This window comes from Cucurbita maxima, unplaced genomic scaffold (assembly GCF_002738345.1).
Source record: "Cucurbita maxima cultivar Rimu unplaced genomic scaffold, Cmax_1.0 Cma_Scf00002, whole genome shotgun sequence".
Lineage (NCBI taxonomy): Eukaryota > Viridiplantae > Streptophyta > Magnoliopsida > Cucurbitales > Cucurbitaceae > Cucurbita > Cucurbita maxima.
The window spans coordinates 2,426,641-2,491,147 of record NW_019272018.1 but is presented as its reverse complement, the minus strand read 5'-3'; the positions used below and the strand labels follow the sequence as shown (position 1 = coordinate 2,491,147).

The 64,507-nt window shown below is 35.8% G+C and overlaps 10 protein-coding genes across 16 annotated transcripts in view; 4 read left to right on the top strand and 6 right to left on the bottom strand.

Moving 5' to 3' along the window:
- LOC111498076 overlaps nucleotides 1-509 on the bottom strand; it is a 9,028-nt gene extending 8,519 nt beyond the window's left edge. For all 4 annotated transcript variants that reach the window (XR_002720716.1, XR_002720715.1, XM_023149154.1 and 1 more), the window contains exon 1: nucleotides 219-509. Coding sequence is in view for 1 of the 4 variants with exons in the window: in XM_023149136.1 (XP_023004904.1) it covers nucleotides 219-261 (43 nt within the window). In the remaining 3 variants the exon portion in view is untranslated. The remainder of the gene's footprint in view (nucleotides 1-218) is intronic.
- Nucleotides 510-5,414: 4,905 nt separating this feature from the next.
- Nucleotides 5,415-9,721, top strand: LOC111472428 (glucan endo-1,3-beta-glucosidase 6-like). The gene is made up of 2 exons (XM_023118089.1): nucleotides 5,415-6,219; nucleotides 8,500-9,721. Exons 1-2 carry the CDS (start codon nucleotides 5,867-5,869, stop codon nucleotides 9,614-9,616), a joined length of 1,470 nt encoding a protein of 489 aa, XP_022973857.1. The 5' UTR covers nucleotides 5,415-5,866; the 3' UTR covers nucleotides 9,617-9,721.
- A 966-nt stretch (nucleotides 9,722-10,687) lies between these two features.
- On the bottom strand, nucleotides 10,688-18,742 carry LOC111472460. 2 transcript variants are annotated; one of them, XR_002715420.1, is made up of 8 exons: nucleotides 18,560-18,742; nucleotides 18,229-18,461; nucleotides 18,050-18,130; nucleotides 17,111-17,461; nucleotides 16,693-16,810; nucleotides 11,475-11,618; nucleotides 11,129-11,332; nucleotides 10,688-10,990 (listed from the first exon to the last, which is right to left on the bottom strand). XR_002715420.1 is itself a non-coding variant. In XM_023118103.1 (5 exons), the coding sequence occupies exons 1-5, from the start codon at nucleotides 18,702-18,704 to the stop codon at nucleotides 16,709-16,711; spliced, it is 912 nt and encodes a 303-aa protein (XP_022973871.1). In that variant the 5' UTR covers nucleotides 18,705-18,742; the 3' UTR covers nucleotides 16,561-16,708. The 2 variants fall into 2 exon arrangements, 1 of the variants encoding a protein (XP_022973871.1); XM_023118103.1 differs by lacking the exons at nucleotides 10,688-10,990; nucleotides 11,129-11,332; nucleotides 11,475-11,618 and having other exon boundaries at nucleotides 16,561-16,810.
- Nucleotides 11,329-16,396, top strand: LOC111472433 (aspartic proteinase-like protein 2). 3 transcript variants are annotated; one of them, XM_023118094.1, is made up of 10 exons: nucleotides 11,329-11,631; nucleotides 12,248-12,362; nucleotides 12,434-12,684; nucleotides 13,090-13,314; nucleotides 13,935-14,097; nucleotides 14,185-14,258; nucleotides 14,815-14,905; nucleotides 15,437-15,512; nucleotides 15,593-15,664; nucleotides 16,099-16,396. In XM_023118094.1, exons 1-10 carry the CDS (start codon nucleotides 11,420-11,422, stop codon nucleotides 16,242-16,244), a joined length of 1,425 nt encoding a protein of 474 aa, XP_022973862.1. In that variant the 5' UTR covers nucleotides 11,329-11,419; the 3' UTR covers nucleotides 16,245-16,396. The 3 variants fall into 3 exon arrangements, with proteins under 3 accessions (XP_022973862.1, XP_022973861.1, XP_022973864.1); XM_023118093.1 differs by having other exon boundaries at nucleotides 12,233-12,362; XM_023118096.1 differs by lacking the exon at nucleotides 15,437-15,512 and having other exon boundaries at nucleotides 12,233-12,362; nucleotides 16,099-16,218.
- Nucleotides 18,743-20,656: 1,914 nt separating the features above from the next.
- Nucleotides 20,657-23,420, top strand: LOC111472482 (thioredoxin F-type, chloroplastic-like). Its single transcript, XM_023118125.1, has 3 exons — nucleotides 20,657-21,033; nucleotides 22,791-22,890; nucleotides 22,982-23,420. Exons 1-3 carry the CDS (start codon nucleotides 20,726-20,728, stop codon nucleotides 23,114-23,116), a joined length of 543 nt encoding a protein of 180 aa, XP_022973893.1. The 5' UTR covers nucleotides 20,657-20,725; the 3' UTR covers nucleotides 23,117-23,420.
- A 706-nt stretch (nucleotides 23,421-24,126) lies between these two features.
- Nucleotides 24,127-27,440, bottom strand: LOC111472491 (acyl carrier protein 2, mitochondrial-like). Its single transcript, XM_023118132.1, has 2 exons — nucleotides 27,135-27,440; nucleotides 24,127-24,522 (listed from the first exon to the last, which is right to left on the bottom strand). The coding sequence occupies exons 1-2, from the start codon at nucleotides 27,345-27,347 to the stop codon at nucleotides 24,346-24,348; spliced, it is 390 nt and encodes a 129-aa protein (XP_022973900.1). The 5' UTR covers nucleotides 27,348-27,440; the 3' UTR covers nucleotides 24,127-24,345.
- Nucleotides 27,441-28,449: 1,009 nt separating this feature from the next.
- Nucleotides 28,450-32,970, bottom strand: LOC111472472. The gene is made up of 6 exons (XM_023118115.1): nucleotides 32,501-32,970; nucleotides 31,884-31,937; nucleotides 31,688-31,768; nucleotides 29,950-30,019; nucleotides 29,768-29,856; nucleotides 28,450-28,824 (listed from the first exon to the last, which is right to left on the bottom strand). The coding sequence occupies exons 1-6, from the start codon at nucleotides 32,672-32,674 to the stop codon at nucleotides 28,690-28,692; spliced, it is 603 nt and encodes a 200-aa protein (XP_022973883.1). The 5' UTR covers nucleotides 32,675-32,970; the 3' UTR covers nucleotides 28,450-28,689.
- Nucleotides 32,971-33,445: 475 nt separating this feature from the next.
- Nucleotides 33,446-36,377, top strand: LOC111499238. Its single transcript, XM_023150783.1, has 4 exons — nucleotides 33,446-33,744; nucleotides 33,972-34,178; nucleotides 34,266-34,706; nucleotides 34,891-36,377. Exons 1-4 carry the CDS (start codon nucleotides 33,535-33,537, stop codon nucleotides 36,145-36,147), a joined length of 2,115 nt encoding a protein of 704 aa, XP_023006551.1. The 5' UTR covers nucleotides 33,446-33,534; the 3' UTR covers nucleotides 36,148-36,377.
- Nucleotides 36,378-38,425: 2,048 nt separating this feature from the next.
- On the bottom strand, nucleotides 38,426-41,118 carry LOC111472019 (protein HEADING DATE 3A). The gene is made up of 4 exons (XM_023117703.1): nucleotides 40,871-41,118; nucleotides 40,733-40,794; nucleotides 40,010-40,050; nucleotides 38,426-38,906 (listed from the first exon to the last, which is right to left on the bottom strand). Exons 1-4 carry the CDS (start codon nucleotides 41,066-41,068, stop codon nucleotides 38,668-38,670), a joined length of 540 nt encoding a protein of 179 aa, XP_022973471.1. The 5' UTR covers nucleotides 41,069-41,118; the 3' UTR covers nucleotides 38,426-38,667.
- An 11,606-nt stretch (nucleotides 41,119-52,724) lies between these two features.
- Nucleotides 52,725-64,507, bottom strand: part of LOC111500045 (acetolactate synthase small subunit 1, chloroplastic-like) — a 17,672-nt gene continuing 5,889 nt past the window's right edge. The window contains exons 5-13 of the mRNA XM_023151802.1: nucleotides 63,749-63,832; nucleotides 60,269-60,418; nucleotides 58,747-58,833; nucleotides 56,534-56,638; nucleotides 56,327-56,449; nucleotides 55,019-55,171; nucleotides 54,023-54,088; nucleotides 53,458-53,557; nucleotides 52,725-53,011 (exon numbers count right to left, since the gene is read on the bottom strand). Coding sequence (XP_023007570.1) covers nucleotides 53,474-53,557; nucleotides 54,023-54,088; nucleotides 55,019-55,171; nucleotides 56,327-56,449; nucleotides 56,534-56,638; nucleotides 58,747-58,833; nucleotides 60,269-60,418; nucleotides 63,749-63,832 — 852 coding nt within the window. The 3' untranslated portion in view covers nucleotides 52,725-53,011; nucleotides 53,458-53,473. The remainder of the gene's footprint in view (nucleotides 53,012-53,457; nucleotides 53,558-54,022; nucleotides 54,089-55,018; nucleotides 55,172-56,326; nucleotides 56,450-56,533; nucleotides 56,639-58,746; nucleotides 58,834-60,268; nucleotides 60,419-63,748; nucleotides 63,833-64,507) is intronic.

Below are 64,507 nucleotides of genomic sequence, written 5' to 3'. Positions count from 1 at the left end.
AAAAAAAAAAAAAAAAAAAAAAAAAAAAAAAAAAAAAAAAACACGCAAAAATCAATCTCTCTCAAAAGGAAAAAACAAGATCTCACCAATCTAATCCAGAAGTTATCATAGCAGAATTCCACAAAACCCCAGATGGAGTAACACAAGAAGAACAAGAGAAATTGAAAACAAGTAAGCGAAATCAACCAGTGGTCAAACAAGATGCAAAAGGAGCATACCAATAGGAACGATTCGATCCTGGTCCTCATCGGGGCGTTCCATAAAGACAGAGATCCTGAAACAAGGCGATTGGGAAGGGAAAATTGAAGTGAAGGAGAAAATCAAACTGGAAAATTTGAGAGGGATTTTGGGATTTGAATGGAAGAGAATAAAAAGGGTTTAGGTTTTTACGAGGCAATGATTTTTGGGGAAATCAAAAAATTAAAAAGAAAAAAAAACAGAAAAAACTGAGAATTTAATTGAAGAATTGAAGCCAAATTTTGGGCGTCCATGGCGGTTTGTGCTTTAAAAACCATTGCTGACTGAGGCCCAAAAGTAATCCCCATGCCCAAACACCGTACTCTTATAATTTTATATTTTATTTTATTTTATTTTATTTTTATATTCATATTCTCCTCTATATTTTAAATTACATAAATATCTAATTACCATAATAACTCACCTTTTAAAAATACATATATATTCTTTAAAATAATAATAAAATATATAATTCAATTCTCATTAAATAAAAATAATTATATCCATCCCCCAAATTAACGGAATATTTTCGTACTTATTTTAAATTTTTTCAAGATATATATTTATATATTATTGAGAGTAAGACAGACGCAGTTAGTTTGAGTTTATAAGTTAGAAATACGATGTGGTATCAGACCTTAACAGAGCTTAGGCTCAAAGCGAACAATATCATATCATTGTGAAGATTCGTGATTCTTAATATGGTTATTAGAGCCTTGCCTTTGTCCGAGGGTTCTAGAGGAAGGAGTCGAGCTAATGGTAATTGACGTATTGTGCTCGAGAGGGTGTATTTTTAATTCTTCTTTTATTCCAATAAATCTAGTTATTAATATTAAAAAAAAATATACATAGTTAAATCATATATAATATTCATTCTGTATTATAGCTTATTCACATTTTTTTTTAATTAATTGATGTCATATTAGTAAAATTATATATATTAAATTAACGCTACAGAAAAAGTTGAACCCATAAAAAAATATTCGGCTATCAATCAATATACAATGCAACAAAAATAAATAAATGCATACAAACAAGTTTCCCTATGAGTAAAAATTATTGACAACATTAATTGAAAGCATACAAGATAAAGTACTATCGAGCACATGAGTATGTGTGATGTCGTTATTATCCCATGTCGGGTACCTATTGACACCCTCTATATATATATAGAACTATATGTAGCTTGAAATAAAAGGATCTGAACATCTCGAGTTGTTTAAAACGTTAATTTAAGAATAAAAACCCTAAAATTCTAATATCCATGAAGTCGATTGGTTGAATTCCTTAGATTTGAGTTTATCGAGTGGGTGTAAAATTAGGTTCGGTGGTTTTTTAAGCCTATAATATGGAAGCAATTATTTGCTTCTTTCTTTTGCCTCTATATTTTTTAATTAATTCCTATTTTCTCGTTCAACATTAGTTGATAGGGTACGACTCGTGAATGGTCGAGTAGTTGCAAATTATGGTCGTGGGACACAGCTGAGCTGAGCTGATCAGATTGAAGTGGTTATATGTAATAGTCCAAATCCATCTTCTGTAGATATGGTTGTTTTTGGGCTTCCCCTCAAGGTTTAAAATTCTGAGGATTTCCACTCCCTTGTGAGAAATGTTTACCTCCCATCTCCAACCAATATTTCGTTCTCATTGGTACACGACTCGATGAATGACTTTAATACCATTCATAACAGTCCAAGCCTGCTAGTAGATATTGTTCTATTTGGACTTTCCCTTATGAGTAATGTGTCTTGTAGGGAGGGTTTCCACTTCTTTATAATAAATGTTTCGTTTTCTTCTTGCAGATAGATGTGATATGCCTAAAATATTATTTATAAAGAGATCGTAATATATTTATATATTTTAGCACCTCACTTCGAAAAATAGTGTTGTGAGTTTCACTTTTAAGAAATTTGCATGAAACGTAACTAAATATTTTGATGAAAGTCTGAGAGTTCGGATTCGATTCCAAACGTGTTTTTGTAAGACATCTGAGCCGATTTTAGGTGTTGATTGAATTGACTATAAATATTATTCACAACCATACCAATCAAATGACAATATAACGTCCGAGTAAATTAGGTGTTCATGAATGAATTGGACCACATCCAAATGAGAACGATCCTAAGAATATGATGACTAAGCTCAGTGATTAAACATGCTTTACTTGGAGCATTTCTATGTTGGTTAACCTCCTACAAATTTTCTTAAGATGCATGTGAGTGAGGACAAACTATGTTGAAAGAACTCATGTTGGTCTGTAGGGATAGTTCTCACTTTTAGAAGCGAGGAGTAAGTAACGTGATCATGTCAGGGTCATTAAATGTCGAATTCGCCTTTTAAAGGGCTCAATCATAGAAACTCAATGATTAAGCATGCTTTACTAGGAGCAGTTCTTTATTGGTCGACCTCTTATGAATTTTCCTAATATGCATGTGAGTGAGGACAAACCATGTTGGAAAAGCTTGTGTTGGTCTGTAATGATTAAGCATGCTTTATTAGGAGCAATTCTATGTTGGTTGACCTCTTATGAATTTTCTTAATATGCATGTGAGTGAGTACAAACCATGTTGGAAAAGCTCGTGTTGGTCTGTAATGATTAAGCATGCTTTACTAGGAGCAGTTCTATGTTCGTTGACCTCTTATGAATTTTCCTAATATGCATGTGAGTGAGGACAAACCATGTTGGAAAAGCTTGTGTTGGTCTGTAATGATTAAACATGCTTTATTAGGAGCAGTTCTATGTTGGTTGACCTCTTATGAATTTTCTTAATATGCATGTGAGTGAGTACAAACCATGTTGGAAAAGCTCGTGTTGGTCTGTAATGATTAAGCATGCTTTACTAGGAGCAGTTCTATGTTCGTTGACCTCTTATGAATTTTCCTAATATGCATGTGAGTGAGGACAAACCATGTTGGAAAAGCTTTAGTTGGTCGATAATGATTAAGCATATTTTACTAGGAGCAGTTCTATGTTGGTTGACCTCCTATGAATTTTCCTAATATGCATGTGAGTGAGGACAAACCATGTTGGAAAAGCTCGTGTTGGTCGGTAATGATTAAGCATACTTTACTAGGAGCAGTTCTATGTTGGTTGACCTCCTATGAATTTTCCTAATATGCATGTGAGTGAGGACAAACCATGTTGGAAAAGCTCGTGTTGGTCGGTAATGATTAAGCATACTTTACTAGGAGCAGTTCTATGTTGGTTGACCTCCTATGAATTTTCCTAATATGCATGTGAGTGAGGACAAACCAAGTTGGAAAAGCTCGTGTTGGTCTGTAGGAATAGTTCTCACTCTTGAAAACGAGGAGTAAGTAACGTGATCATGTCATGGTCATTAAATACCGAATCAACTCCGAATCTTATTCAAAATTCAAGACATGGGTCGTGACAAACAAGTTCATAGATAAAAGTTTATAACTCAACCAAAATCGAGATTCATTTACACATATAGACAAAATGAATTAAGGGAATTTTTCACTCAACAAATACACATGCTTTGTTGATTCTCTTCTCTCTTCTTGGCATCCACGTATGGAAAGACTTCAACTTTTTTAGCCTTTTTCAAAATTCCCCTCAAACAAATTACTCAGCATCTTTTGGAGTACTTATTCGACAATTTGAGGCATGACTCTAATACCATGTTAGATGAACACAACTCTCCATAATAATATGATATTGTCCACACTGACCATAAGCTCTTATGGCTTTGCTTTGGATTTCCCCAAAAAGTCTCATAACAATAAAAATAATATAACTTAATTATAAACTTATAATCATTTTCTAAATTAATCGATGTGGGACTTTCATCCAACATTATTATACTCAAAAGTATAATCAATTTTTAATTTAATATTAGGTAAAGGTTTAATAGATTATTGGAGGAGAACAAGACAAAATAATAAATGAAAATTACTTGATTTAATAAAATATACTTTAATTATTAGCCTATTATTGTTCTTCTAAATTAATCATTCCCATCATATTAAAATCTACATGCTTCCATCAACCAACTCATTCAATTCATTAATTTTGAATTTTAAAGAAATATGATCTATATTTTAATTTTAAAAAATATTGACCCTATCAATTAAAATATAAAATTTTAATTTTATTATACTATCGTAATTTTTGCATTTTAGTCCTTGAACTTTCATATATTTTTATTTCAGTCCTTGAATTTGATATTAAAATATGTGTTTGGAGGAGGTATACCTTAGATAATTTTTTAAGAAATAAATTGATTATTTATACATCATTTTAAAACTAGAATATAATATTTGAAGATTTATAATAATTAAAAAAAAAAACTTAAATTCATAGTATTTTAAAAATTCCACCCAATGAAATTTATAAAAATGCTATTTTTGTCAAATTTAAATTTAGATTTACAATTTAACTCAGGTAAGTTTTTTAATTACAAAATCTCACCACATCTATGTACATCAACACGTTTATACTAACGTATATTAAGTCAATATTAGTCGGATAATAATAAGTATTATGAGAATAAAAATTCACAGAAAAACAACGAAGTCAAAGTCAAAGATGTTGAAGATTATTGGAAGTGAGTTCCACTGATTAACTATTTAGTGGTATGAGGTCTTTTGGGAAGTCCAAAACAAAGAATTCTCAAATATCGAACAAAGAATTGTGAGCTTCGAAGGAGTGTAGTCAAAAGTGACTAAAATGTCGAACAAACGGTGTACTTTGTTCGAGAGCTCTAGAGAAAGAAGTCGAGCCTCGATTAAGGGAAAGCTATTCAAGAGCTCCATAAGACTTAGAGGAGGCTTAGAGTATACTTCATTCGAGGGGAGGATTGTTGAGGATCATGGAGATCCGTGATTCCTAACCAAAGACGGGTAAACATTATGAAAGCTAAAAAAGTAAAACCGTCTCAAAATTAAAACGAGCACTTTAAAAAGAAAAATATTTACTTATTAACTGGTAGGATAGAAAAAAACAAATAATTTAACTTTTTCCAATGAATATTCGGTCCAAAAAAAAAAAAAAACTTACCTAAAAAAACATTAATTACGAAATTTTAACCGATGGGATTAAAGTAAAAAAAAAAAAAGTAAAAATAGAAAAATAAAAATTATAAATGGATTTCCATTTCTGAATATTGTTCCAAGTGGTCCTGTCCGAAAAAGCAGCTGCCCACTGCCACTAATGCAATGCCAGCAATGGCTGACCCAACAAAGATGCTTCACTATCCGACATCCCCAGCTGATTCATAATCCTCGCTTCTTCAATTTCAATCACTGTTGTTTTTTATCAATGCCTCTCATTTATTTTTCACTTTCCCCTCTCTCTTGCACCGCCATAACAACAACCCTTCTCTTTACTGGGTCGATACAGATTCCAATAAGCTCGATTTTCGCTTCCGTTTCACTTATTTTGAGATGGGTTTTATGTTTTTGGGTAATTTTGATATTCTTTTCCCCCTTTAATGGCGGATTCTTCCTGTTTTTCTAGCTGAAATTACTGTGTTATGTTGTTTTTGAACTTCCCCTGAGCTGAAAAGGGTATTTAACCATCTCCCCCTTTGTGATTCCTAGTGGATTTCACTTTTACCTCTAAAGATTCTTTTCCACTTTCTTGTTCTTTCTTTTGGGTCATCTGGAAATGATGAACAGCAAAATGGGTTGCTGTTTCTTGCACGGCTCCGTTGGTTTGCTTTCGTTGATATCTATGGTTTGTTCTGTGGTAGCCATAGGTGCCAACTGGGGTACTCAGTCGTCTCATCCACTGCCTCCAGAGACAGTCGTTGGGATGCTAAGGGATAATCAGATTCAGAAAGTGAAGCTATTTGATGCTGATTATGGAACTCTTAGAGCTTTGGGGAAAACTGGGATTGAAGTAATGGTTGGGATTCCTAATGATATGCTATCCACTTTAGCAAACAGTGAAAAAGCAGCTGAGAAATGGGTTTCTAAGAATGTCTCTGTTCATATTTCCGACAACAATGTGAACATCAGGTGAGTTTTCCTTATTTTCCTCGCTTTCTTTCTTGCTTTCATGGCTTGTTTTGATCTGTAGAGTTGCTTTCTTGTGTGTTGATTAGGAAAGTTTAGGCCTTATCTTTAATGATTGAGATGATTTTCACTGTGATTTGGTGCTTTCTTTGCTATGTTCTTCAGTTTTGTAAAGAGAAATTCATGTTTTTGAAGGGTTTAGTGTAGGATTTTGAGGGGAATTGTTTACTTTAATCACTTACATACTATCATAAGGTAGTTTGCATGTGTCACTTTTTGAGGTAATGATGGGGCAGACAAAGGGTAGAATGAAGTGGACAATGGGAATAAATAAAGTGGCACCTATTAACATCTCTTCTTTTTGAAGTGACCTATCCAATATTTTTTTTATAGGTTAATGGTGTATAGAATCCAATATTTTTCGTCCGGGATTCCCCTCAAGGTTTTTAAAACGCGTATACTAAGGAGAGGTTTCTACACTCTTATAAAGAATGTTTCGTTCTCCCCTCCAACCGATATGGGATCTTACTATCCACCCCCTTTAGGGTTAGGGTCCTTCAAGGTTTTTAAAATGCGTCTCTTAGGGAGAGTTCTCTACACCTTTATAAGGAATGTTTCATTCTCCTCCCCAACCGAGATGTCACAATCCACCTCCCCTTTGGGGCCAAGGTCCTTCAAGGATTTTAAAATGCGTCTCTTAGGGAGAGTTCTCCACACCCTTATAAGGAATGTTTTGTTCTCCTCCCCAACTGATATGGGATCTCACAATCCACCCCCTTTGAGACCAAGGTCCTTCAAGGATTTTAAAATGCGTCTCTTAGGGAGAGTTCTCCACACCCTTATAAGGAATGTTTTGTTCTTCTCCGCAACCGATGTGGGATCTCATAGTTCACCCCCCTTTGGGGCTTAGCGTTCTCGCTGGCGTTTGTTCCCTTCTCCAATCGATGGGACTCCCCAATCCACCCCCTCTTCGGGGTCCAGCGTCCTTGCTGGCACACTGCCTCATGTCCACTCCCTTCGGAGCTCAGTCTCTTCGCTGACACATCGCTTGGTGTTTGGCTCTGATACCATTTGTAACCGTCCAAGCTCACCGCTAGTAGATATTGTCCACTTTGGGCATTTCCTTTCGGACTTCTCCTTAAGGTTTTTAAAATGCGTCTGCTAGGGACAGGTTTCCACACCCCTTATAAAGAATGATTCGTTCTCCTCCTCATCGATGTCGTTCCCCTCTCCAATCGATGTGGGATCTCAAGTTTGAAGAACTGCCCTCGAAGTCCTTAGTTATTCTACTGCATTTACCATCTTTATCTGTCAAAGTTTCCTCGAATTGGGTTCTTGAATGATCTGCTAGGTAAGGACCTTACCACTGTTTCTCCAGAGAAAGCACATAGAACTCTACAATTCTGCTGTTCAGCTTGGGGCAAAGAAAGTGACAATCTTGTTCTTCTTCCTAACGTTTGGAGTCAGTTTACACTACAACAGGGCCATGATCAGCTCTGCACTTGCACAATTTAAAGCTTTATTCATGTGATGGGATTCTATACACTTCTGGATTAGATTAAGTGGAAAGGGTTATTATCTCCCATTGAATTCCATGTTTCTCTCGAGTTTCGGTGGCCTTTTTTGTGCTTAAATGGGAAACCTCAAAGATGACAATATCTGTTAGTGGTGGGCTTCGGCCGTTACACCTTCGGTCTTATTTTGTTTGATTGAAGGCCCCGATCGAGTAGTGTGCTTCCTCCTTTTGTGGGTTCTCTTTTGGTATGCCCTTTTCTTTTATTTTTTTTTAAAACTAGGGTTGGAGGGACCTGGTTTACCGTTGTAGCTTGAGACTACTCTTGTAACAGCCCAAGTCCACTGTTAGAGCATATATTGTCCCCTTTGGACTTCCTTTCAAGGTTTTTAAAACGCGTCAAAGATATTGGCCTCTTTGGGCTTCCCCTCAAGGTTTTTAAAACGCGTCTTTGAAGAAGAGGTTTCCACACCCTTATAAAAAATGTTTCGTTCTCCTCCCAACCGATGTGGGATTTCACAATCCACCCCCTTGAGAGCCCAACAACCGGTGCCTGACTCTGATACCATTTGTAACAATAGGCTTAGGTCGTTACAACTCTCTCATTTCCACCATCCGGAACACATTCTATCAGTGATTGTTCGTAAATTTTTTAACCAAAGGCAGAAATCTTCCAATTCTTAAGCTGACTAAGTGGGAAAGTACCTGTTTAAATTGTAATGCATCCCTTGATTTCTTTTCAAGTCACCATGTTAATTATGAACTTTCAGGTATGTTGCTGTAGGGAATGAGCCTTTCTTGTCCACTTACAATGGAAGCTTTCTTAGTACAACCTTCCCTGCTCTGCAGAACATCCAGAGAGCCTTACTAAAAGCTAATCTAGGAAACCAAGTAAAGGTAACCGTTCCGCTAAACGCCGATGTCTACGAAAGCTCAACTACGTTTCCATCGGGCGGCAACTTCCGAGCTGATATACACGATTTGATGCTCGCCATTGTCAAGTTTTTGAGCGATACCGGTTCTCCATTCACCGTGAACATTTACCCCTTCATCAGTCTTTATTCCACCCCCAACTTCCCTGTTGAATATGCTTTCTTTGATGGCAATGCATCACCCTTAGTCGATGGCCAGACATCGTATTTCAACATGTTCGATGCAAATTACGACACCCTTGTGTGGGCGCTTCAAAAGAATGGCTTTGGAAACTTACCGATCATAGTTGGGGAGATCGGTTGGCCAACAGACGGGGATCGGAATGCCAACCCCATCTACGCTCAACGGTTCAATCAAGGCTTCATGTCACACATATTAGGCGGGAAAGGAACACCAATGAGGCCAGGTCCAATTGATGCCTACTTATTCAGTCTTATTGATGAAGACTCAAAGAGCATTGATCCGGGAAACTTCGAACGTCATTGGGGCGTATTCTACTACGACGGTCAACCAAAATATCAGCTCAGCCTTGGAAATTCGAACAATGGACCATTGGTCGGAGCCAAAGGCGTGCGGTATTTGGAACGAAAATGGTGTGTGATGAAGCCATCTGCTCACCTTGAAGATTCACAGGTTGCGCCGAGTGTTAGCTATGCGTGTTACCATGCTGATTGCACCAGCCTTGGTTATGGGACGTCTTGTTCGGGGTTAGACGCTCGGTCGAATATCTCGTATGCGTTTAACAGTTATTACCAGAGGAGCAATCAGGCAGAGGATGCCTGCAAGTTTTCAGGGTTGTCAACAGTGACCAATAGTGATCCAAGCTTTGGGAGTTGTAGGTTTGACATAATGATAGAGGATATGGGAGGGGCAGAAGGAAGGTCAGGGTGCTGTTTCAAAAGGCTTTTGGCGTTGGTTTCTGGGTATGTTCTTATTTTATTGACAATTCTGTGAATGTTTAAGGTAATTTATTTGTATGTCTTTGTCTCCTTTTTCTGTTTAAGGTGTAGAATTGAATCAGTAATTATATTAATTTAGATTTTAAATTTTAAATTTTTATAAACATATCTTCAATTATGGAGGATTCAAATTGTGCAGTGACACGAATGAACTTACCATGGGGAAGATGTTAGAACTAATAAAATGCAACAAGTTCTCGAATGGTATTTTAATCCGTCTAATAAAATTAACGATCAAAAGGAAAAATAATCCATTCCTGTTCTCAAACTATTGTGACATTTCGAACATCCCTCTATAGTTCAATAGAGGCATTGGGTCTCCTGTGCCCATGTCATATCATTTACGGACACCGTATCTAATAGCGGGTGCATAATCCAACCTCCAACATATGGGCTGAGGCGCAATACTGACACATCCATGTCGTCCGGTACTGTCTTTGAAAAATTCATTTCAAAGGAAATCACCTGAGACACTTGTCTCGCAACACTTGCCTTCACTGTGACTCACACATGTGTCACATGGTAATTCGCTTAGGCCACATAGTCCAAGAGTGGTAGAGAGTTGACACCATGTCTCCACCTCTCGTACATTTGGAGGCATTTCTAAATTGGCGGGTATAGACATGATTTTGGTGATAAAAACTACAATGTCGCGGAGCGTACGTCCGATGTCCAATTGACACCAAATTTGGTGAGCTTTCATATTTCATATGGATGAACCCAACTCTAAAACTGCATGTCCAAATTCCCTTTGGAACCTCAACTTTCGAGGTCAAAGCCCGAGACCCTACCCAACTTTTCAACAAACCTATTTGTGACACTCATGTCTACTCATTGTCCCTATCTTGCTTATGCCTCATTTCCTCTTCAATGCACACATTATATAGTGTGTTGGATGATGCATCATCCTCTTCAGTCGTATCATGACATTTTTCTATATTGGCCCTCGCATGGCTAGATGATCACCTTTTTATTTGACTCAACCTGAGACTCTCTTTATAATGTAGTTGTGACATCTTGCGTACATCTCTAATTATTAGCTAGTACCAAACACGATATATTTACATACCAAAAATGGAAAAATATTTGGTGGTGAAATGTTGGTTGATTAATATCAACATTGACTCCTACCCCTAAACATATGTTTCACAATAACAAACTTCCTTCTTCTCATTCCTTACCACATTTTCTTTGAAAGACATTCTTTTCCATTGACCGAACTGTTGCCGTTCTTCCAGTTTATTTATTCCATCCATCAGACAAGAATTCTATATCAAACTTTAACCCTTCTTTTACCCATACTTGAATGACCCCATTTTTGGAGAAATGTCGATATGTAACGTCCAATGGAGGAAATGCCGATGAATTCCTGTGTTAGAGAAAGAGAAATCGAGGCATAAACCAACAATCTCTCTCTTCAAAAACAGATACAGAGAGAGAGAGAAACAACAACAGCAACAAAAAAAAATAAAATAAACGTTTGCTATTCTTTCTCTAAATTTCTTACCATTAATCATCTCATTTGCCGTTAGAATCGCGGATCCCTCTTTCCATTTCGTTTATTTTGCCATTTGATTTGTCGCTGTCTAGAATCGCGGATCCCTCTCTCCATTTCGTTTATTTTGCCAATTGATTTGTCGCTGTCAATACCTTTCCCTTTTCCCTTCCGTTGATCCTTCAAAGGGAAAGGTAAGGAGCTTCATATTTGAATCTGCAAAAGAAACATTGTAGAAATTGATATCTAATAAGAATTTAGGACCTGGGTTTGGGTCCAAATCGTCTGAAAGTGGCCGCCATTATGGTCCTCCGGCAAGAACTTTTGGTGGGTTTCTTCTTGTTATCATTTTGCTTACCTGGGTCCTGCAATTTGGTGTTGGATGTGCAGCATAAGTTTAAGGGTCGAGAGAAGACACCGAATGAATTGAGGTCTCATGATGTTCGTCGCCATGGTAGGCTTCTCTCTATCGTTGATCTCGAACTGGGAGGCAACGGACACCCTGCTGAAACAGGGTTAGCCATTTCTCTCATCATATTCATCTTATTATGAACATATATTTCCTGTATTTTGATATCAGATGAGATGGTTTTGGTGATAAATTTTGTTTGTGGGATGTGATCCTTTGGTCTCTTCAAATGTTTCTAGAGTTCAAATGTTTAGCTGGTTTCATGAAGACTTACATTGTTTTGTAATGAGGGAGATGGGGGCTAGTTCATGAGTTAGTATGAACATATTATATTTTTGATATAATATAATCGCTACCCCAAACTAATGACTAGCTACCCTAGGATGATATAACCGTCATGAAAACTTGTTCGTATCGATATGAGTTTAGCTCAGCTGTTAAGATACCCTTTCCTTATCCAATCACTCAACTATTAAGATATCTACTTTATTGTACTAGAGACGAAGAGAAAAGAATTTTGTTCTCGAGACCATTGAGAACCGTTTTTCAAAGATTAGAAATTAAACCGATAGATTTTCAAATCTAGGGACGAGATAGAAATCCAAACAAAAGGTGTTGTAGTTTATGTTTACCCCACCCCTTATCTTTATTGTTAACTGCTCTATGCACTTGCGATGTTAAATTGTTTCTTTTGTTAAATCATAAAGGTTATTCTTCGCCAGAATTGGCCTTGGAACTCCTCCGAACGATTACTATGTGCAAGTGGATACAGGGAGTGACGTTCTATGGGTGAACTGTATGGGCTGCAGCAATTGTCCTGAGAAAAGTGATATTGGTGTATGTTCTTCAACACTGGAATTTGTGTAAATTGGTTGATTGAAAAATAACCTTTGATTGTTCACTTACAGGTGGAGTTGAGACTTTTTGATCCAAAGGGCTCTAGCACTGCAAAATTTATTACTTGTGATCAATCATCTTGCTCGGCCATGTACGGCGGTGGTACGATCCGGGATTGCAAACCAGATATGCTCTGCAAATATACAATTATCTATGGAGATGGAAGTGCAACATCTGGAGATTTTGTGAAGGATTATATTCATCTCCAACAAGCTGTTGGAAACCATCAAACTACTGTAACTAATGGCAGTATAGAATTTGGGTAATTCCTTGTCGTTTCCTTGGTTTTGATCATCTAGTTTGCTTAAAAGGTGTACTTTAATTTTTGTGGTTTTTTTGCATTTGGATAAACTTACGAACAACCTGACTTGTCTCAATTGATTAAGACGTAAACCCTTAACCTCGACCAAGAGTGCGGTGGTTTGAGTCCCATACTTTAGGTCTTGAAATCTTTCCAACTCGAGAAATATAATGTGTCTAGCTTCATGTGGACTTAGCTATGGTTTTTGTTTTTTGATGGGCAGTTCCGAAATATGGCTTCTTATCTAATCCAATGGTTAATATACTCTTAATCTCCATAAACTTGGAAAAGAGCTTAAGATCATAAGTTCAATTAGCTATGCTGCTGCTTCTACTTCTTTATCTCAAGTTGACTTATGTGGTTTAGGTGTGCAGCTAAGCAATCTGGGGAGCTTGGTACGTCGTCTGAGGCGCTCGATGGGATAATTGGTTTTGGACAGGCAAATTCATCTATCATTTCTCAGTTGGCTGCCTCTGGGAAGGTGAAGAAGATTTTTGCACACTGCTTGGATAGTGTATCAGGGGGTGGGATCTTTGCCATTGGAGATGTAGTGGAACCAACAGTGAAAACCACACCAGTGATACCTCATCAGTATGTGTATTCTAGCTCCAAATCTTATTTGTTGTAAGCTGCTTACCTCATTATCTATCATATTTTGCACCTCCTTTGACGAGTCTAGTTAAGATTCCAAAACTGATAGGAGTTTGGTAAGTTGCTTTAAGAGGACAGTATGTTCGTACGAGTCCCTTCATTTCTCCATATGCAAGGTTCTTCATCTTTCTTTATAACATTCTTAACCGAGACTCAGGTTCAGCTCCGTCTTAGAACCTTGTCGGGTTAAGAGTAAAGCATCCCAAAGTTGAGGCATCTCGTTGGGCGTGGAGAAACATTGGGAACCAAAATAGCTTTCTTCAAAGCCGTTTCTTGTCCATCCCCCGCGCCCCTGTTCACTAGTCCTCCTGACCTGAGCTCCCACTACAAGCTACCTCTGGCCACTCCCCATTTCCCATATGTCTGCTGCATCATGCCAAATCAACTAACACTTATCCAATAACTATATTATGTCATCGTTCGGTTGTGTTTACTATTCAAAGTCGAAAAATCCTCGTCTTCCTAATTTGGCTTAGCTAACAATGTTTTTTTCTCCTCTCTTAAGTTCGCTTCTTGTGGGACAAGAATTTAGCTTTCTTCTAAACATCTACAAATGTCAGGGTTCATTACAATGTTGTTCTGAATGGAGTTAAGGTAGGAGAGACCACTCTTGATCTTCCTGTTGGACTATTTGAAACTGAATATAGAAGAGAAGCAATCATTGACAGTGGCACAACACTGGCTTATCTTCCTGGGCACATTTACCACCCATTGATGCAGAAGGTATTAGTTTCAAATTTTAGACCCTTTTTATGTAAGCTTTTATGCACTCAAGTCCAAATTTATTTTTTCTAAACATGTATTTTGCAGATCTTGGGAGCCCAACCTGGCCTGAAACTACATACAGTTGACCACCAGTTTACTTGTTTCAAGTATGATGAGAAGTAAGATGCTTTCCCTTATCCTTGTTTAGTATTTCTACAGCTAATTGTATCATTTGATCCTTGAAGTATACAGTACTCTTTGTGTTGCAACAGTTCGATTTGGTTGATGTTAAATATTTTTCAATCAAATGCCTATTCTTTATGTTTTTTTTGGTTTAAGAACCCACCTGATTTTGCCCAAATCAAGAACTTTTATCAGTCTAATAACTATGAGGAAAAAGGATTGTGATTTTTATACCATCCTTTTCATTTGGAGGATTGAGGTTTGAGAAGAACATGACATTTGAAAAGAGAGGTTTGATTGAAAAAAGTTCCGAATGTGGTACGGAAAAAGTATTTGGTTGAAAATGTTGTAGGCAGCAGAGAAAGATTATTGAATGAGATCGCTACAATGTGACTACTTTCTAATAACAGTTTTTTTTTTCTCGTACATCTAGCAAAAACTACTTGCTCTTCGAATAAATTTTCATAGAAACTTTTACTCAGTTCGTTTGTTGAAGGGAAAAATGTTGTCATTGTTTTCAACTGTTTGACTGTTTGGTTTGTACTGTTGCAGTGTGGATGATGGATTTCCATTAGTAACACTTCTCTTTGTGGAGTCCCTAATCTTGATAGTCTACCCACATGAGTATCTCTTTCAGATTCGTGTAAGTATTCTGCTTTTTGTTAACATTTTGACTGTCTATGTGATGTCCCACATTGGGTGGAGAGGAGAACAAAACACCATTTATAAGGGTGTGGTGGAAACCTTTCCCTAGTAGACGCGTTTTAAAGCCTTGAGGGGAAGCCCAAAAGGGAAAGCCCAAAGAGGACAATATTTGCTAGCGATGAATCTGGGTCGTTACAGTCTATCCTCGTGGGATTTGTTTATCTTTTGGAAATCGATACAAATTTTCATTCAATAACCGTCAAAAGTTCAACAAAAGTAACTAAAAGAACAATACTTGGTTGACTGCTAAGGAAGAGAAAGTCAAAGAATTCTAATTTCTCTGATCTCTCTTTGCTTTCAAAACTTTAATGGTAGTGTGTAGGAACATTCACACGCTCTGATGTGTAGCCAATTAGTTTTCAAAACAAGATGAGAATGTGAGTGTCATACACATAAATTATAAAAACAAAAGAACTAAAATCAGAAGTATGAATTGAGAAGGTTTTTTTTTATTGTTTGGGGTATGCAGGATGATATGTGGTGCGTTGGATGGCAGAATAGTGGTACTCAATCCAGAGATGGACGTGAGGTCACTCTCTTGGGAGGTATATTTGACAATGCTAAACTTCCCTGTTCTATATATATATTCTTAGCTTGACTTCCTTTTAATGGCTTTGAATTGCAGATTTGGTTCTTCAAAACAAGTTTATTTACTACAATCTTGAAAATCAGACCATTGGCTGGATTGAGTATAACTGTGAGTTTCTTTAAACTTCAAACTCATTTTCTTGTGGGTTTTAGAATAAATGACTTGAAAAACTGAATGAATCTCTAACCTAAACCATTCTTTTAATTTGTTTACTTTCCAACACCTTCTGGAAAACAAATAATTCATTCTAATTATTTGATTGTGTAAATCAACTATTTTTGCGATGGTAAGATTTATGAACAAACTAGTTGAATTGAATACTATACAGTTGGATTGAGTAACACAGTTGTTTGAGAATGAAAAAAGGTTATCGATACCTTAATCAAACCATTTTCTTCTTCTTTTAGAGGTCGAAGAGGGAGTATTTGAACCTCCGACCTCTAAACAGGGACCTTAATATGTATGGTGTCTTATATTTGATGATGTTTAAGTTAATTTTCAATCCAAGTCTGAAGAAGTAAGAGTAAAATGGTGACCCACAGGCACTTCAGGGATTAAATTGAGAGAAGAAAAGTCAGGAAAAATTTACACAGTGGGAGCCCACAGACTGTCTTCAGCAGCATCTATTATAGAGATTGGCAGACTACTTCCATTGTTGTTAGCTTTTACCCTATTTTTTATCCAATAGCTTCTTTCTCTTTCTCTTTTGTTGTTTTCTTGAATATGTTCATATGGGAATGGCAAGATAAATATATGTTTGTAAATGGCAATAATGGGATGGTTGTAGTTTGCTTTAATGGTAATTTTGTATTCCTTCTTAAATGAAGATGTGGTATGCCTAACAGACAAACATTAACTGATTTAACATTATATTGTCAGTCGACAACAGGTAGAAGACACTAAATTAGTATTTTTATCGCCATTCTCAAGAATTAAACTTAAGGTAAATTAGAAGTATTTTAACATTTTTGCTTTTTTTCTTTCTTAAAGATAATTAACCATTACAGTAATGGCATAATTACATATATTACACAACAATAACGAATAGTTTGACATTGACTTTGACTTAATAACAAATATACCAATTATAAACTATGACGTTTTAAGGGAGTGGATATAATACAGAACGTACGTACCTTAGTTTTGTTGCATTTACAGTGTTGCCTTCAAAAACTGTACAACAAAATAGATGATAGCTAGCAATAGTGCAAATTGGTATGCATCTCTTTGGAAGTTGTCCTCGCCTTCAAAGAACTACACACAAAAATTCAACAACGGGTATTAGATTAAGCAAAAGCAGTCTAGTTATAAGCACTTTATGAAGGAAAATATTTACTATTGGCTCGGTTCTATACTCGTAAAAGTGTTTTTGAAATACGTTTTAGTTAAATACTTGAGGAAAAAACACGATACCCTTCTTTTCTTAATGAAGAATCGGAAAAGACTACACGTAGTAGTAATAGTTTGCAATGCTATATTTTCGAAAGCTCAAAACAAGAAGCTGACTGATTGGTGCAAATGGGAAGAACAATTAGCATATTTAAGAACACTGACCTTGCTAGGATCACCAGAAGGATCAGGGAACATCTCCAAGTTCTGTTTCTCAGTAGAGACTTGGCCGGTGAGGTTGCTGACGGAATCAGCCAAGTCTTTCCCTGCCTCCGTGGAGGCAAAGAGATAGCGGGAAGCCCAAAAGAAAGCTTGGGAAATGGCAGAGGAACTCGACACGTCCCAACGCTCTTCGTGCTCGATGACTTGCCCACTGATTTGGTTGAGAGTGAACTGTGAATCAACTTTGATGATCAGGTCTCCTCCTATGGCTGCAACCAAGGACTTAGGTTTCCCTTTGATTGTCCACTTGATGTTAAGCATGCTTGTTGATACCATCACCATTTCTTGCACACTCTGTTGTTACAAACAGTATGTTTACGACGTTTGGTTATTGAAAATTGAGTTAAGTTTTCATTTAGTGACCGAAAAACAAAAAACGAACAAAAATTAATAGTTTAGTTGCCCTTTTCACTGTTCATCTCGAACATTAGTTGTCTCACTCTTCATCTCTATAATTACAATCTCTTTTCCTAACATTTTTTAAGAAACCGATCTTTCATTAAAAAAACAAGCAAAAACAAATCCAACGAAAAAAAGAGTCACATAAATTACTCGAATCCAATAAAATCAAGATCCTTGAAAATAATAAGATAAAAATTGAAGGAAAAATAAAATGGTTATTGAAATAATTTATTCTTTTAAAATAAAAAAAAATGTTTAAAGTGAAAATAGAACGATAAATAAAAATAAAAGACAAACACAGAGGAATTGTGGAGAAACTTCCTTTTCTTTGATGAAAACAATGCATCCATAACATCGAAACCTAATTCCAAATTAAACTACTATTTTCATTCGAGTTCGTGGTGTTCTAACTACGTTCAAGAAATTAGTTAGCCGTGAGAGATTCGAATTCACACACTTGAGCATAATTATTCTTCTTACCGTAGTTGGATTCTCGAGCGCACTGGTTGCCCAGAGTTTCCTTTTGTACTTCTCTCGACCAGTGAATTTCCTAATTGGATCCTGCATTTCACGTTTGAACTAATTTTAATCATCTTCCTCCAATTTTGCAAAACAATTAGTAGATGAAATTTGCCAATATTAAGCAGAAAATTCGAGACCTTATACTTGACAAAGACTGCGAAATTTCCAAGAGATCGATCTCCTTGACGAAGTTGAAGAATGTCTTTAGCAAGTTGCCTGGCAGTGGATTCAACCAAGGGGCTACTGACGCACTCAAATTCGTTGCAGAGCTCACCGAAATCCATGCCGTCGACGATCTTATCGGCCTCCGATCTTTCGACAGCGGATTCCGCCGTCAATTGATCGGTGCTGTTCGAATCATTTGCAGCGGCTGCAAAACAGAAACCCTAGCCCTATCAGAGACATTGAGAAATCGCGAAAAAAAAAAAAAGAAAGAAAAAGAGAACGATTCGAAGAAAAATTGCAGGCCTCGTAGGGGAAAAGCATGGCGGGAGTGAGGAGAAGGAACAGTGAACAGTGTGGCGGCGCCATGGTGACTCTTGCGGCGGAAGACTGCGGCGGACACAGCTGCGGAGGCAGCGGCGAGAGAAGGAGAGGAAACGCAGGTACTCATCTCTCCGTCCCATTGTGATTCCAGCCATTACTTACTTGTGGTTTCAGTTCGAGTCTCTAACTGCTACTATTTTTTTTTTTTCATTTTTTTTTCCTGATTTCATTTCTTAATTCAATAATTTGGTCTAGGACCAACCATTTTTTTATTATTTATTTTTACAACCAATTTTAAATTTATATCTTATTTTATAAATTTGAGCCTAAATTAATTAATAAATAAATAATTCTAACCTTAAAAATACCATTAGATTTTCAAAAAAGTTTTAAAAGTACTATTTAATTTTAGTTAAAAACCATTGAAATTTCTTATAAAAAATAAGGGGTTTCACAAATTTTTCATTAATATTCTTAATTTTTTTAACTTTTTTGTCAATATGAACGAATTTAAACATGTTAAAAATATCCTTAATTTTCAAAAATATTTTAAAATAACTTTTAATTTTAGACGAAAAGGTTAGTATTTTATTTCAAACTATAAAGTTTCAAAAAAGTGTTTCAAAAATATTTTTAAAATTTTAAACCTTTATATAAAATTTTAAAAATATTATCGATACTATCATATTTTAAAAATATCTATAAAATGACAAAAGTAATATTAATATTCTTAATTCTTTTAAAAAAATCTTTTTTTTATATTTTAAAAATATGTAATATATATATATATATATATATATTAATTTGCAGTCTAAAATACAAGAAAGGTAAAAGTTAGAAGTTAAAATTGACCTTTTTGAATGAAATTAGAATTTAAAATAATTTAAAATAATCTTTATTCCTCATCGCTCAAAATCTTCTGGATAAGGTGGTGAGGCGAGATTCTCTACGACCGAATTCAGAATGACAACAAAGAAAAGGACACATGTAGAGAAGTTATTGGTTAGTGGCTTGTTATTGAATAAGATGGATCTAGAGCTGATTTGAACCAAATGATTGTATTTGTGGTTGTGGGAGTGGGGATAATTATTATTTATTCTAGAAAATTTTCAATTTTTTAGATTTATTTTTTAAAGAGTTATTCATTAATTTAATTAATGAACGAAAAGGGCTTCATGTCGAGGCTCGGGACAATCTCGTGCATCGAAATCAACGGCAAACAATATCAATTTTTTTTTTCCAAAAGTATCAGAATCGAGCAAGAAAGAATTTTTTCTAAGTCCACTCATGATTAGGTAATCCCCACTTAATTGGTTCTCTTGACTCGGCTTAGCATTCTTCAACCTTACTAACACTTTACGGGTTAATGTTGAGAATTGTTGGGAAGAAGTCCCTCGTTGGCTAATTTAGAAAATAATCATGGGCTTTACAAGTAAGAATACATCTCCATTGGTACGAGATCTCTTCGGGAAGCCCAATGCAAAACCATGAGGGCTTATGCTCGAAGTGGACAATATCATGTCATTGTGGAGAGTCGTAATTCCCAACAATTAAATGCAACAACCATTAGGGACTAAATTTATCCCTTTTTTAAAATATATTGATAAAAATAAGTAAAACTAACAAAAAAATATAAAATTTAAAATAGTATTAAAATTAATGGTAATATTATTTTAACCAAATATATTTTCCTAATAAAAGAAACTACTTTCCATTTTCAGACAATACCCTCAAAGCATCCACATATTCCACTTTGAAACCAGACATCTGAAGGGTATTAATGTACTTTCACACGTCCAAGAGAATGATGATTCCTTTTTATCAACTTCCCGTCACCATTAGATTATCCCTCAGCAGCCACAGAGAAATTTAGTTCGCCCAAATTTACATTCCTACCCCCATAGCTTACCATTAACCCCTAATCAAAGAAGGGTATGAAAGTCTTTTCACATCCATCCCATCCTCAACCACAACCCACGTTTTTTAAATGACTAAAACACCCCCAACACTTGCCGTAGCTCTCCAAACTCAAAGGGTAAATTAGTAAACCTCCTCCTCCCTCGACGTCTTGCTCCGCAGCATCAGGTCACCCTCTCCTCCGCCATTTCTGGAACCTTTTTGCGGTCTCTCTCCCTCTCTCTCTCTCCAATGGCTTTGCGTCTCCCTCTCACTCCGCCGTCGATCAGGCCCTCGACGTCGTTGCCTTGCAACGGAAAGCATCCGATTGCTTCTCTTTCGGACTCGAAGAGCGGCTGCTTCAGTTCAAAGAGCTTGAATGTTACTAGTCGGAGGAGCATTGGTGTTTCCGGTGGAAATCGCTCCTTCAAGGTCAATTCTAGCTTAGATATTGCTGGAGCTACCGTCGGCCAGGTCACCGAGGTCAACAAGGACACTTTCTGGCCCATCGTCAATGCTGCCGGCGATAAAACCGTTGTGCTCGATATGTACACCCAATGGTTTGTGCTTCTGTGTATCCTTAAGCCTATACTTCTTTTTGTGGATTCTGTACTTACTATATGAGATTGTTGAGGAATTATGGCTGCCATGATCTTGTATTTGTATGTCATTTCTGGTTTTCTGATTTTCTGATCTTGAATGGAAATTAGTCAAGGTAGGCGATGCTTAGTTGTGGAGTTTAGATCTCCTAGTTTTAGGAAATTGAAGGGAAACTTTGGTGTTTCTTAGGCGTCTGTTTGACAAATGTTTCTGAAATTTATATAAATAATCCCTGCAATGAGTTTGACCTAGATTAAAAAATTAAGAATCAGAGGATGACGGGTTTTCCCCCTTCTTTTGAAGCAATAATTAGGTCTACAAAACTGGTTTTAGTTTTGTTTTGTGGAATTTTGAGCTCACATCTCTGACTAGACTAGATTAAGCTTAATAGCTTGAATTTTTAGGATAATACTAAGATAAATTATTGAGGAGGTTGGTGGTTCTACATTGAGTTATTTTTGCAATCTAAGACCATGTTGGAACAATTTATAATTCAGACAAGTTCTAAGGCAATTCATAATGGGTATTCTTGTGTGAGATCTCACCTTGATTGAAGAGTAGAACGAAACATTCTTTATAAAGGTGTGGAAACCTTCTCTAGCCTATACATTTTAACAACCTTGAAGGGAAGCTTGAAAAGGAAAGCCCAACGATAATAAATAGTTGTGAACGGTGGACTTGAACTGTTACAAATGGTATTAGAGCTAGACATTGGGCGATGTGCCAGCGAGGAGGCTAAGTCCTGGAGGGAGGTGGATACAAGGCGGTGTGCCAGCAAGGACGCTGGCCCTCAAAGGAGGGTGGATTGAGAGGTCCCACATCGATTTGAAAAGGGAACAACTGCCAGCGAGGATGCTGGGCCTCGAAGGGGGGTGGAGTGTGAGATCCCACATTGGTTGGGGAGAAGAACGAAACATTTTTTTGCAAGGGTGTGGAAACCTCTCCCTAGCGGATGCCTTTTAAAACTTTAAGGAAAAACCTGAAAGTGAAAACCCAAACCCAAACCCAAAGAGGACAATATCGGTTAATGGTAGACTTGGGCGGTTACATTTTGCTAATTGGTAGTTAAATTAAATTTTTGCAAAGTTGTCAGAGTCAAGCTAATAAACTCATCTTCCATGTCCAGACATGTATTTGTATATTCAATGATCCTGTATAACTAAAATAGATATTAGCTGCTTGATTGGTTGTTTCCTTTCCAATAACTTGACATATTTTGGAGGTAACGTTCTCTGTTTTAGGTGAGATTCTATTTGGTGATGGTGCGCTTCTAATGGTGATATGGCTTCTGTTTAACTCTGAAGTAGTTTATCGATCTGTGAATTTTGGGAAAGAAAACTTGAAAAAGAATGAGGAAATGGATTCCTAGAAACACCACCTAACACAGCTTGTTTATTGTAATTGAAGCATGCCCTGCCTATATGTTGTGACCTCTTGGATCTTGCTGATCTTTCCTTAATATCATTATGCATAAATTTGTTAACTAAAAACCCCCTTCTCCAGTGAAGTTTCGTTGCTCTACATTTTGCAGATATGGAAATGGATAGGTAGAAATTAGAAACTTTTCCTGGTATTGAAGTTTTTCTGTGCAATTTCAGGCTCCTTGCAACCTCAATCTTCTATGAAGTTTTAGATTCATGTGTATTGTCATTGTTTTTGGATCCCCAAGCTTAACCTCTTCATTAACTTTCTATCATCCTTAAATACTACATTGAAGGTGTGGACCCTGCAAAGTGATGGCTCCCAAATTTCAAGAATTGTCTGAGAAATATCTTGACGTTATCTTTCTAAAGCTTGACTGCAACCAAGACAATAAGGTTGGTTCCATGATCCCTACTTTCTTGGAAGAACACTTCAGCTCTCTCTCTCTCTCTCTCTCTCTCTCTCTTATGGTGATTTATTTGGCAGCCATTGGCAAAGGAACTTGGGATAAAAGTGGTGCCGACATTCAAAATTCTAAAGAATAAAATGGTAGTGAAAGAAGTAACTGGAGCAAAGTATGATGATTTGGTTCATGCCATTGATGCTGTAAGAACCAGCTGAAGACTCTCCTCTTTCTAGGTTTATATATTGCAAGGAAGAGAGAGTATCCACAACTGTTATTTATTTGACTCTCTTAATTTAATGATTTTGTGTACTGTTAAGTCAGTCCTAGTGAAGAAGAAGCAATTCAACAATATTCTTATTCTTCTTCCTGCAAAGATAGTTTGGGAAATGGTTCTGTATATAGATGTTTGGGGCAGGGATGTTTGAATATGGGCAATGACAGTACACACTTGCTTTTACATGCTTTCTTTTTCTTTAAACATTTGATGGATTCATATTCCCAATGGATTATAGTTATGCATCTCCCTCTCCAACCAACAACTATTCACTGCAGATTGAAAGACTATGATATTGGAAACAATTTAGAAATAGAGTTGAGGTTAGTTTTGGGAGCACTTTAAGGTAAGTTACACGGGTTTAGTTCACTTTAAACACATTTTTGTTACTAAAAGTGCATTTTAGCCACGTACTAAAAATGCATTTTAGTCACGTTTGAGCTATGACAATTCACCAACTCATTTGAGCGATGAAGATTCATTCATTTTCGAAACCTTTCATATAATATATTACCCATCAACCTCTATAATACCCTAATCAAAATGAGAATAAGGATAATGGGAAAAATCATTTTCCCTTTGTATAATTCAACACTAAACTTGAATAAAGAGTGAAATTAACTTCCTATATTACAAATGACCGAACAATATATCACTCAAAATTTATTTAGCCATTGAAATACTTAACACAGCTACACAAATACGAGAACCTAGCCACAAAATCAAGTAGGAAAAAAAAAGCAACAAACTTAGCAAAAGAACATCGAACATCATGAAAAACCAAAACCCACAAAATCTACTCATCCAACCACGAAAACGTCCCGAACTAAATACAAATCTTCATGCTTAACCAATTGCAGATATTAACTTCACACTAATTCAAGCTTGTAAGATCTGGATAAAAAGTGAACTTTTATCTTAAATAATGCATGTTGAGAACTAGTTCACAAATAAGTTAACGGGAGAAGCTCATCAAATCATTATTGAAATATAGGCTCAGTTGATTCATTTTAGCCAATAACAGTTTGCCTCAACTTATGCAGCTTGAAACTAGCTCAACCCAGTTTCGAGCGAAATAAAAATACAGTGGGATAAATAAGGGAAGTCTAACGGTACCTAATTTCTCGTCAAGATAGGAGAAACCCGAGTGAAAGCATGTGCAGCTTTCGTCTATTTTGCTTGAGGGTGAGAGGCAATAAAATCAACAGCAAGATTGATAGCATTGATTTTGTCTGATTCATTATCAGGAATTTCAAAACGGAACTCTTCTTCAAGTGCCATCACAACCTCCACAGTATCTAAACTGTCCAATCCTAAATCATTTTGAAAATGGGCCGTTGGAGTAACCTGGTAGAGAATGTATAATATGCATTATCAACTCGTGAAAAAAGAAAGAAAGATAGAAATGAATGCAGTGCTTAAAATTTCTATGCGAGTTTCAAATGCACCTGGTAGTCTACCTAAACAAGTATTTTCATATGAATAATTGAGATCCTACTCTTTAAGAAAGGNAAGGGGCATAGATACAACAAAAGAGATGATACGAACACAGCAACACGTTAATTTCTATACAATATGCCATGGGCATCACATTTTTTCTTATAGAAGATGTGTACATATTGATATATTTAATATTTCAAACTAGATAAAAACACAAAGTTGACATTCAAAAAGCAAAAATATGTTTCACCAAGAACACAAAAAGCCAGGTCAGTTGACCATAATATACACACACACACACTCTAGAATTTGGTGTGTCGGATACCATCACATGTCAATACATATCCATGTCAAACATGTGTCCATGCTTCCTATCTAAGAACAAACATTAAGCTTTCAAAATACAATTTCCAATCTCACTATTACAGCTTTGTTTATGAATAACCTCACATCATTAGAGAGAACAATAATGGAGCATAAAAAAAGAAATAAGATGGGAACTTGTAGATTATAATTCTCCATCATAAAATAAAATAAAAAAAAAAAAAAAAAAAAAAAAACAAGTATATGGGAGTCCACATGACAGCAGACAATTAACAAACAAGTATTTTCTCCTTCTAGTTTCCTGTGTGTAACTGTAATGGTTCATTCTTTACCGGAGGAATGAGGAGAGTCTTAATCATTTGTTGTAAACTTGCCAATTTTCTCTTTACCTTTAGGGGCGTTGGAAGAGTCCATTCCAGGCTTGTGAGGTGCACACGGATATGGGAGGTCTATGATGGAGGAGGTGCATCTGAATCTTCCCTTTAGGGAGAAGGGCAAAGTGGTGTGACAAACAAGTTGTTGTGGGGTATTTGAATTGAGGGAACAATAGAATTTATAAAGGAAGAGGAAGAGTATCATTGTCATCTTCTTAAAATAATGAACCAAAATCTTCAAAAAAAGAATCTTCAAGAACAACATCCTCCAAGTTAGGCTCCATAACTGATTCTAACACTATTTAATGCTAACGTTGGAATCATAATCATAATCATGTGAAAGAGGAGTATGGTATTTTGTCAAGTGGATAACTCCTCTAGTTAATAAAGAATCTGGATTCAAAGGGGATAAAACATTTTGGTTGCAAGTATTGCAAAGTAGAAAATGTGAAGGATAAGAAGGTGAAGAGGCAGCTTGCTTCATATGGGGGGCTAAAAATCTTCAACAACTTTCTTCAATTAAATCGGTATTCAAAGAATTATCCTCAATGAACGGATGAAATGAAGAATAAAGCCAAAATTTTCGAGAATAAATAGGCTGTAATAAAACAATTTCTCACCTTGTTAACACTTAGAGGTTAGGTAGACTCAAAAGCCTTCAGGGAAGCTTCAGAAGGTGTTTTGAAACCCACAGAATGGGCATGTTCAAACAAAATTTGAATCGAAGATTCATCAGTCATTTAAATGTCATTAATGGGACTTGAGTTATTGTTTGTAACCTCTTCAAAATTAAGAGTATCAGTAAAAGATGCTCTCGAAGTTGTATACCAAATCTAACATCAATGCTCAAACACATTTCCAAATCATGCAAGCCCATGCTAGTTAATGATATCTTTGAGAAGGATAATACAAATGAAAAACTACACTGGAAGAAGAATCTGCCGAAGAGAAATAGCTTGAAGGCTGAGAGTTGAGGTTCCATTGGGGGTAAGAAAATATACTCCGTCAACCATAATTCTGTTGGATGATGAAAGTCCCACATCGGTTAATTTAGGAAATGATCATGGGTAATCAAAGAATACTATCTCCATTAGTATGAGGCTTTTTGGGGGAAGCCCAAAGCAAAGCCATAAGAGCTTATGCTCAAAGTAGACAATATCATACCATTGTGGAGAGTCGTGTTCATCTAATATGGTATCAGAGCCATGCCCTAAACTTAGTCGTGCCAATAGATTGGTGTAAATCCTCAAATGTCGAGCAAAAGACTCCAAAAAAAAAGGAGTCAAGACTCCTTGAAGGCATAGTAAAAAATGACTAAGACTCCAAAGGAGTCGAGCCTCGATTAAGGGGAGGCATTACTTTGTTCGAGGGAGGTGTTGGATGATGAAAGTCCCATATCGGTTAATTTAGGGAATGATCATGAGTTTATAATCAAAGAATACTATCTTCAGGGTATGAGGCCTTTTGGAGAAGCCCAATGCAAAGTCATGAGAGCTTATGCTCAAAGTGGACAATATCATACCATTGTGAAGAGTCGTGTCCAACAACGGACACCTTCTATTGAGTAATGCATCCTATTTCAATATGTTTTTAATACTTTAGAACATAGATACACATCCCTAATTTGCAAGTACAATGAAAACGCACAATACGTTCTCACTAGTAGCTCACAAACCAAATCAACCCTAAATTTCAAAGTTATTAAACTAACAAAAAGCCACTGCAAACACAAAGCGTAGCTCACAGAAACTTAATTGCGTAATTTGATATCAGACACATTAAATTAAATGAATCATGAAAGGAATAGAGTATTTCTCATACCTTGCAAGGATCGACTTTCTGAAATTTCTTGACAACGGAAATGACGCGGTCAGCGACTTCCGATTTGTCAAGAAAAGAACCCCTCGCCTCCTCGGAGAAGAGACGGCGTCGAATCGCATTGAAGGGGTGGACATAGAGAATGGGGGTATTGGATTTGGGCAGGGCCTGTACGTGAACCCTAATATACTTCAGTAGAGAATTCCTCGCCGCCATTGGAACTGATATACGGAGTTTCGAGAGCTCGAAGAAATGGCTGCTCGTGAGAGAGGTTTTATGCGGTTTTGGACGCAGAGCAACGAACGAAGTAAGAGAAACGTATAATAATATTTTTTTCCGGTTAAATTAATAACAATATTATTATTAAAAAAAAAAAAAAAAAAAACTCTAAATTTTCAAAAAAAATTTAATAATACAAAATTAAAAAAATATTTTGTTTAAAATATATTCTTAATTTTTTTTAAAGTTAGTTAATATCTTTAAAAACGTTAATTTTAGGAAGAAATTATTAATATTTTGTTTGTTTTTTAAAATTAGTTAATATCTTTAAAAGAAATTAAAAAAAATACTATCATTGTCAAATATACTTATTAACTTTTAAAAATAACATTAAGATCTATTACACTATATGCTATAAAATTATGAAGAGAAAACCCATCTTCTAAATGAATTAAAATTACCAAGGTCATCCAAGCATATATATCTATCGTACTTTTACATATCTCTCGTAAATATAATGGATTATCTCTCGTAAATATAATGGATTATCTCTCGTAAATATAATGAATCCCACATCCTTACATTCTATTTAGATTTTTATCTCCGAGCATAAATTTTTACCTATCTCTCATAATCCCTACATCCTTACCTTCCATTTAGGTCTCTCATAATCCCTACGTCCTTACCTTCCATTTAGGTCTCTCATAATCCCTACATCCTTACCTTGCATTTAAGTTTTTACCTCTCTCATAAACTGGATCTACAGATCCCTACGTCGTTATATTCCATTTAAGATTAGGCTTAGGAATATGCATATAGACTTGTTTTTTACATATCTCTCATTGTTTGGGACCCTATTCATCTCTTTGGACTTCTATTGAACCGAAAAATAGGTTTGATTGTCATCTTGGTATGATTGTATCTTTTGATATTATAATAGTAAGACATCCTCCCAATAATTCAAATCGAAGCAATTAAATATCTGACTCAAACCTATATAACATGACCGAACAATAGAAATACTCTTACACTCCACCGTTGTCATATATATATAGATATCACATTCATGGAATCATGAATATGATTCCTTCAAATGCAGTGACTTAGAACCACACAAGGGATCTGATAAAAGTAATAACAGTCCCATCATATCTAAGGGCCTCAAAGTACCTTAAACATTGAAGAATCTATTAAGTTCCCACAACAAAATAAGCGTTATTTAGTTGCATTACAATTTTAGCATCTCAATGGCCCCTTGTGATATGATCCAATAAGACATTCTTGCCAAACAAACGTAGGAAGTACAAAAATAATTGGTACATGTTAAGAATGAACCTTTTTATCTTTCTTTGAGCTCCTGCTCGAATTGAAGCAACTTTTCACGAACGGGCTGCAAGAATCGCTTGAAATCTTGGCAAATCTGCTGCTTATCCGAACCCAGAAGATCTTTCTCTTCGCTCAATCTCACTTCCATCTGTTATGTTTCAAAAGTAAAATTTTACCGGCCAGATCACAAGAGGATACAGCCAAAGTAATCCAAAGTATCATATTATCGTTAAAACATTATTGCTCCGATCAGTTCTGTGAGATCCAACGTTGGTTGGGGAGAAGAATGAAGCATTCTTTATAAGAGTGTGGAAAACTCTCCTTAGCATACACGTTTTAAAAACCTTGAAGGGAAACCCGAAAGGAAAAACCCAAAGAGGACAATATCGGCTAGCGGTGGACTTGGGCCATTACAAATGGTATCAAAACTAAACACCAGGTAATGTGCCAACGAGGAGGCTGAGCCCCAAAGGGGGTGGACACACGAGGCGGTGTGCTAGCAAGAACACTAGTCTCGAAGGGTGTGGATTGGGTAGTCCCACATCGATTGAAGAAAGGAACGAGTGCTAATGAGGACGCTGGGCCCTAAAGGGGAATGGATTGTGTGATCCCACATCGGTTGGGGAAGAGAACGAAACACTCTTTATAAGGGTGTGGAAACCTCTCCCTAGCAGATGCATCTTAAAAACATTGAAAAGAAGTTCGAAAGAAAAAACCTAACCTAAATAGGACAATATCAGCTAGCAATGAAATGGAATGGACGCTAGTATTGGTTGAGTTTGGCAGCTTTGGCTAAGCCCTCAGTTTAACGTAAACAATTATTTAAGTCAAATTGAGGCAAAAGGAAAAAGGTAAGGTATCAGCCCTGATGAGCCACATATTAGCTCGCAACTCCCTGGGTTTATTTGGATATGGAGGAATCCATCAAGGAAAACTGAAGCATGGAAAGGCAAGAAATATATTGTTTACATTCATCCACCATCCAAGACAGCCTAACGTTTGGAAAGATGAATTCGTTTATATTATTACTCCAGACCATTCAAGAAACTTGCAGCCACCAAAATACACTAATGAAACGAAGAACAATGTACCTGCAAGTCATCTAGCTCACCAAATGAGAACTCTGGGACGTCTATATGCCCCTTCACTGTCTTTTTCTCCTGTTTAATTGTCCACTCACCTGATATCATGCACAATCGTGATAGTAAATACATAGACAAACGGAAGGAAAGTGATGTTAAATAAATGTAATTCTAATTAAGCTAACCACTACCTTTAATTTTCAATGTGAGTTCATATGTATAACCAACACGTTTCTTGTTACGGACAGTCACCAAAAAAGCCTGCACACATGAATGTAGAATACATGATACTCAGAGATTTGAGTCATTGATATTCTAGCAGAAGAAAAAGGGGGAAATGGCATTGATGTTCCATTGCAGGCACAGATCAATTTGATGCGTTGTCTATGTGGAGACAAACTGCGGCAATGGGACCTTGCACTTTCTCGAGTGAAGTTTTCTTTAACCATATGAGGAATAGAACAACATGGAAGTAACCATATGTGGACGAGTTATTCTAAGGGGGGAGGAGTAGATATAGTAGGAATTACTGTATAGCTACTGGTTTTTATTACCCTGTTTTTCCCTCTGTTTAACTAGTTTCTGGTTGGTTACTGTGGTTGGTCTTTATTTTTACAGCAAGGTTTTTGAGTGTTTCCATCCAGGTAAAACATGTTTACCTTGGATTACAAGGGGTTTGTGATACATGTCACTACAAGTGTACACACATTACACTCATGCCAAAAAGAAGCAGTCATGTATGGAACCCATTGGTTGAATTTTTCTTTATGCAGTTAAAGGAGGAGTCTTCCACATTCATTTCTATTTTTAGTTATTTCCCTTGTTTTAGAAGGATGATCCTCCATGATTCGTTGATGTAACAATGATTATTATACAACTTGTATAAATAGTCATAAGCATCAATGAAAATGGGATGTAAAAATTATCAATTTAGTCTTGAGTACTTTAACTAAGAAGTATTAAGGTTCCCTCTATTTGAGCCTTACAATTATTCAAATAGATCGAAAGAAGCATTTTATGTCTCCCCTCACACAAACACCGGCTACCTCCACTTACAAGAGACCCATAACTCGATTGCAAACTTGGGCCCATAACAATTTGCAATGGGGTATTATTAAATAAAGATCGGTTCAAAACTTCTCCAATATTTGTGCTACGTTATAGAAGGTGATCAAAAGACATGGAATCAGAGCACACCATGAAATAGACACACTAGACACCCAGACTCCATCATTTTTCATAAGAAATGGAAACTAATTGATTAATAGTTGAAACAGGCTAAAGGCGGGATGATAACGTCATAAAGCATCTCCCCAGCCCAAAAAAGGATTCAATAAGAAATATGTGAAAGCAGTAGATGCGCACCCAATTATCATTTAAAATTAAATAACCTAAGAAAATTGCAATTAGATGCCAATAACATCAAAGAAGCAACAAGTCTTATCCTTTAATTTTGAAATATTGATTCTAAATCAAATTAGGGCAAGGAAAAGTAAGGAATGAAAGAACTAAACAGATACAAATAGCAAGATATTCCAGAGAGAAACCAAAAACATGAGCAAAAGATATAGTAAAGTCATCCAAATTACAACTCAACTGGTATTACTATTTCATAGTGATGCTATGCTGCAAATGTAAGAAATGAACTTGAACAGAATACTCCAAAAACCAATACACATCCAACATGATATTTTCAATGTACCCCATTATATTTCAAGAATTTTCCATATCTACTCAACTTAAAATCAACAAATAATTAAGAATAAACGACAGGGACTAATTTTATTTCAAGAATTATACCACCATAAGCAGGTACAGATTTGTTTGATTTGTTCATACTGCAAATCCCACCAAAAACATTCACAGTTGACTATATAAAACAAGCATTCATATGGACCTATTCTAATAGAAAGACTTCCGAGAACTTACATCCCCAACACACTTCGATACATCCTCTATTTCAGCTTTACCACTGGAGAACTCCAAGGAATCTACTGACATTAGCAAGTCCTACAATAAAGGTGGGGAAAGAGAGAAATCGTGTTAGAAAAAGACAACAGCAGATAAACAGAAAGAACGTAATAAAAAATGTACAATAATATTGCAGCTTGTTGAGGTCACCAACCTTCATTCTATCACTCGCCCATTTATTCAAGTTCTTCTCCTCCCAAGTTCCAGCCTACAAAGGTAGAAAAAACAAATAACATTAACAACAAAATTCATCAGACACGTGCAAACGCCACTTAGCCAAGAAAAGCCAAGAAAAGAAACATAGATCATCAAAAGGCAATCATTTAGTGGCCTTCCATGTATGGGAATCTAAGTTGCTGACCATATCTAAAACAGGCAAGTTAATCATAACGAAATTCTAACTTCGTTCCCCACTTTTAACTTTATTCATGATATCGACATTACCCAACCGAATGGATCAAAGAAAATTAACGAAGTCTAGATTGTCTCAAGTTCAAGAACATTAACAAACCTTCTTTCTAACAAAAAAAATTTAAACAACATTCCTTTCAAATCTTTCTCATTATAAAGGATGTGATACCATTTCAACTTTTTTGCTGTAAATTCGAGACTCCTTTTATTTTGGAGAGGACTTCAATTTCCAAGTTCAGATATTATCTCAAACGCTATATTCCTCCCAGCCACACGACCCATACAATTAACATTAATCCTTAAAGAAATCAAAATGTCCATATTTCATCAACAAGAATGACCATTACAAACGAAACATACCCGATTCCAGACGGAGCCAAGGGTGGGAGGCTGAGAAGCTTGAGAAGCAATAATGTCGTCAGCCGAGAGCTTACGAGGGACAGGAAGTGGAGCCGCATCCTCTCGCGTCTCTCTGACCCAGTAGGTGTAAGACGCCCCCTGTTGAGTCTCGGAAGAAACTGCTCCATTCTCCATCGCGAACCCAATAAAGGAAAGCTTCTTCCAATCTGCCCGATCACCAAGATTACAATATCTGATGATTTGAACAAGCGCACGCCAAATTTGAACACCAAAGACGAAGGTGGACGTGGATCTGTGCGTTCTTAGAAGAAGCTTCCTGAAGATTTTGAATTACGGGGGAGATGCAGGCCTTTTGCTTTTTGCTTTTCGTAGAAATGGCGCTAGCCGCAGCTCAAGGCCTCGCACGAGATTCAACGAGGCTATTCTGGAACGTTCTGCTCGGCGAATTTGCGTACGGAATTTTGGGATGGCCCATGTGAGGACCTTGAGACACCCTTTTGTTTGGTTGTAAATAAAAATGGTCTTTTTAGGGTTCTAAACCTTCAAGGCCCAAATTTTAGGGCTTGGTTTGGTCAATGACAATAAAAATTTCATTTTTATTTCTCAATTTCAATTTTTTTTCCCTGAAAAATACCAATTGGGATTTTTTTTTTCTTTCTTAAAAGAAAAAAATAAATAAATTTAGGTTTAAAATTGTTTATGTAAATAATTTTAGTTCTGTTTTTTTAGATGAAATAAATAATTAAAAAATAATTTGTATTTTTATAAAAAAATTCAAAAATATTTGGTATAATTTAATCAATAAAGATAATACGAAACCAATTAAAAGTTTAAAGGTATTTTATGAAATAAATAAATATTTAAGAATTTTTTTGAAATTTAACGATATTTTTAAAATAAATAAAATAAAAAGCAATTTCAAATAACCCTAAGGCTATTTTCGTAAAGTTGGGGCTTCGCCATATTTCAGAGGGGTCCCTATTGGGCGACTGCTGGGTCTGCGAGCTCTAGGAGAAGGAAGAAGAAGAAAAGCCATGGAAGAAGAAGAAAGCGCCTCCACTAAGATGAGGATTTACGTTGGAGGACTAGGTGCTTCCATGACTGAAGACGACCTCAGAAAGGTTTTTCAGAGCGTCGGCGGCGTGGTGGAGGCCGTCGATTTCATTCGTTCCAAATCTCGCAGCTTCGCTTACGTTGATTTCTTTCCGTCCTCCCAATCGTCCATCTCCAAACTCTTCAGCACTGTAAGTTTTTTTCTCCTCGATTCCATTGCCGAACTCTCATTACGTTGTTTCTTTTTCCCGATTTTGGCTATGTTTTCTCTTGAATGTGTGTTCATATGCCTATCTCGCTATCTGGTTGCGATTTTAACCTAATAGTAGTTCGATTTTTGCATTTTCCGTACCTCTTCATGAATTAGATAGCGCGTTCCTAATTTAGTTGCTGAAAAGTTCGTTATTCTTATACAAAGTACAATGGATGTGCTTGGAAAGGAGGAAAATTGAGGCTTGAGAAAGCTAAGGAACATTATCTTGCTCGCTTGAGGCGGGAGTGGGAGGAAGATGCTGAAATTATGAATTATGATGATGGTGCAGACCTGGAGACTTCTGCTCCAGAGTCTACAGAGCATGTTGCGAAATCAGAGCACATTCAGATTTTCTTTCCAAGTTTAGGAGAGGTAATTCTTTGCTTACAAAGTTTTCATTTTGAGATGATTCAATCAATGACTGTTCTTTAGATTCTTAAGTAAGAATTTGTTTTACAGGTGAAGTCTTTTCCAGTTAGTGGTACAGGAACTCACAAATATGATTTTCCACATGTTGAGGTGCCTCCTCTTCCTGTGCATTTTTGTGACTGTGAAGAGCATAATGTTTCTGATCCCACTGGCAAATCCATGGACACAAAAACAGGAGATTTGGATGCTGGGAATGGTGGAATTGATGAAGATGAAATCAAGATGATGAATACAGTGTTGAACAAGCTCTTCGAGAGGCAGGAAGCTTCTCATGCTAATTGTAATGGGACCATGGCAGTCAAGGATAAAGACAACTCTAAGATATTGACCGATAATCAACCACTTGAAGATAATAAAGAGGATAGTGATGAAGATAACCTTGTGCTTAATGTAATGGCTAGTGGCTCCAATTCCAAACCTTTACCATTGAACAGTGGAAGTAAAAGTTTCAAAGCTCATGGGAACAGTAAGGTTAAGAATTATGCTATCACCATCGCCATTTTATCTTTTTTTCCTTTACGTTTTAAGATATGTTTGAGAGGGTATGTTTATCTCAAGGGTTTGTTGAAGCATTTTGGGTTTTTTATATTTCATTCGAGTTTTATCATCTTGAACTTTGCGGTCGAGGTATACTTATAAAAGTGAATCGTTTCAGGGTGCGGCCAGGGATCAGAAAGGTAATAGCAGAGTTCAAAGCAAGAAAAGGAAATCGGTTACCAATGAGGAATTTGATGGTAATGAATATGTGCCCAATATCTCTACTGGCAGTGGAAAGGGGAACACAAATCCAGCATATGAGCCAGTTGGACCCTCGAGGCCTCAAGCTCCTGATCAAGCAATGCCGATCCAATCTTCACGTTCTCAGAAATCTTCATGGAAAACACTTATTTGTGATAAGAGCAAGGCTTCATTCAGCATCTCAGACATACTGCCTTCTGTTCCTTCAGCAAATGAAGAGCAACCAGAAGCAGATGATCTAAGTCTAGCTCATTCATCTCCGAACAGAAACAGCGACCGTGCTACTGCTGCAGTATTGAAAAGAAAAAAAGATAAAACGAAACCCGCGAATAGCAATGTTTCGTTCAGCATTTTAGACACACTGCCTACTGCGTCTTCAGCAGATCAAGAGCAAACAGAAGCTGCTGATCCGAATCGAGCTCATTCAACTCCAAACAGAAACAGCGACCTTGCTACTGCTGCAGTATTGAAAAGAAAAAAAGATGAAACGAAACCCGCGAATAGCAATGTTTCGTTCTGCATTTCAGATGCACTGCCTACTGCATCATCAGCAGATCAAGAGCAAACAGAAGCTGAGGATCCGAATCTAGCTGCAACTGATGCAATATTGGAAAGCAAATCAAAAGAAATGAAATCTGTGGAGAGCTCCCCAGAAGCCGAAAATACCATTCCGAATGTCACCTCGAATAAAGGAAGAGGCGCTGCATGGAAGAAAAAATCTTCATGGACACAATTAGTTAGCCAGGAAGCCACCTCCTTCAGTATTACTCAAATTTTATCAAACAATACTTCTGAAAAACAGGTACAAAGGGAATCCGATGTCATCAATGTTAATCTCTTTGCGCCAAGCGAAAATAATGATTCAATAGAACAGGAAAGTCGAAGTACTGCGGCAGATGAATCTGCTGCATTTGTAATTGCAAAAGATGAAACTGCCTGTTATGATGTCAAGAAGAATGACCAACCTGCAGTGCAAGAAAATGAGCCCTCTCCCACCGAAGTTATTGAGAGGCATATTAAACCACAGGAAGCAGGTTCATTTGATGCTAAAAGCGTCGAAACTTGCTGCCCGTTTATGAGAAATTCTCGGTCGGTAGCCGAGTGGACAAAGATAAAAGCTGCTCTTTCTGGTGGATCCAAGAAGAAAAAGCAGAGACAATTGGATACTCAATAGCATAGGTATGTAACTCTTAAATCTTGGTTGAATGTGGGGGCTTCATTATGTCTGAACATAAATTAGTTTCATCTGCTTATGAACAATCCATTGCAGCTTTGAATGGGTTCTTGGGGTGAAAGTGTTTTTAGCCTTAGAAGCAAAATTTAAAAGTGAAGTGTTGTCTACCTGCATTATTGACATTTTATAAGTTAGCCTTATAATTTAAATCAGCTATTATTCATAGACAATATTTTGTATCTTTTAAATTGAGTTTAGATTTGCATTACCCACTCCCAAACGGCTTCAAATATATGGTTTTTTTTTTTTTTCTCTCTCTCGTTAAAGGAGCTCTAAAAATTATGAAATTTCTTTGGTAGGTCTTAATTCGAGTAAAATTAGGGTTAGTATTGAAATTGGGATGAAAAATAATTCATTGGAGGTTGAATCAGGTTGAGCAATTCACACACATGCACTTGCACGCGTCGACACGTGCAGAAAGAGGTTCATCACGCGTGCAAACCATACGCGCATAGTGTCATAACCTCACTAAGAAGACAAGTAGGTTATGACCCCATACGTAGCCCGAAAATGTGGTGATCTTCAAGTGGTGCGCATCTAGCCACATGAGGTCTGAGATAGATAGTGTCATGGCCAAGTTGAAGCATTAGCAAGCTTGGAGAGAATGATGCGACCAAGCTTGGAGAGAGGGTTGAGTAGGGTTCCAAGTTATAATCCCAGAAGTTGGGATTTCGATATGAGTTTTAGTATGTGTGAACTCTGGAGTTAAATTCATCTATATGAAAGATGAAAACTCATCAATTTTGTTGTCAATCAGATATCCGATGGATGCTCCATGGGCCGGATGATTGCTTGCAAAAATAACATCTACTCCAAAAAGATTAGAAATGCTTCAAAATGTGTAATAAGGGGATGCATGATGTTAGCTCTCCACCACGACATCTCAATCATGTAATATGATATTTTATTAAAAGTTATAACTTTTGAAATGTCTCATCAAACGTATATAAAACCATCTATATTATCTGTGTATAATAGTCTTGAAAAATGTAGTAAAAAGAGCCTTGAAAATGTAGTAAAAAGAGCATTTATGTTTTCTTTTTGTTATCTGTGTATAATAGTCTTGGAAAATGCAGTAAAAATAGCACTTACGTTTTCTTTTAGCGAAATATTTGATTAATCAATTTTTGGTTGTGGAGTGATTTGAATATTAGACAAACATTCTTTCTTTTTGATATTCTATCAACAAGGCAACCCAAATCTTAATTTTCCTTAAAGAAATTTCTTTATTGTTTCGAGGTTCTTGAACATATTTAGATCTAAAGACCTTATTCTTCAATAAGTCAGATTAAATTCTCAAAAGTTCAATCATTTGGAACGAACTCAAATTGATTGGGGGTTTTAGTATTTAAACTAGGAGCTTGGATATCCAACGCGTTTATGAGAGTTCTTAAATTCAATTGGCTAAAGTTACCATATCATGTGAATTTTTTATTTATATGTTTTAAATAACTGATGTTCTTGAGTCTATGTTATGATAGCATGATATTATCTATAATGTGGTTTGATATAAATCGTGATTTAGAAGCATGTATATGGTGACATTCATAGCAACTCAATTCCACCCCTAATAGATATTCTTCTTTTTTTGGCTTTCCATTTTAAGCTTTCTGTCAAAGTTTTTAAAAAATATTTACTAGAGAGAGATTTTCACACACTTGTAAACAATTTTTCGTTTATCTCTCCAATCGATGAGGGATCTTACAATATCAGTATGTCTCAGATAAACCTAGTCAAAGAGTGATACTTCATTGTATTATTAAAAGGAACACCGAGGCCTTAGATAAAAATGGACTCGAGTGGACTCGTTGAACATGAATAAAAATCGAGTATGCATTAGCACGATGTGTCAATTCATGCGTTAGACATGTTAAACATTTTACTTGTTTTATGTATAAGAGGAGCATGTTGTATTCTTTCTATGCTATATGTTATTTGATAGCTCCTTAGGGGTTGTTCTACAATAAACTTTTAGTTAATAATAGGTTGATTCCATTACACAAAGAATATAAGGATGTTGTGACGTGTTATTTTCTATCGAGTATCAGGCAAACGAGTAGTTATCCTAATTATGCTATGATGTTGCCAATATCATTCGAGCATAAACATCACTTTCTATAGATATCATCCTGATTTAAGATTAAGATATTTACACGTCATAGATCCGGTTCGAAGTTTTGTTAAACTTTCTATAGATTCTTTAAGGATTAGGACTTAAAATCTTGATCTTCTACTTTGATTCATACGAAAAAAAAAGCACAACATGAACACTCGAACAAGAAAAACAAAGAAGAAAAGACAGTGATTCATACGAAACGAGTATAAGAGCAATATTAGGAATGCATTTTGGGCTTATTTATGATCCATGGGTGTACTCAAAATAAAGGTTAATCTAAAAGCAAGGTAGGATTAATAGATGATAGGGGCTATAATATTAATCTAATTAATGTGAAGTGGGGCTTAGAAATCATCTTGGGTTCTTCTCCTTCCACCAGACCCACTTTCCCTTTGGCAATTGAAATAAACGGCTGCCACCGGCAAGCCAAGATTGTAAAGCTCTGCAAAGTCTCTTGTGTTGAAGTTCTGGCGCCACCCAGGAGCGTACACCGTTTGCCTTCCAAGCTGTCGAAACAACACCAGCACAAGACGATGGATACCCACCGTGGGTCTTGGGCTCTCATAGCACACGATCTCTTGACCTACATTGTTCAAACAACAAATGCATATCAATTAATATAGCTCAACTAGTTAAGATATATATATATATATATAGAAATTAAGATGTCGGAGTTGGTTCAAGTCCTACGCTTTCACGTGACATTAAACTCGAGAAAAGAAGAAACTAGAATTTATGAATAATGGGTCTGTTGGGGAGAGGTTGTGGGATCTCACAATCCATCTCCCTTGGAGACCTAGCGACCTTGTTAGTATACAGCTTGATGATGGGTTTTGATACCATTTGTAATAGTCCAAGCTCACCGCTAGCAGATATTGTCCACTTTAATCCGTTACGTATAACCGTCAGTTTCACGGTTTTAAAACGTGTCTGCTATGGAGAAGTTTTCACACTCTTATAAGGAATGTTTCGTTCTTCTCTTCAACTGAGGTGGGAACTCACAAATCTCCCTTGGAGACCCAATGTGCTCGTTGGCACACCGCTCAGTAACATGCTTTGATACCATTTGTAGCAGTTCAAGTCCACCACTAGTACATATTGTCCGTTTTAGCCCATTACGTATCACCGTTAGCCTTATGGTTTTAAAACGCATCTACTGGGGATAGAGTGTAGGGAGAGGTTTCCACACTCTTATAAAATATGTTTCATTCTCTCTCCCAAATCTCCCTTGGAGACCCAACGTCCTCGCTGACACACTGCTCGGTGACAAGGCTTTGATACCATTCATAACAGTTCAAGCCCACCGCTAGTAGATATTGTCCGCTTTAGTCTGTTATGTGTTGTCATCAGCCTCACAGATTTCAAATGCATCTACTATAGAGAGATTTACATACTGTTATAAGGAATGTTTCGTTTCTCTCTCCAACTAACGTGAGATCTCGTGAGATCTCACATTTATTGTGGAAGAGTGTGCACAGATATGCTTAAAAGTCAGATGTTCAAATTTTCATATTCGTGATATAGAAATTGACGGGAAGAAAAAGTTAATTTAATTTTTTTGGGATCTCTTTTCCAAAGTACTTTAATACTGTTAAGGAATATATAATGTTATGAGGCATCCCTATCAAACTTTTAATAAACTTGATGGCATAAACAAAAATGTTCAGAAACATAAAGATAACATACCAAAGTTCGCTCCAGTTGTAGCTGGGATATCAGTCACCAACCTGCAAATCGAACCGAAACAATTATATACATTTACATCGGGATAGATCCACGTTGGAGTTAAAGGGGCACGTGCCCCGAAACTATCAATTTAATTCATTATTAGACTTTGATTCTCTTAAATTTTTAGAACAAGGCTTCAGTTCGTCACGAAAGGACACTGACAATCTTCAATTCTAGAGACATCTATGTTTCTATTCGAACATAACTTATTGGTAAGACACTAATTTACATCCTAAGAATCGATGGTTCCATTCTTTACTTTATCATATTTTAAATACAATAATGTTTAAAAATTATTATTAACATTAAAAATTTAAACTTTTAATCTATAAAAAGAATTCGTGATCAAGTTAAAATAATGTACGTATGGATGAGCGTTATGATAGGTTATTAGAAAGGATGATTCGTTTTTTCGAAAAAAAAATAGGTTACCTTCCTTGGAAAAAGTAAAAAGAAAAATTACCCGAGATGAAAAAGTATTCAATGAGGTCTGACCTAACTCTTAATAACGATCAAATATATATATCAGAAAAATGTTTGCGTTTTAATGATCCTAAGATGCAAAAGTGAAGCAGTCGTACAAATATTTTTTTTCACATTTAATGTGTAAAATTGTCGGTTATATTATGATGACCTCTCGGACACCGTAAAAAAATGAAAAGGTAAAAAAAGTGGACGTACCAATGCAAGTATTCCCTTAGATTAGGATCACTAGGGCTAGGAGCATCAGGATCCACCATAACCTATAGCAAACAAAGTGAAATGAAAGGGTAAAAAAATGCAGAGCCAACAGTGAAAAAGTAAGAACAAAGGAATTACCAAAGTGAAGAAGGTGCGAAGGTCAGTGCCACCAATCTCAACTCTTGGCTGGTTGACAACTTGAGAGGGTTTGAGCTCACAGCCATTGCTAATTTCCCTGTTGTTGTAAGTAGCCCTAATCGAAATGGACTTCGTGAACGAGTCGATAACGTCGCCGATGACTCTCCCAACGACCAAAGGGTCACGGTCTCTCGGCATGGCGTCGAGAGGATGGTAGTACGTGAGAGAGCTGAAAAGATGCGTAATTGTCTGGTGAAGAAGTTATTGAAGGGCAATCCCTTATTTATATCCTTTTTGAGGGGTACCTACCATTGTTATCTGTCGTCAACTAGAGATTCTTCACATTCTCCATGTCTCTATCATGATTCTTTGTAGTTTTATGTGCTTTTCTTTCTTTCAGTTTTTTCATATTTTTTTTTATGAACTTTATAAAAATATACGAGTTCGTTATGGAACTTGTTACGATTGAAGTTCAATTACATGAGATTATGAAGTTTAGTGGATCTATTGAAACACTGATGTGAGATCTCACATTGAATAGAGAGAGGAGCGAAGTATTCCTTATAAGTGTGTGGAAACCTATCCACAGCAGACGTGTTTTAAAACTGTGAAGTTAACGATGATACGTAATGGGCTAAAACGGATAATATCGGCTAGCGGTGAACTTGGGTGTCCTTGATTCTCCGTTTTGATGGCGATACATAACGGACTAAAACAGACAATGTTTGTTAGCGGTGAGCTTAGGTGTCCTCGGTTCAAATGAAAATTTAGAATTCAAATTTAACACTTAATAGCTAAACATTTTCTTGCATCTCAGCAACATGACTATGTTACCTATTTGTCGTTGCTCACATTCATTTTAAGATTGTTCTTATTTAACTCTCATTTTTTAGCTCTCATATTTCTTAACATATCCTTATTCAAATATTGGTTCCGTTTATTCAAATAACTCTAATTTATTCGAGCGTCACATTTCCATTCCAGTAACAAAATGTCATTAATTGAGTCCATGAATTCGGGTAGGATATAAGAAAAGTTTTCACTTTATTATGTTCATGTTCATCTCTCTTCTTTATGCCACCTACTTTTGTACTTTGGTGGTATTTTTTTTTTAATTTGTTTTGATTCTTGCTTATTTCATTCCCTTATTTTTCACTCTAGAGTAATTATATTTATGATAATTAAGTGTACTAGGAACTCGATTAATTAGAGGACGACTAAATTTTTAAGACTTTGAATCTTGGATCGGGACTCAGAAGAGAAAGGCAAAGACAAATAAAATAAGGTAAAAATTTGCACAATATTGAATAAACAACAACATAATTAAAAATAAATCGAAATCTGATACAAATCTGTGTGGTTCAAGTTTAATTGTAAATAGGGAATGAGTTTTGGGTTCAAGTTCAAATAAATGCAAAAAGACTCAAAATACACTTACAGAACTGACAGCCAAAGACAACCCTTTTTGTGACTTCGCAGCTCTCGAGTGCTCCCCACCTTGACTAGTGGTCAGTCACTTGAAAAATAATAAAGAGTGGGGTGAATATAAAAATAATCAGCAAGCAACCTGATTTTAGGCACTCATTGCACCCTTTTTCTTTAGTCTCTAGGGAGTTAAGACCTAATCTCTAAAACTATCCTAATTTTAAAATAGTTATCTTGACTCATTCATGCTCCTTGGGACATGGGTAGGTTGTTTAACATTTATGTATTTTGATTGTGATAGTTTGCTTTGCCTACACGGTGAAAGAGTGACATCCTGGGTTGAGGTGCTGCCTATATAATCTGGTGGAATAGTATGACGTTTGTTGATTTGAATATAATTCAGGGAAGGTTAGCTAGTGGGCCCTTGCACGGGACCATGATGTAACCCTAGTTAGGGAGAGCAACTTCGTGTGTCAACCAACTACTATATCAATCTGTATGGTCTCATGTCCCATCTTACGATCAATTTACAACACAAAGACCCTACTCAGGAGATTCTTTCCATTTGCACAAGGTAAATACCTAGTTGTCTCGACATATTTCCCTAATGGCCTAGGCTTAGCGCAACATATTGCTCATGAGGACCTACCAATTGGCAAGGGGCTATTGGGTCTGACCTACATAGCTAATAATGCTATTGGGGTAGGTACTAGATGGATAGAGTGGGAGACTCTAGTGACATCATTCACCCTACTAGCAATCTAGAGAGCTATCTTGGTCATTTCAAGGTGTTGTGGAGGTCTACTAGGTTTCCAGGACATATAGGTTGCTACAAACATGGACTATATACTCGAGAAGTCTATATACTAACTCCATAATTTTTTTTTTTTTTTTTTTTTTGGTCTAGGATCACTAGGGTTTAGATCCATGATTGTTGCTTACAATCCCAAGGTACATCGGTCAAAGACCAAGTCCAGGGATATGTATATGAGCTCACCTGGGGTCCATGTGCGCTTATGTAGGTCGAGTGTAGAAAAGTATTACACATGCAATTTTGTAGAGACTAAAAGTAGAGACCAAAGTCATGTCATGACAAGAAATAGGGTTACTTACTGTGATGTCCCACATTGGTTGGGGAGGAGAATAAATCACCCTTTATAAGGGTGTGGAAACCTTCTCCTAGTAGACGTGTTTTAAAGTCTTTTTCGGAAGCCCGAAAGGGAAAGCCCAAAGAGAACAATATCTACTATCAGTGGATTTGGGTCATTACAAATAGTCTCAGAGTAAGACACCGGACAATGTGCCAGTCTTCTCGTCCCAGCCTTCTCGCTCTTCCCCGAAGGGGGTAGACACGAGGCGATGTGCCAATAAGGACGCTGGATTACGGGTCATTTATACAAATCTAAACACGAGTTTTCGATAAAACACAATGACGAGCCAAAAGAAACATGGATTAAAAATCAAAACATCATCAACATATGCATCAATTTCACAAAATTTCATGTAATCACTAGTGAAATTTGTTGGAATATCACTTATTTGTTGTGCATTCATCGCTTTCAAAAGGAATATTTATACGTTTGTATGGAGTTTCTTGTCAACTTTTGTGCATTTGCTTTGGTCCATATAAATTTGCAAGATAAGATTCCAAGTTAAGACAAGCAAAGAAGTTAAAACGTCGATGCATTACATGTGATATTTGTTTTATTTTGTTTCTACTTATAGTACTCTTTGTGTTTGATGAACCAAAGAGCAAGGATTTGAGAAAAGAAAGTGAAAGTCCCATGAATTCTTTGAATGGCTAAGCCACCACCACACCTCTTACTCGAATATTGTTTTAAGGCATTTTACAACTCGTATATTAGGGTTATAATTAGATTGAGTTGAACTATAAACGTAATAAGTTGTATGTATCTATAGATTCGAGTTCATCGAATGTACATAATTGTTCACGCGTTTTGTTGGTTTAATTTAGTGAGTTGAGCTTTATCAGATTGATATCATGTCTATATTCTCATACGTGTATTATCAAAGCTAGTTTGATAGTTTTAATTTATCGTAGCTTATTTATTTTGGCTTTTGGGTTAATTAGTGAATTAACATGGTATTAGAGTAGAATATCTTGTGTTGAGTTTCTGTAGTGTAGTTTGTGACACTTGAGTAAATGAGGGGTACATGAATGAACTGGGATCATATTCTTAATGAGAGCAATCATGATGATATGATGACTAAGAAAGGCTTAAGTTGATGCTCCTTCTTTTTCAGTAACTCAATCATATGAACTTCATAGTTAAGCGTGTTTTGCTTGGAACAATTCTAGGTATGACCTCCTAGGAATTTTCCTAAGATGCATGTGAGTGAGAACAAAGTGTGCTAGAAGGACTCGTGTTGTTTTGTGGGGATAGTCTTCACTCTTAGAAGCAATGAGTAGATAACGTTGATTCTGTTGCAAGGGATGTAGGGAAATGTCAGGGTCATTAGGTACCGAATCCTGATCTGAATTCTGGGCATGATAGTCTTTACTTTTAGAAGTGAGGAGTATATAACGTGATCTTGTTGCAAGGGAGGTAGGGAATGACAGGGTCAATAGGTATCTAATCCTATTTCGAATTCTGGGCACGATAATATTCACTCTTAGAAGTGAGGAGTAAATAACGTGACCCTATTGCAAGGGATGTAGGGAATGTCGGGGTCATTAGGTACTGAATCCTGATCTGAATTTTGGGCACAATATTCTTCACTCTTAGAAGTTATGAGTAAATAACGTGACCCTGTTGCAAGGGATGTAAGGAAATATTGGGGCTATTAAGTACTGAATCCGGATCGTTGTAATCCTCTTCAATGGCTTGCAAATGCATCAACAAGTGATGGGTTGTGGTTTTGGGTCAATAGAGGAAGCTTTTGTTATTGACAATAACAAAGAGGAAGCTTTTGTTATTGACAATAACAAAGATTTTTATTTATGAAGACGATAAAGTTTGCATTATCTTACAAACTTTCTTCCATTGTTACTCCACCTTTCCTATAAACAAGCTTTAAGGCTTCCAATACAACACTGAGCTTTAGCTTATCCATTGACCAAGTAGTGAGTGGAGTGTCAAATAACTAAGTGCACGTGAGGCACACCTATATTCAACCGACATAATAGGCTTTCCTTAAACTCTAATTTACCCATTCATGTTTTTATATTTGTCGGTTGTTTTGTTTCATTTACAATATTCCTCCCCAATTTCTTTTAGGGCAAACCTTTACTTTTGATTTTAGGTAATCGAGCCTCGTGAGGCATATGGATTATGGGTCCACTACACTTTTGTTGCGCATAGACACTCGAGTAAAAAAATGGTACATGAATGAACCAAGACCATACCGGAATGAGAAAGGACCATGAGTCCATCATGCTTCCACTGCACACATGACACTCTGAGTAAAGGAAGGGTACATGTATGAATTGAGACCATATCGAAATGAGAAAGATCCAGAAGGTAGGATAGGTAAGAAAGACATAAAAAAAACTGAAAGTTATTACCTAGTATACTGTATCAGCTAGCAGATATTGTCCGTTTTAATCAGTTACGTATCGTGTCAGCCTCACGGTTTTAAAACGCATTTGCTAAGGAGAGGTTTCCACACCCTTATAAGAAATGTTTTATTTCACTCTCCAACCGACGTGGGATCTCGCATGCACTTTTCTTTCGGGTGACTCAATCATAAGAACTCTATAGTTGAACGTAAGTAACGTGACCCTGTCGTCAAAACTCAGAGATGCACGGAAATGTCAAAACTATTAGGTATTGAATCCAAATTTTGAATCCTATATCTAAATTATGGACATGAGTCGATACAAAAACTTTAGTCGATCGTGCTAATTCATTTGAGAAGTGCTTCTCAAACATATTTCTAGGTTTCTATGTTAGGAAGGTGGAATTCTTAAGAAATGATGAAGGATAAAATCGTACGAATACTATCACTCACAAAACTAGATTTGGAATTTTCTAGAAAACAAAAAGGGATAAAGAAGAAGAAAGCAAAAAATAACATAAAATAAAAATAAGAATCTCCAAAATTAAAATTTTAACATTCGATATAGATATATTTGATAGAATCTATCGAGCAAAGGTAATAAAGAAAAAGACTATTATTCTTATTATTCTTCTATATTCGAGCATAATCACATCCAGTTGTTTATTTTGTGTTCTCGGTTAAGAACGGTTAATACTATCAACTTTGAATATAGTATTTAAAGAAGGCCTCGTGACAATGAAGACGTTTTTTCATTTATATATAACTTTCGACACTGACCAATGTAGAATTATGATTTCATTTATAACCCTACGAGTAAGCATCGATATTGAAATTTAATTAAAAAAAAATTATCGAACATATGGGTGCACATGGATTAGATTAGGTTGGGTTGGAAAAATCTTTTAAATTACTCAAAATTATAAGTTGGTTAGGTTGGTGACGGTAGCAATCCCAATAGAATTTTGGGGTTGAGTTTTTGAATTATTTAAAAAAATTATATTTGTCTATTATACATGTTATATTAATAACTAAAATCTCTCCTAAATCTCAGATGTCAAATATTCACAAGTCACAATATATCACTAATATCGGTTACAAACGTCAAATATTCTTAATTTTTATAATAATCTTAAAAATAGGGTAACATAGGGTTGGGTCAACCCTGTCATGACCCGATTTTCAAGGTTTCAAATCTCAGGCCAAGATAAAAAGACGAAAACAATAGCAAATAAAGATAAATTTAAATCAAATAAAGACAACAACACGAAAGTTAAATACAAAATAAAATCTAAATTACAAGACGATGTTGTTCAAATTTATTACAAACAGGGAAACATGTTTAGGGTACAATTACAAATAGAAATACAAAAATGAACGGACACTCAGGAAAGACCCCTCTATGGCCACACAAATCTCGACTAGTCCTCCACCTCATTAGAACCACTTGACACAATCGCACTTTTGAAGACAGCGGACTAGCGATTGTGCGACACTCACTTTCCAACGACAAGTGAGCTAAGCCAATTTGTTCTTGCGTCGTCTACAGCCAAGTGACGTATGATCGAGCCTCTAGCCTCGGTTTTAAAAGAAGGGTTTAGAAAACCAGGGCAGAGAGAGATTTTAGAAAGAGACGTTATATAAGCAAGCAAGAGAGAGATAATAACGGCTTACAATATATAACCTGGGTAGGGGATATGCCTGCAAATATGTTGAGATATAATATTTATAGAATATGTTATTTATGGAATATGAGATATTATATTTTAATATTTATAGTATATTTTATTTTATTTCTAATATTTAATTAGTTTATATTTTTATTTTATTCTCAATATTTAATTAGTTTATATTTTACTGGTAGGTATTAGTTGCTAGCTTGTATTGTATTTATGAGAATACACACCTTCAATTCCAATTCCTTTTCTATTTCTCATTCTTAACAAAATACCTGAAAAAGAAAGGAGGAGAGGGTGAGCATAAAAATACTCAGTAAGTAACCTACTTGCACGCTCTCATCGCATCCTTATCTTAATAGGTATTCATGAGCTTTACTTTGGGTTCTAGGAAGTTCGAGCCTAGTCTCGATTGCATCTGGGGTGCCTCAAAGTTTCAAGCGATACTTTAACTACTCATGGGTCAATTCTGGGTTCAGAAGAGTTGGTTCACCCTTTTCTGGCGTCGCAAGTCAAGCAACAAGTCTAATCTCTAAAGTGAACTACTCTTTTGTTTTTGACTTAGGTAGCTTGCTTTCCCTAGGCAGTGTGTAATCGGTATCTTGGGTCGAGGCGCTATCTCATAGAACTCTCTCCTGATGGGGATAGTACAGCGTGTGGCTAGCCTGCTCGTCATCCATGGGAGGATAGCTGACGAACTCATTCCATAAAACCATACAGTCACCAAAAGTCGAGGGTGCGACCCCCTATGCTTATCAACTCCAATGATTACCCATGTGTATCCACATCCCCTCCATAGGACGAATCTAATAGCACCTGCGTGATTCACGTCCCCCCATACGACATATCTACATTTTTCGTGGGATCTCGTCCCCATACTTCATTTTTTGTGTGATCTCGTCCCCATACTTCATTTTTTTCAAATTTACGAAAGGGAATATTGTAGAAACCTTTGGTTGATGACATATTCATTTAATTGGGTCACTTGTAATGGGAAAAGATAAGATTCAAAATTCTTATAGCTATCATGAACATGACAAATTCTTTCTTAGTTATTTAATTGTTATTCTCTTGACATAATTTTTCTTGTAAATATAGTAACAATCGTCTAGGGTTTTATTGGCCAAACCAAAAAGCAAAAATTTGACTCTATTCAAAGGTATCTTTGGGGAAGTGGAAGCCCCACGAATCATTTGAATTGTTCTTCCATCATCTAAGAATATTATCCAACTATTGAAGAGTGGTGAAGGAGGAGGAGAGATGATTTGAATTTGATTAATTTACAAATTCAATCATACTTTTCGAGATAGTTAGAACTAGTTCGTCACTAGCATGCTAGTTATACTCATTTGGTACGTGACGATGCATATTGTCGGGAAGTTCCAAGTTTATAGAGGAAGCAATTCTCGCTTTACAGCTAACAAGGATAAACAATTTTTGTAACATCTCGTACACATGATTTAGAATAGGAGTTGGATATCCATATAAACCAACACAAACTCAATAGGGATAACTCATATTCGTAACGTTTCGTGCCCACGGTTCAGACTAGAGATAACCCAGGATCATAACAACTCATATTCATGATTCAGACAAGGAGTTGGATATCGATACAAATCAACATGAGTTCGTTTAGCATGCTTTTTGCTACTCACGTGCTTTCTGGGTAAAAGCATTTCTTTTAAGCCAAACATGTTTGGCCTATGATTGAGCTACCAAAATGCTTTCTAGGTAAAAGCATTTCTTTTAAGTCAGAACACGTTTGACCTATGATTGAGCCACCAAAATGCTTTTTGGGTCATAGTATTTCTTTCAAATCAAGCACGTTTGACTTATGATTGAGCCACAAAAAAAAATAAAGAAATACATGATGAGTAAACTACTATATTCTCAGGATCGCTCTCATTTAAATGTCATAATAATTCATTCGTATACATGGACCATTTTGGATTCAATCAATAATAACGACAAAGAATCTAATATTGTTCGAAATATTAAGTAAAGCAATTAAGAAAGAATATTGTAAAGAGAACAACATGATCAACAAATAAGATGTCGTAAGTAAGAATAGAATTTAAGATATCATGTCATTTGGGTCGATGTATGTTCCAAATGATGTCCTTAAAAAAGACGTATCCCTACTTAAGTTACTCAAACTCTCCATTCTCACAATACAACTTCCTTTAACAAGATTCGTTTTTTTTTCTTTTCATAACTCTCGAACGTTTTCTAAAAAGCTTGTCCACGTGAACGTTTACTTACTATGTGAGGGAGAAGACCGTAAAACCCCGTAATGCATGTGGATAACTTTCTCTTTACCAGAAGGAACGGATGTCAATACAACAATATTTCTTAATTAACCCTAACCCAATACAAGCCGAGATTCAAACTTTTGATTTCTCAGTCGTAGATGTTTGGATGATGAAAATCTCACATCGGCTAATTTAGGGAATGATCATGGGTTTATAATCTAGGAATACTATCTCCATTGGGATGAGGCCTTTTGGGAAAGCACAAAGCAAAGTCATGAGAGCTTATGCTCAAAGTGGACAATATCATACCATTGTGAACAGTCGTGTTCATCTAACATGGTATCAGAGTCAGGTCGTAAACTTAGTCGTGCTAATAGATTGGTAAATCCTCAAATGTCGAACAAAGGACTCCAAAAGAAAAAGGAGTCGAGCATCCTCGAATACATAGTAAAAAATGACTAAGACTCCAAAAGAAAAAGGAGTCGAACCTCGATTAAGGGGAGGCGTACTTTGCTCGAGTGGAGGTGTTGGATGATAAAAGTCTCGTATGGAAAAAGAAGAGGGAAATAATCCACGTGAGTATAGCTTAATTATTAACGACACATAACTATCATATAAATTTAAATTATACTCGATCGAGCGAGTTAAAAAGAAGAGACCGAAGAAAGTAATAACATGCAAAAAAGTAAATTTGAGGGAGACATAAAGAATCAAAGTAGGTACTAATAAAGATAGGGGATGGTTTTGAAGATTAGATATTGACAAGAGAGAATATGTTTGTAATTTTGTCCTTTGCCAACTTTTTGTCTTTTCGAATCCAAAGCTATTGGCCATACAAGAACTTGCTCAAAATAGTAAGCTTTTGATTTCAATGCATGACATACAAAGTTGAAGGCAACTCACGTAAGCGCACTACCACCATTTGTGCTTTCGTATAAACTACTTTTCTTTTAACTTTTTCTTTCTTTCTTTGCCCATTTCTTTCTTATTATATGAATGTCTACAAAAACAAACTTTTATTCTCGACTCTAATCCTATTATCGTAATTGGGTTCGATCCGTTCGAGTTATATCGCAAATTATGGTTAGAAATAATGAGACGATGTAAGGTTTACGTCCATTCGTTTAGCCATAATGTATATGAACAGATCTTTAAGCTTTTTATTATATTTTGATTTGATTCGTTTTAACTTTGAAATATTAAGTATATTGAAGCTGTATATATTACAGAAAGCGAGCTTTGTGCAAATGAATGTTCGGCAACAAAATTTGTGGACAAAGATGATGATTCTTTTAGGACCAGAATGAGATTTTAACTTTAGCTTTTTTCAAGTCAATAATTGTAGAGATGAAATATCAGACAACCGACTTTTGAAATAGTATTTTATGTTTTATGTATTGAGTTATTTTTACGATTGTGTTTATCTTTAAAGTTACTTGCTTTAATCTAAAGATGAAATCTGAGAATAATGTAGGCATTCAGCTGTCAATGTCAAGAGTGGAACAGTGGGACAGTTTATATGTATATAGCTGGTAAAGGAACAACTATCTCGTACCTTAGAGTGGAAGCAAGCAACTATCTCGTACATCAGAAATATCTTCCTCAACTAAACGCATTAGAAGTGGAGATCAAGAAATACTCAGTAAATTACTCAACCGTTAGAGTTGAAAAATACATTCATATACAACATATATTACGATTAATGGGACCTAGATTCATGATCGTTCCTTGGACTCTACTTAATTTCTGTGTAGGATTGGATGCACAGCACTTCTCTACCAATCGTTTACTCATGCATGTGGATCCACTAGACTGCTCATTAATGTATTCCCTATGCTTGGCTATAGGCAAGCACACGTTGCTAAAAACCGACGAAAAAGAAAAGGACACGAAAAATATTGTGAGTGTATACATCTGTATATTACATAAATGGAGAAGTCATGACTATGTTAACATACCACATACCTAGGATCCCACATATATAATCATGATTCAATGCACAAAAATATTTTCATGTGGTTCGTGACCTCATCATTTCATTGCATTTATAGTTATCGTCTTTCATACAACATGTATAAATTCATATTCGTGGTGCCTCACATAATCATGTTAATAGTATCTCTTATAATATATGCATAAACATACGAAGTCATGATCGATTGTACATTTATACCATAAAATATACATAATCATTCAATTTAATAGCATGTAAATAAAAGCTACACGTTACATGTTTTTTTATGCTTCAAATAATTTCATCCTTCCCAGTAAAATTCAAACTCAACTTCGTTCTCCTTTAAATTTTGCTAATCGTTAACTTTCTTTTGCTAATTATTTATGATACAATCATAAATTAAGTTCTTCTCGAGCATAAATTAAGTTCCTCTTGGCCTAACCTAATAAGAGTAAGATTCGATAGTTTAACTCCCAAAACTACACTTGAAAGAACTAACTTCGTTCTCCTTTTGCTAATCGTCAACTTTCTTTAGCTTATTATTTATGATACAATCATAAATTAAGTTCCTCTTGAGCATAAATTAAGTTCCTCTTGAGCTAATAAGAGTAAGATTCTATAGTTTAACTCCCAAAACTGCACTTGAAAGAACTACGATGTACTTACATATGAAAAGGAGAGAATTTCATCTCCGTAAAATTTTGCACCAAACCTCTTTGGTCAATTCCCTAGAATTAGATTTTATTAAATCAACCTCAAAAATCATTCTCACTCATGTAAATCAAAAAACAAACCCTCCTAAACCGAAGTTTAAGATTATTCTGACATCGAGTCACATATAATTATCTCGTGAAATATCAATGTACTCAATTAACATATGTATAAAAATCAATCACTATAATAAAAATATTTTACTCAATAAGGTTTATACATAACAATTGCCAAGAAACCAACTACTGGCTTTATAAAGTTTATTTATCACTCTTTCAAAAGCATAGATTAAAATAAAATATTAATTATTCTAAAAGAAAGAACAAAACAAATTATTTCTTCAAAAGATCAAAAAGACATGCTTCAATTTTGAGATAGTTACAGGTAAGAAGATCCTTGAGGATTTCATCCAAAGGTGCACAATGGGGAAACATGATACTACACAATTGTATTTCCACTTCTTCTCTCACTTACTTCACAAGACTAATTTAGAAACGTTCTTAAGCCAACCATGACAAAAATGCCTGAAACTTATAGGTCCATATTTTGGCTATGCACAATCTGAGTTTGTGCTTCAACCACCTTCATTACGGTCCAACGTAACCTACGACGTTGAATATGCAAAGGAAATTGTATCAAGAGATTGATAAGACAATACAATAAGTTACTAACAAGTCATTCAAGGTACTTAGACTGGCCCTCGATGAGAACCCTAAAAAACTGAACCATTATTCAGTAAGTTATGAGTCCTATCATTGGTATCTATACTCAGGGTGTGACAAATGGTGTCTTTTTTTATATATTCGTTGATATTTATACTATAGAACGGAAATAAGATTAATGGTTAATATTAATGTCGAACCCTCGAATTTATGAATATATTGACTTGTCAATAGATGTTAATTCTTGTTTATAAACAACTCCCTCGTTACATACTAGCATGCTTCTATCCTAATAATATTTATTAATTCGTTGCTAAAGATATTCTCTAACAGATTAATATTGCTTTAACATTCATGGTGGTAAACAGGAAGGGATAGAAAAACTGACATCAAGTAGCTGGCACTTAGATAGGAAGAGGATAACCACGAAGATATGTCGAGTCGACACCGGATTCTCTTCCCAATGCTACCCTTCCTGTCCTTGCCACCTGCGGATAAAGAAAGAAGAATTCAGCAATTAGGATTGTTGTATGTAAGCATTTACATGCACAAACACAAACATACACAGTGCTAAAAATGTAACCGCTCAAGCCCACCGTTAGCAGATATTGTCCTTTTTGGGCTTTCCCTTCTAAGCTTTCCCTCAAGATTTTAGAACATGTCTATTAGGGAAAGGTTTCCACACCCTTATAAGAAATGTTTCGTTCCTCTCTCCAACCAATGTAAGTAAAAACATTAAATATACCATAATTATTAGATTTTAGATTTAATGGTAGTTTAAGATGGTATCTGAACAAGAGAACATTTGTGTCCAACCTCACATTATATTTCTAATTTCTAAGAATAAGTTAAGAAAACATTAATAATCCAATATTCAATTTTTAAGGAAAAAATCCTACCAGGAATTATTTCTCCAATTGCTAGTCTAAAAGAGATCGAAATCAAGTACAAACCTCACATATCCCATATGGCTCCAGCAACCTCTGCAATGCGACCATCTTGTTTAAATCCCCAGTGAGCTGTGGAGTAAATATGAAGAATTGTAGCATAAGAATCGCCAGATCAAAAGAGAAGGAAAAAAAGACCATATAAAAGTAGAAAAACATTCTTCAATACTTTGGCACTTATACTATAGAGAAGTTGTACTTTCGCTTAACATTAACATCAAGCGCTCTAGTGCGCATTTTCTTAAGGGGTAAGAACACTTTATAAGAGGTAAGAACACTTAGTGCATCATTTTTTCCCCTTTTACAGAGTTGATTTTAAGCAAATAAGATTACACATTTATTTTCAATATTTTTGTAATGGGCTGCTAATGTTGTTCTCTTCACTTTTCCTTTTGCTTCCCCTCAAAGTTTTTAAAACGTGTCTGCTAGGGAGAGGTTTCCACACCCTTATAAATAATGTTTCATTCTCCCCAACCGATGTGGGATCTCACAATGCACCCCCCTTCGGGGCCCAACGTCCTCAATAGCACTCGTTCCCTTCTCAATCGATATGGGACCCCCCAATCTACTCCCCTTCGGGACCCAGTGTCCTTGATGGCACACCACCTCGTGTCCACCCCCCTTCAGGGCTCAGCCTTCTTGCTAGCACATCGCTCGGTGTCTATCCCTAATACCATTTGTAGTGACCCAAGTGCTAGTATTGTTTCCGAAGAATTTGTCGCAAACATCATTCCTTGCCAATTGTAGTATTTCTTCAATCATTATAGACAACTCTTTTGCTAGAACAACCAACTTGAAGAAATGAATTTAGTCCAAATTGAGCTAGAAATTGTAGTATTTCTTCAATCAGTGAATTAGTTTAGAGGAAAAAAGATCCCCACTTGCTGCTCTACTGACGTTACTACATTTATAATAAATCGCGCACATAATAGTCTTAGCCGCATAAATATATATCTGCATTTATGCAAAATTCTCTATACCACATCAAGGAAAGAAGATGACCTGAAGAGTAATTGTATGATCAGAAACATCAACAGCTTTTGCACGGAAGATATCAGCAATATCGAGGACATCCCTTCTGGCAGCAGCATTTACTGCAACTTTTATCAACATTAATTCTCTTTCAGCGAACGGCAAGTACGTTAGATCCCGCACCTGAAGATGTCATCCCCGATTATTTTATCAATCATGAACTAATACAAGTCGCAAGATCATAATACTGTAAGCTATGCACTTTTAAGAATCTCATAAGATTATTCATGGATTTTTTTTTTTCACAACATAAAAGAGATGAAATATTATTTAGAGGAATAGAGTAATAACAATGCCACCTATTTATTCTCAACTGAACTCATATGAGAAATAAAATATGCATAAATTAGATATAACAAAAAAATAAAATCAAAATGAACCATAAAATATCTCAACAAAAGAAAGGATATGTTAATCTTTTAGGTAAGGGCCTTCATCCTTCAGAACCAACTTATCTTTTAGTAAGTTTCCCGCACTAGATACGTAGTTTAAGTAGGGTACTATGGGTTTTGTTTGCTTTTTGTTCTTTGAATAATATACGAACTTATGATATAATGAAAAGATACATGTGTTCAAACAAAACAAACCCCTACAAGTAGAGAAATAAAGTCATGAAAACTAAGAAAACGAATATGAAAACGGACAGTAACATCATTTTGCAAAAATCTAGGTATCATCCCTTCCTATTCTTTCTGTATTATTACCTACTGTTAGAGATTTATTTAGTCAAATGGCACAGACATCTCTTTCAAAAAATTAATAAGAAAAGTGAGCAAGATAATTTACACTAGCAACAATCTGGGTCTATTTGTTCCCTAAAATTTAAAAATTACAAATTTAAACCATGAAGTTTCAAATTTTTTAAAATGAACATATCTACTAAACACAATTGAGTTTCCTTTAGAAAAATTCAAATTGATGTCTAATAAATTAATTAATTTTTAAAAAATTTTAAATTCTTCACTAACCTACTAGACATAAAATTGAAAGTTTAAGAAATCTATTAAACACAAAATTGAAAGTTTAGAGACTTATTCGACACTTTTGAGTGTTCATATACCAAATACACAAACTTCAAAGTTTAGAGAATAAATTTGTAATCTAACCAAAAAAAAAAAAAGAATTACTAAATATGATCATGAAAACCTCCAAAAAGTTCCTACAATACTTTCAAATATCGCAACGTAGGAAAAAAAAAATTGAAGCATTAGTCAAGGCAAGAAACTCAGTCGTACTAGCATTTAAACTTTATCAATAGAAAATTACTGAACATGCTACCTCATGAAGATCTATTAATTTATGAAGCTGCTGAACCAACTTTCCAATTGACTCGTCAGTTCCAGGAATGACTGTTGTGATACGAGATAATCCAGCCTTTTCTGCATGTCCTACAGCAAGACTCTGGAAATTTTCCAAATACAAAATTATCACAACGCAGTTGAAAATAAGAAAAAGTTCGAAGTTAAGAATATAATTAGAACCTACCTGAATGTTATAACCTCTTCTAGAAATAATCCCAGTAACAACATTGAGAACTCCAGGATAATCGTTTACTAGCATAGATAATGTATGTGATTGAAGACCACTTGACTGAAAGTTAGCAGAACACATGAAAAGTTAAAGAAAAATTGCAGAAGAGATAATCTACAAACTACATAAGAAGGAAGGATTTAAATTACCAAAAAAATAACATTTTGATAAAAAGAGATGCAGTATATGTACACAAGAAAATGGCGCAGAAGTTGTGGATCATTTGACCTAAACCTAGACCAACTAGAAAATATCCCATCAGTTTTACTGGAAGGAACAAAAATTTGCACATTACCGAACATTGAGGTTCATATTCAAAGCCCATCTTCCTTGAGGTTCATATTCGATGATTGAGATGTCTTGTTTCACATCTCATTCTTCAATTTTAACTTCTTTTTGATTTCTTCTCAAGGAAAAGTTCCAAGAAACAGCACTTTGATTCCAAAGATAAGCAATGGGAACCTCTTTACTGAGAGATTGATGGTAAAGAAAGGGATTTAAGTTGCAAACTTTGTGCTTCCAACCAAAACTCCTTCCAAAACAGAGTTTTGGCTCCCCTCCCAACTCTACCTTCAATATGATTGTAAACCAGATTCTGCAAATTTTGAATAGACTTCCATGGCCCCTTGGAAGTTTGCAAAGGAACTCTACCCAGCTTGAGGTCATAAGTCCGGAACCAAATTTTGTAGCAATAATTCTACGCCAAAGAGCATTCTTTTCTTGGTGAAAACACCAAATCCATTTGGCCAAAATTGAGATGTTCCTTTCGTGTATATCAAAAATCTCCAATCCTTCATCAATAGAGGATTGTATAATAGACCATCTGAGGAGGTGGATGCCCTTTTGAGAATGCCTCCCCTCCAAAGAAAAGTCCTGTACTTCTCTATGGATTTGTGACCTTGGATGGAGCAAGAAAAATGGAAAAATAATAAATAGAAAAATTGTAAGCGTAGCTTGGATAAGAGTGTATGCCTACCTCCTTTTGATATATGAGAAGCCCCCCAATTATTCAAATGCTTCTCCACTTCTTCAATAACTGGAGCTCAAAAACTTAGCGTACAAGGATTGTCATTCAAAGGGAGACCCAAATAGGTAGTTGGCCAAAATCCAATCCGGAAACTAAAGGGTGAAGCAAGACACTAAGCTTGCTGCGAGTCAATTCCAACACCCAAGAATTCCTTTTTCTGACAATTAATATTTTGACCCGAAGCTCCCGCAAACTGGATGGTACGAAAATGATTGTGGAGATGAGTTTCATTTGAAGAAGAAAATAGTATGGTATCATCACAGTAAATTGGAGGTCGGTGATGGATAGTTTTTGTGGATCTTTTCCTACATGAAAACCTTCAATCAACCCTTTTTGTTCTGCTGATAAGAGCATCCTACTAAGGCAATCAACCACAAGCATAAATAAAAAAAAGGAGAAAGGGGATCTCCTTGACGAAGACTTCAAGATGCTTGTGTTATTCCTCTAGGTTTACCATTGATAATAATGGATAAATTCATTAAAGAGATGCACTCTCTAATCCATGTCCTCCAAGTTTGCCCAAAATCTTTACACGAAAGCTTTCCTATAAAAAATATATATCCACCAAATCAGAAGTCTTCTCTATATCAAGTTTTATAACTACACTCTTTTTCCTTCTATTCCACTCATCAATGATCTCATTGGCAATTAACCATTTTGTTTTGCAACTCTGATGCCATATAGCTTCCTCATTGGCAGAAATAGAAATCAACTCCCCTTTAATGGAACTTCTTTGCTGTATATTACCAATTGTCAGTTGGGAAGTCTCCTCCTAAGAATCAATGGCTATGAGCTCTTGGTGAAGGTTAGATTTCATAAAGATTTCAGTTGGAAGTCTTTTTTTTCTCCCAGCCAAGTGCTAGTCAATGCATAAATCACGAGAAAGAACAAAGAACATGTGTTCTCACACATCCAACAGAGGAAGCCCTCAAAGGAAAAACAAAATATAACAAACAACCTTATGGTTAAAAAACTCAGGTTAAATATCGAACTTGACTCACCCAAATGGATGATGTTTCAATCAGCACTGGTTGGATATATATTCAGCGAAATGTCCTAATACTACTCAAGGAAATAATAGACATCCAGATAAATTTTCTTTTAGAACTACAATGGAAATATTTGAAAATTATATACATACATCACCATCATAGAGAACACCCCAGTGAGCGTCAAGAACTTGATTTGAATGAAAATTCTCATATGGCTCCACAGGATACACATCTCCCTGCAATATTCACATTAGCGTTGTGTTCAGTGAAAGGTAAGAACATTTCCCAACCAAAAATAAATAAAATAAAATAAAAAATGGGGAACAAGCATCCCAAACAAATTGTAGAAAAATCTCGTAAAGAAAGTTCAAAGAAGTCAGCTGTCTGTTTTCAAATATAAGAATCAATTTTAATTAGAGATAATAAAACTGCATAAGTGGATCAACGGAGTTTCAAAAAAAACTCAATCGGCAAGTATATAACAATAGGATTGAGTAATTATTAAAAAAAACAAACGAACACTTACGCATCAGAAGCTGAAAAAAAAATAATAATAAAAATAAATAAATAAAAAGAATCCTGCATGAGGATAGTATTCCTCTTTCACTTTAAAGATCCTTCTCTTCCGCTTCAACAAAATCAGCCAAAAGAAAGCTCCACAAGCATTTAGCCATAGGATTTTCTATGCCAATTCCACCGATGACCACAAAGGTTTTGCACCATAAACTGAAAAGTGGAGTTAGGATAGGAGAGATGAAGGTTAGTAAAGGTTAAAAGATTTTCCTAAAATCTGAATCGGTGACCTGGCTGGAACAAGAAAAGATGGCACAGTGAATCTCCATTGTTCTTGCAAAGACAGCACAAATTAGGTTCACAATGTAGTATGCATTATTATGTATATTAGAGTATTGTCTTAGATTCAGAGTTTATTAGTCTATTTGTTTAACTTACTATGTTAGTTTAGGCCTCCATGCTTACCTCTATGTATGTAACCTATATATGTGTGACTTCACTAATATTAAGTTTAACGAATATTTTCCCAATATTAAATTAGACAGAAAAAGAACACAGTTTTTGAGAACGGAGGAATTCAAGAACTGCTTACAAAAAGTTGGAATGATTATTGATTCTCTTTTAATTAGAGAGAGAGCCACAGAAAAGTTGGATTTTAAGATGAGAGAAACCCTGGATAACTACACAAAAGCAGTCCTAAGTACTATTTCTTTATCATATTTTATCAATAAATTGAGGATCAAAGACTACTTGGTGAGCAAGGAGTGTAGAAACGGTTGTTTGCTGGAGGTGGAGAAAGAGAGATAAACGCCAATCCAAGTTAGCAAAGTCTAGTCGCTAGGTTAATTGGCACTTTCTTTTCAGAAATGCCAATCCAAGTTAGCAAAGTCTTGAGGTAAGGCACAAACTTTGAACCTTTATAAGAAAGAGCAGACTTTTGTATTTCTCATTGCAGTTGATACAATTTTCTCACTTCTAATTGTAAAATTAAACATGCTACTTCTGTCGTAGTATCTCTAATCTTCCCATTTATTATTATTTTTGGAGCCTAGAACTTCAATAAAAGTTCATAGTTAAAATACGTACTTCCGTGCTTCAGCAACTTTGAAGAAAAAAGGTTTCATCAAACCTTTCATGGAAAAGAACAGAAGTACATACGGTTGAGGTAGAGATGTTGCCATTGACTGATTGAATTGAATCCCCTACAAAGCCTTCAACCGGCCTTGAGTCTTCGAGATCCGGATAAGAAGCTGCTGAGAACCTCCAAAAGGGAGCTGTCTCCCCCATTTTCTCCCTTCTCAATGCTATCTATACACAGTCAAACAAATTCAATGTACATGAGATATGAAAAATTGTTTATCCCTATGCACATGAGAAAGTTAAGCAAGGATATCATACCGAAGCTATAATCAATATACCATAGCTAAAATTTCTATTTCAGATATTTAAATATGTATAGATAGGAACGTGTAGTAATATACATTCATTACAATATATTAGATAATCTCTTGCTTAAATTGTGTACAATATAGGATATTATAGACAATTATACTTAAAAGCCTACTAGAAAAAGGTTCAATTGTTTTTTTGACGTCTCCAATGAGCTAAATTTATTGGACAAAAACAAACATATACATACGTAAAATATGGTAGTCATGAGTATTTTGGTTAGACGTACACTAGAAGGGTTACATCAATTCTCACAAAAACTGACACCCAGCAGCAAGGGAATAGAAGAACTCTCCAACCCACTATCTCTTTTAGATTTTTGTACTAAGCATCATAACTCCCTTGCTGTCAAATATCAGTTTTTGTGAGGGTCCATCCAAAGTCAGAGGGCTGGGAGGCAGTTGGAGCCATTTATTTAGTCCTCTGAAATGTCCTTTTCACTGAAAGGTAATTGGAGCCCATTATTTAATCCTCTGAAATGTAATATTTTAAAGAGCAGTTAATAAGAGAATGATTCAATTGGGTTTCTCTTTTTCACACTGTGGGGATGCACACAGTGTCTATGGATCCACCCCAACCAACTCTTCTAGGACGAGGACCTAACAAAGAAATTGGGAAAAAGAAAAAATACGATAGAGATTTCAAAAAGATCTTCCGTCTCAATCAATAATGAGGGGAAGAAACCTTTATTGAAAGTTAAGGACTCTAAGGTTCCTCAATGAAATTGTTGACTTGGAATATGAGGGGGCTAGGAAGGAGGGAGAAAAGGAGGTTAGCTGGGGAGTTGTTAATTTGGGAGCATCTGGTTTTGTACGTAATGAGAAAAGTATTGACGGTTCCTTTGATAGGAGTTTGTGGGTAGAGTGGGTGGGTTTGGAGTCCGTGGGAGCATCTAGGGCTATTTTGGTTTTATTGGATGGTGGCTTGTTTAAAGCTTTTGAAGTGGTGCGAGGGGTCTTCTACCTTTCTGTGGCTTTTGAGGGTGAGTTGGAGACCATTATTTAGCGTAGAGTACACAAATTTGAGATAAGAAATCAAGGTCAAGTGGGTTAAGGATGGTGACGACAATGCTTCCTTCCATATAATTAGGCGAGAGCTAGGAGGAATCAGAGCCTTATTATAGACTTCATGGATTAATGTGGGAGTTTTGACGGCGGATAGAAAGATTGAGGAGGAGACTCTATCTTTATTCTCATCAGGCCCCCATCTTCCAAGGTTCCAAACTCTTCTTTCAATGACGATGTTATTATCGAAGAGGTTGTCACTCGAATTCTAACACCATTTGAACAGGAATTTACACGGAAGACCAACAAATAACTCACGTTCTATTTTCCTTAAAGGCATAACGGTACTGGGGGCACTCTTTTTTCTCGAAGTTTTATCCAATCATTACTTAACCCTCCTTCATCACTTAGAACCAATCAATGTTCAGATGATGAATCAGAAGTCAGTGGTATTCCAGAGTTTTGGAGATTATTTAAAAAGAATTAGCTTTAAGAAATAGTTGCAACAGCATACCCCAGCTATGGTTCTTGTTCAAGAAAAAAAGGTGGTAGGCCCTTTCTCAAGATGATTCATTAAATTTATGTGGAGTTCAAATGAAATAATTGGGTCCAAGTCGAATTCTTTCCAATCTAGGGAAAATAACCCAATCGAAGACTCATTCGATTGAATGTATTCTTTTGTAACAAAGAATCAGTTTGAAAATTTCTATAACTCTATTGCCCCGCCGTTGTTCTTTTTCTTGAACTATAAGTTGGCTCCTGTCAAGAGTTTCATTAAATCCATATGGTCTTCAAAAGTCATTAGTTAGGAGAATGTTGGTGTCTTTGGTCGATCTAGAATTTTTTTTGGTCATGTAGTTCTTTGAAGGTTGGCTCACTCGCAGTTTCAAAAATTTGATCTTAAGATTCTTCCAGCTCAATTCATGGGTTTCTCCTCCAGTTTTTTGGATGGTCAAGATTTTCCATGTATTCCTTGTCTCGATCAACTTGAGTTGGAAAAATTGATAGCTTAAGAATTTCTTCTTGGTGTTCTTTCCAAGCCTTTTGTTACCTTGGTAGTTAGTTTCTGATTCAGAATACATTTATATCTCTTTATGTAATTTGTTTGTTTACTTCTTCATTCTTTTCACTCTTGTAGAGTTTGTATTTTTTGAGCATTAATCTTTTTTCATTTTTTCAATGAAAAGTTTTGTTTCCCAGTCAAAAAAAAAAAAAAAAAAACTCCATTTTCAGCACTCAATGTATCTAGATCCTCTTTTGTATTATTTCATATTATCAATAAAATATTTATTTCCTCTCAAAAAGGAACATGCAAGCTTCTTTAGTGCACTGTCTCCAACTTTTCTCCTTTGGGAAAAAAAATTACTGTTCTTCTTTATGAGGCTTCGTTTCTACTTTTTTCAACTCTTCCACCTCCTCTTCTTTACCCCACTCTTCCTTCTCTTTTCTTTCTCCTTTTCCTCATGTCAAATATTGTTTTTTTTTTTTTTTTTTTATAAAGAAGCTCATTACACCATCCTTCAACATGACACTCACCTCACCTTCTAGCGGTGGCACACCATGGAGAGTGCTATGTTGAAAGTGCTCATCATGGTTATCTTCGAGGCATAAAGGACTAATATAACCCTGCCCCCTCTCACTGTAGGTGACTACTTAGGCTCACCTCAACAACAACGGTCTTCTTTCCATAGAGTTTTCTTATGATTTTTGAAACATTTTTGCCCATTGTGAAGCCCTTATATAACTTTCTGATTGCGTGGACATATCTCATTCCCGTCTTTTTGTATGTCTTCAATTGATATATTCCTTGTTTCTTAATAGTAATAATAATAAAGAAAAAAAAAAAGAACAAAAAATTAGAGTTCCATTTGATAGCTTAGAGCAATGGTATAACATAACTTCAAATTACCCAAGCTAGAAATGGAGTTGGAATGTCGGAGCTCTTGATCATTCTTCTTGTTATAGCATTTCAAATCATTTACTTTAATCGATATTAATGCATGCATTAATAACCCGCCATTAAGAAGTGTGTCTCCATAAAAAATTGATCAGAACAATGCACTAACTTGATGATAGCTCAATTGACCGAGGTATTATAACTTCTATCAAAAGGTCAAAATATTGAATCTCACTCCCATAAATTGCTAAAGAAACAAAAATGTCAGAACAAATATAATATCTTTACCTTTCCCGTTCTAGCAAGTTCTTTAATTCCAAATTTGCTGAAGTTTCTTTCAACGGCAACCAACTTTCCAGGATCTCCAGTCACCTTAAGACATCAAGATGAAACAAACTTAATAAACTGCTAATAAATAGAACATAGGCGACACAAATGAATATCTAGCATTAATATATATATATATATATAGTTCCAATTAATAAAAAATGAAAGAAAAACAAGAACATGTGAAAAAAAAAAAAGAGCCAACAAAAACAAAGAAAGTGAAAGGAAGCCCAAAACTAATTACAAAAAAGTGCTCCAATCCAACAAAATAAAATTGCATAATTACAGAAAAGCCTATTTACCAACGTCCACAAGGAAGCATTGAACTTGGCCCCTCCTCACACAATCTCTCGACCTCTCTAAAAGTCATGTTATTTCTTTCAACCCAAATTCCCCAAACAAAAAAAAAAAAACTAGTTTGTCTCAGCACTTTTGTCTCCCATGAAGAGAACTCAAGAGCACTTCCTTCATCAAAGAATAACAATATCTCCTCTAAGCCAAATGAGGTCAACCTCTTATTCCAAATTGACTACACAAATGGTAACCCCACAGCAAGTGGTAAAGGTCTTTCTCTTCCAGCCTAAAACGAATACGAAAGCAATGTTGCAGTTGCAACACAAAGGAAGGGTCGCATTGAACTAGATCTACAATGTTCACCTTACCATGCAAGTCCTGCTACAGAAAAAAAGGGAAAAAAAAAAAAAAAAAAAAAAAAAAAAA

Bases quoted from the DNA above. Each gene is read 5' to 3' on its own strand.
- LOC111472428 (XM_023118089.1), top strand. From the start codon at position 5,867: ATGATGAACAGCAAAATGGGTTGCTGTTTCTTGCACGGCTCCGTTGGT. The intron at 6,220-8,499 runs GTGAGTTTTCCT...ATGAACTTTCAG, and splicing joins GACAACAATGTGAACATCAG to GTATGTTGCTGTAGGGAATG.
- LOC111472433 (XM_023118093.1), top strand. From the start codon at position 11,420: ATGGTCCTCCGGCAAGAACTTTTGGTGGGTTTCTTCTTGTTATCATTT. The intron at 15,513-15,592 runs GTATATTTGACA...TTTGAATTGCAG, and splicing joins TGAGGTCACTCTCTTGGGAG to ATTTGGTTCTTCAAAACAAG. The intron at 15,665-16,098 runs GTGAGTTTCTTT...GGTGACCCACAG, and splicing joins TGGCTGGATTGAGTATAACT to GCACTTCAGGGATTAAATTG.
- LOC111472460 (XM_023118103.1), bottom strand. From the start codon at position 18,704: ATGAGTACCTGCGTTTCCTCTCCTTCTCTCGCCGCTGCCTCCGCAGCT. The intron at 18,131-18,228 runs GTCTCGAATTTT...CGTGAAATGCAG, and splicing joins CAGTCTTTGTCAAGTATAAG to GATCCAATTAGGAAATTCAC. The intron at 17,462-18,049 runs GTAAGAAGAATA...TTGTAACAACAG, and splicing joins CGCTCGAGAATCCAACTACG to AGTGTGCAAGAAATGGTGAT.
- LOC111472482 (XM_023118125.1), top strand. From the start codon at position 20,726: ATGGCTTTGCGTCTCCCTCTCACTCCGCCGTCGATCAGGCCCTCGACG. The intron at 21,034-22,790 runs GTTTGTGCTTCT...ACTACATTGAAG, and splicing joins CTCGATATGTACACCCAATG to GTGTGGACCCTGCAAAGTGA. The intron at 22,891-22,981 runs GTTGGTTCCATG...TTTATTTGGCAG, and splicing joins ACTGCAACCAAGACAATAAG to CCATTGGCAAAGGAACTTGG.
- LOC111472491 (XM_023118132.1), bottom strand. From the start codon at position 27,347: ATGGCGGCGAGGAATTCTCTACTGAAGTATATTAGGGTTCACGTACAG. The intron at 24,523-27,134 runs GTATGAGAAATA...ATTCTCTACCAG, and splicing joins AGAAAGTCGATCCTTGCAAG to GTTACTCCAACGGCCCATTT.
- LOC111472472 (XM_023118115.1), bottom strand. From the start codon at position 32,674: ATGGAGAATGGAGCAGTTTCTTCCGAGACTCAACAGGGGGCGTCTTAC. The intron at 31,938-32,500 runs GTATGTTTCGTT...CTACCTTTGTAG, and splicing joins TTGGCTCCGTCTGGAATCGG to GCTGGAACTTGGGAGGAGAA. The intron at 29,857-29,949 runs GTAGTGGTTAGC...GCATGATATCAG, and splicing joins ACTCACATTGAAAATTAAAG to GTGAGTGGACAATTAAACAG.
- LOC111499238 (XM_023150783.1), top strand. From the start codon at position 33,535: ATGGAAGAAGAAGAAAGCGCCTCCACTAAGATGAGGATTTACGTTGGA. The intron at 33,745-33,971 runs GTAAGTTTTTTT...TCTTATACAAAG, and splicing joins TCTCCAAACTCTTCAGCACT to TACAATGGATGTGCTTGGAA. The intron at 34,179-34,265 runs GTAATTCTTTGC...TTTGTTTTACAG, and splicing joins TCTTTCCAAGTTTAGGAGAG to GTGAAGTCTTTTCCAGTTAG.
- LOC111472019 (XM_023117703.1), bottom strand. From the start codon at position 41,068: ATGCCGAGAGACCGTGACCCTTTGGTCGTTGGGAGAGTCATCGGCGAC. The intron at 40,795-40,870 runs GTAATTCCTTTG...TGTTTGCTATAG, and splicing joins TTCGCACCTTCTTCACTTTG to GTTATGGTGGATCCTGATGC. The intron at 40,051-40,732 runs GTACGTCCACTT...TTCGATTTGCAG, and splicing joins CTAAGGGAATACTTGCATTG to GTTGGTGACTGATATCCCAG.